General features: G+C 41.3%; 1 long non-coding RNA gene across 2 annotated transcripts; it reads left to right on the plus strand.

Annotated features, from left to right (window-relative positions):
• The first annotated feature begins 7,325 nt into the window (after positions 1–7,325).
• Positions 7,326–34,399, plus strand: LOC133261176 (uncharacterized). 2 transcript variants are annotated; one of them, XR_009741035.1, is made up of 5 exons: positions 7,326–7,409; positions 8,377–8,445; positions 9,309–9,395; positions 10,409–10,495; positions 34,166–34,399. It is a non-coding gene; the product is annotated as an uncharacterized LOC133261176 (long non-coding RNA). The 2 variants fall into 2 exon arrangements; XR_009741034.1 differs by lacking the exon at positions 10,409–10,495.
• Positions 34,400–72,089: the final 37,690 nt, after the last annotated feature.

The following is a 72,089-nucleotide window of genomic DNA, read 5'->3' on the forward strand; positions in this document are numbered from 1 at the left end:
GAAGTGGGAGGGGAGGAGAAAGGGAGGAGAGACTGTTGCACGGCAGGCCTGTGAGGTGGTATAAATAGTTGCCGTAGAAAGCTCTGGGTTGTCATTTGCATGAAGGATACCAGGAAGGCCAACGTGGTTCTCTGAGTAGATGCAACTCTTAATCCACCCTCAGAGCACTGCCAGGTACTGGGCCGGTTCTAGGGGAAGAGTGACTTGGTTTGAATCCCAGATGTGCAACACAGTCTTTTGCGCCTTTGGGAACAGAAATTGCTTCCATCATCCAGTTTCAGCTCTCCCACTCTGACCACCATCTTCTACCTTTCCAATACCGCACCTCCATCAACACTTCAACTCCGTCAGCTCTTTGACTCCCATCAGGACCTCGGGTTCATTGATCTACTAGTGTTTCACCATCCCTCACCACCTTCATGACTTCGTCTCACTCATTGCGCATCTTAAAATTCCATGGTCATTCAGTCATTATTCCCTTGCAAATATCCTTCATTCCCTTGTTCCTCTCTTTCTTTGACACACTTGTTGGGATAAAGCAAAAATGTAGTTGTATTCTCTTCTTTGCCTTCTCCACGCCTGCAGCTATGGGTTCCCAGGTAGTTCAGTGGTAAAGCCAATGCAGGAAATCCATGTTCAATCCCTGGGTTGTGAAGATCCTCTGGAGAAGGGAATGGCAGTCCATCCAGTATTCTTGCCTGGGAAATCCGATGGACAGAGAAGACTGGTGGGCTATAGTCTATGGGGATGCAGAGAGTCTGACACGACTTAGTAACTGACCACACACACCTTCAACTGGACCATTTTCCCTGGCCCATTCATGATCTACTTTCCTAACTATCTTGCACTTTTTTTTTTTTTCGCTCTCTTCAAATCTGTTCACCCATCTTTTCTCTCAGTTTCTGGCTTCCTTTCCACTTTTCTGAGAAAATTAAGGAATCAGAAGAAAAGTGCCACAAATTCCCACCTCCACACCCACCCATCTTCCTATATCTGATTTCTGTTACAATGGACAAAATCTCTCCATTCTCAGTTAAGGAAATTCCAGCATGCTGCTATACCATCTTATTGTTCTGACCTCCCACTTTCCTGTATAGGTATAGCTCTATTTATCTCTTAACCTTTACACAAAATTCTTTAAGATACTGACCTGGGCAATAATCACCATTTCCAAAAGTTTTTTTTTTTTTTTAATTCTTTCTTTTACTCATTTTAATCAAGTTTTTGCTCCAATGAAAGCACTCTTATTAAGGCCACTGGCAATTCCCATCCTGCTAAATGCAGTAGAAGGCCCTCAGCTGATATTTACAGAGTGAATGAATGAAACATCCTAAGCCTCATTTTCTTCATGTGTAAAATGAGATAATAACACATAGTTTTATGGTATTGTTATGAATATTAATCAACATTCTATAAGCAAAAGATTTAGCAAAGTAAGTGCTAAGTTAAATATTGAGCAAAGGAAGTTTGCTACATTTAGAGAGAAAATATTTACCTGCAAAGCCTGTGAAGCTTCCCCCAATACTTAACCTATAAGGAAAGGTGTTGATCATATAAGGTAGCTACCTCTGGCCCAGATGGTAAGGTTTCTTCCAGTTCCAGCAAAGAGGACAGATTTCATTTTTATAACTTGGTTATTAAATGTTTCATTGATATACTGAAAGATGAGAATTTATATTGTTTTTTAATGAGATGGTAGGACTTCTTTCCAGAGAGGGCAAAGTTAAGATCTGGGTAAATGAGATATCAGTACATTGAGTTTGTTCAAATAATGCATATCAGAATATAAAGAATATGTGTGAAACCATCAGAGAATAAGTGACTCCTGAGAGAGAGAGGAAGAAAGAGAGAGAGGTGGGAAAAAGGGGAGGGAGGGAGGCAGTAAAAAGAAGTGGTTAAGAACTGAGCTATAGCTCTTTGGTTGGAAACACTGGAAAGATGGTCTGGCCAAGCCACAAATAAATAGGTGAGCCATGGAAAGGATTCTAGGGGATGCAGCATTTCTCTGTAAGACTCCCATCATATCCTTTTGGAGGGAATATACATTTCTGAAAACTTTGAGGGCAATTTGGCAATGTGTGTGTGTGTGTATGTGTTTTTTACTATTAAATGCTTTTTAATTTTTAATTATGATCAGGACAAGATGGCAGAGTATTTTTAACTGGAGGACAATTTTTAATTGGAGGATAATTGCTTTACAATGTTGTGTTGGTTTTATTTCACTATTCATGGGGCTAGACAAAACAATCAATGGAAAGGAATAAAGATCCCTGAAAAAGGCTTATGCATATTGTTGTTGTTCAGTTGCTCAGCTGTGTCTGACTTCTTGTGACCCCATGGACTGTAACACGTCAGGTTTCCCTGTCCTTCACCATCTCCTGGAGTTTGCACAAATTCATGTCCATTAAGTCCATGATGCCATCCAACCATCTCATCCTCAATCGTCTCCTTCTCCTCCTGCCTTCTATCTTTCCCAGCATCAGGGTCTTTTCTAATGAGTCAGCTCTTCACATCAGGTGGCCAAAGTATTGGAGCTTCAGCATTAGTCCTTCCAATGAATATTCAGGACTGATTTCCTTTAGGAATGTGTGTTTTAAAATTTGAAGCAAAACTGTCTTGTGATCTACTCACTCCATTTGTAGAAACTTATGCTAAAGAATGCCAACAAAAGTCTGTATAGTCAAAGCTATGGTTTTTCCAGTAGTCATGTATGGATGTGAGAGTTGGACTAGAAAGAAAGCTGAGCATGAAGAACTGATGCTTTTGAACTGTGGTGCTGGAGAAGACTCTTGAGAGTCCCTTGGATTGCAAGGAGATCTAACCAGTTAATCCTAAAGGAAATCAGTCCTCAATATTCACTGGAAGGACTGATGCTGGACCTGAAGCTCCCATATTTTGGTCACCTGATATGAAGAACTGACTCATTGGAAAAGAACTTGATTCTGGTGAAGCCTGAAGGCAGGAGGAGAAGGGGACGACAGAGAGTGAGATGGTTGGATGAGATCACTGACTCAATGGACATGAGTTGAGCAAGCTCTGGGAGTCAATGATGGACAGGGAAGTCTGGAGTGCTACAGTCCATGGGGTCACAAAGAGTTGGACACGACTGAGTGATTGAACTAACTGATGCTAAAAAATGTTAATGGATGTTCATAGAGATTTAGTTACAAGACAGTTCCCTGTAACACAAGTCCATCGTATATTAAACAAAAAAGTCTAAATGTCCACCAATAAGAAATTGGTTAAACAAATTGTATAATGTATCTATATAATGGCATTCAGGGCAACCATTACAGAATGTACCAGAAATTATATTCTTACATTGAAATATGTTCACAATATACTAATATTGTTAAGTTAAAAATCAGGTTATAAAATAATATGTAAAGAACAAGTTATACTTTTGTAAATGTATAGGGAGCAAAGTTTGAAAGAATGTACAGCTAAATATTCATAGTTGTGGAATGGCAATGATTTTCATTTTCTTCTTTTTATTATGTTTTACAATTTTTCTACAAGTATGTATTATTTACATAATAAAAGTTAAATGCAGGGATGTCCCTGGTGATCCAATGGCTAAGACTTCTCACTCCCAATGCAGGGGGCCCAGGTTAGACCTCTGGACAGGGAACTAGATCTCATTTGCTGCAATTAAGACCCGCCACAACCAAACAAATAAATAATTTTTTTTTTAAAAATTAGGGGACTTCCCTACTGGTCAAATGGTAAAGAATCTTCCTTGCAGTGCAGGGGCCGCAGGTTCCAACCCTAGTCAGGGAACTGAGATCCCACATGCCATGGAGCAACTAAGCCTGCATGCCACAACTACGAAGACTGCACACTCTGGAGTTGACACGTCAAAGCCCAAGGCACATAAACAAATAAATATTTTTAAAAGTTAAATACAGAAAGCAAAGTTAGTCCACCATTTAGTTTAGAATTCACCATTTTTCCCCCTTTCTCTTGGTCCATAGTGACCATATACAAATAAAGTTGGAAAATAGTGACATACACATTAATAAATGTACACCAGGAGGTAAGATATTTGAGAAGAATATCTCTCCATTCATTCATTAAATAGTTATAAGTATGACCCGTGGCCTGGACACTGTACCATTATCCAGCCAAGAATGAGAGTGATGTGTACTCCCCTGCTCCATGTAATTTTTCATCCACTGGAGAAAACAGATGTTAGGTAACTAATTATGTAAGTACAAGGATTGTTACAGAAGTTCAAAATGGGAAGGAAATCCAAAAAAGAGGGGATATATGTAAATGTATAGTTGATTCACTTTGCTGTACAGCAGAAAATACATTTGTAAAGCAACTATAATCCAATAAAATCTAAAAAACAAAAATAACTTCAGGTGTGATGGGAGCACGCAAAGTCTTGAATCCAGTCTCAGTTCAGTTCAGTTGCTCAGCCGTGTCCAACTCTTTGCGACCCCATGAATTGTAGCATGCCAGGCCTCCCTGTCCATCACCAACTCCCGGAGTTCACTCAAACTCACGTCCATCGAGTCGGTGATGCCATCCAGCCATCTCATCCTCTGTCGTCCCCTTCTCCTCCTGCCCCCAATCCCTCTCAGCATCAGGGTCTTTTCCAATGAGTCAACACGTCGCATGAGGTGGCCAAAGTATTGGAGTTTCGGCTTTTTTTTTTTTTAATTTAATTTTATTTTATTTTATTTAACTTTACAAAGGAGTTTCAGCTTTAACATCATTCCTTTCAAAGAACACCCAGGACCGATCTCCTTTAGAATGGACTGGTTGGATCTCCTTGCAGTCCAAGGGACTCTCAGGAGTCTTTTCCAACACCACAGTTCAAAAACATCAATTCTTTGGTGCTCAGCTTTCTTCATAGTCCAACTCTCACATCCATAAATGACCACTGGAAAAATCATAGCCTTGACTAGATGAACCTTTGTTGGCAAAGTAATGTCTCTGCTTTTGAATATGCTATCTAGGTTGGTCATAACTTTCCTTCCAAGGAGTAAGTGTCTTTCAATTTCATGGCTGCAATCACCATCTGCAGTGATTTTGGAGCCCCCAAAATAAAGTCTGACACTGTTTCCCCTGTTTCCCCATCTATGTCCCATGAAGTGATGGGACCAGATGCCATGATCTTCGTTTTCTGAATGTTGAGCTTTAAGCCAACTTTTTCACTCTCCTCTTTCACTTTCATCAAGAGGCTTTTTAGTTCCTCTTCACTTTCTGCCATAAGGGTAGTGTCATCTGCATATCTGAGGTTATTCATATTTCTCCTGGCAATCTTGATCCCAGCTTGTGCTTCTTCCAGCCCAGCGTTTCTCATGATATACTCTGCATAGAAGTTAAATAAGCAGGGTAACAATATACAGCCTTGACATACTCCTTTTCCTATTTGGAACCAGTCTGTTGTTCCATGTCCAGTTCTAACTGTTGCTTCCTGACCTGCATACAGATTTCTCAAGAGGCAGATCAGGTGGTCTGGTATTTCCATCTCTTTCAGAATTTTCCACAGTTTGTTGTGATCCACACAGTCAAAGGCTTTGGCATAGTCAATAAAGCAGAAATAGATGTTTTTCTGGCATTCTCTTGCTTTTTCCATGATCCAGCAGATGTTGGCAATTTGGCCTCTGGTTCCGCTGCCTTTTCTAAAACCAGCTTGAACATCTGGAAGTTCATGGTTCACGTATTGCTGAAGCCGGGCTTGGAGAATTTTGAGCATTGCTTTACTAGCGTGTGAGTCTAGGTGCATGCAAAAAGGTTCCTCTGGGTGAGTAATATTGAAGCTAAGACCTGAGGCTTAGTAAACTTGGCCACACATAGAGAAGGGAAGAGAATTCAGTGCAGAGGGAGGGAAGAAAGTTCACAGCAGATAAATGAGCATGTGCAAAAGGCCCCTGAGTCAACAATAAAATAATGCATTTGAGACAATGAAAGAACATGAGGGCCCTGAGAACCCTTGGGGAATGGGGAGAGACAGGTGTGCCTCTGGGCAGAGTTCCTGGAGCTTTAGCACTAGAAACAGCGTTCTTGATGGGAAAGCTGCCCATGCCCATGTGAATGGAATGAATGAGCCACATCTAAACCAGATGGACACTGCAGAGTTTCAGAGGGTGTTGGCCCTAATGTTCTTTAATACCACACATGCATGACCTCACTTCACTTTGCCCACCATTCTACGAGGTGAGTCCTCTTACCACCCCAGTTTTACATATGAAGAAACTAATGCTTGGAGAGGTTAAGTGTCCCAAATTAAAAGACAAGTGAATAACAGAAAGGGAGTTCAAACCCAAGAAAGTCCATGTTGGCCCCTAAATGGGTGGAGTGAGGGAAAGGAAATTTAGGACTGGACGTGTACCATCAGTCTCTAGATGCAGATGTGCAGGGGAAATTCCATTTCTTTCATTCTTTGCACAAAGTTTGAAGCCTTTGGTTTAATGAGCTGATAAGAAACTTGAACTCAGCCTTCTCAAAGTCTCCTGCTCTTGCTGGGGCTGTGGTCTGGCTGTGGGGTTTCAGGCAGAACCATGGTTCTGGGGCATCCCCTCTCTGTGGTGCCTGCTGAGTCCTCTCTCCTGGGCCTCCTCAGTCCCAAGACATGGGGTACAGGAGCCCTTCTTGAGGCTGGGGGTCTCAGGCCTGGAACTTGGTATTCCTGGTGCCACGTGCTGAGGTCCTGACCCAACCTATAGGGGCTGCAAGGACCCACAGCCCACCCTTCCCTCCCGACCCCTTGCTCTTCTAGGCTGAGGGGGTCTCTCCTCCATGCCATCCTCAGAGACCCCGGACTCTGGCTCCCAGACTCTGGCCTGCTTCCTGGATTATGCCTTTGGAAAGAAATCTATAAAGAAAAATGCCTCGATAGACAGGTCAGAGGCAGCTTGACTCCCAAGTTATTCCCAGAAAGTCACTTCATATCCTTGGGATGATTTCCTTCTCAGAAGCCCTTCTGTGGGTTTCCTCTGAGCCCTCTGAGCACATCCTCTATGAGGACCTGCACCCTGACCTCCAGGTCCCATTGTCTTTCCCGGTTTCAGATCCATTGGAAGGAACATACCAGCACTGAGCTTGGCCTGATTTCTGCCTACCTGATCTCCATTGTGAGTGTCTCTGGGAAATTGCCAGTGTGCTTTGGCTCCACATTGGTCTACTTCTGGTCTCTAGAGTTATAATGACCTTGCAGACTCAGTTATGAACCAGGAGTCAGGAGTCCTGGTTCTAGCTGTGTGACCTTATACAAGTTACTTCATGTCTGGTTTTACTCTCAGGGTTGGAAAATGATCTGGCTGGATGACTGTTGATGATTCAACAAAGGCCCTCTGGTACTGCATCAACCTGAGGGGCCAGGAAGATTGAGAGTGGCTACAAGAGAAGCTGACATGGAAATTGGTCGAAGAAGTGAGTAGCTGGCCTTGGTTAAGGTAAGGTAGGGGCAAGTTAGAGAAGATTCCCAGAGGGGGAAGACGCAGGTCTTTAAAGATGTACAGGAGGTTTTGAGAGATAAGCGAGGCAGGCATTTGGGAAGCAGGAATGAACAAAGGCTTAGAGGTGTCACCAGGTGGGTGTGGGTGGGGGCCTGTGAGTGTCCGTGTGGCAGGAGACAAGGCTAGTGTAATCAAGGAGAAGACACAGAATGTGAGCCTGGAGCGTGAGCGAGATCAGATGGTGAGGGGCTATGTGTGACTAAGGAGCTGGGACTGTGTTCTAAGGACAAGCAGAACTGTGGAAGGCTTTAAGTCAGAGAACTAGTAGATTCAAATGTTTAGAAAGTTCACCCTGATAGCAGTGTGGAGGATATTAGGGAGGGCCAGACAGGAAACAGCGAGACCAGTGAGAAGGTGCCGTTATAATCCCAAGAAAGAGTGAGGTGTGAGAGGGGGAGGTTAGAGGATAATCCAGCGTGGAACGTGCAGACAGAGTGGGCCAGATTCGGTGACTGACTGACTGAATCCAGGAAGCAGGGATGCCTGGCCTGGCCAACTGGGTAGACTCACTGAGATCAGGAGGAAAGGCAGGCTTAGATGGGGAAATCATGGATTCCACATTGGCCATGTACAGTTTGAGTTGCTATTCACATGCTAAAGGGAATTTTCCAACAGGCAGTTAGGTATAGCATTTCTAATGCTCAGGAAGTAGGTCTGGGTGAAAGATGTGTTTGAGAGCTATTGCTTATTAGCACTTACTGAAATCATGGGTGTGGATGGGACCACCAGTGAGGAAATGTAGGATGAAAGGGAAAAAGAGGACCAAGGCAGGATGTTAGGGCACCAGCACTTACGACACACATGGGAAAGAAGGAGGCAGCAGGAGAGAAACCAGAAACAACAGCCAGAGAAGGGAAGACAAAAATCGAGTTGCTTTTCTATTTCATATCTTCCTTTCTTACAGGTGAAGGACCGGGTGGAACATCACATTTGGTCATTTGGGAAGGAGAAGAATCTCTTTGACTATATCCAGGTAGAAATGGAGTGGGTGGGAGGTGACATGTGAAAGTGGGGGGTGGGGATTAGATTCCCAGTGTGAATTGGGAAGTAAAGGGAAAATACTATGTAATCCCTCACCCTACTGCAAAGAGACATGTGCAACACTTCACGCCTAGACCTGTACTGAAATGTCTGCCATTTAGCATGTGACATAGGTGAAATCATCATTAATCCCGGGGACACGGAATCATCTCTTTTTAGCAGACTTACCTTGAGGCCATTTCAAATATATGTCTGGAAGGGAAAAAGTTGGAATTAGCCAGATATTTTTTGGCTCAGTAGAGTCAGAAGCAAAATATTTTTAGTGATGAGCCAGAGAGCACCACAAACACGCCAGCAGTAGTCACCCTCCAGGCGGGGTGCATGCTCAGCTCTGCCCTGCATACATGCCAGGGACACTGGCAGCGTGCCAGCTGCAGAGAAGGGTGGCATTTACTTGAGCTTTTGTTTCTGTGCTTTAGAGTCTAGAGGTTCAAGGAGTGCTAGGCTAAGTCCCCGTGCCCATCTGGCAGAGGCTATGGGCAGCTGGCAACACTCAGCACACAGTAGGTGCTTGGTAAATCTGACAGGGTGAAGGGAAAGATGAGGACCTGATTAGCCCCCCTCATTGGGTAAGTTCGACCTCACTGGGATGTTTGACGATATACAGTCTCCAGTCAGAGAGCATGACAGGAGTGTGGAGTATCTCTATTTTCCACAGCCCAGGTAGGGGTGGGACCAAGCAGGACGGTGTCAGGATGGCAGGACATTAGATGCTTTTTGCTTTAGCACTTCCTCAGAAAGCAATGTGTCTGGACAGGCCCAGGCGGAGTAAACGTGTTCTCAATTCTCCTTCAGTGGCTCCAGACCAATTGCATGATGGTGTTTGGCTGGGAATGATTTTCAGAAAAGCATAATGGACATCATTTATACACCTGAATCAGGGTAAGCTTACTAAAGTGTTGTTTTTGTTTTTTTTTTTTCTTTCTGCTGTTGGAATTTGAGCATCTTCATTCGGTAACACTGCTTACTCTATCCTTCTCACATCTTGGCTGAAGCCTGACTTCAGAATAAGATAGTGCATGCATTCACCACTGATTGGCTGGGTGATCTCAAACAGGGTACTTAATCCCTCTGAGCCTCTATGTCTTGAGCTGAAAAGTAGAGAGAAGGCCATGACTGGTTGACAGAATTACCGTGGCGATAAATGAGAGTGTGAGAAGTACCTAAGCAGAGCTTTGGTCACAGAGGGAGCTCCCGATGAGGGATGGTTCCTCCGGCTGAACAAATAACAGAGAAATGAATGATTGCTTCTCATGCTTTCAAATTGCTGCAGTATGCACACGCACCTGTGCACAGGGCTTCGGACACAAGAGGGCACACCTCACTCTGTCGGAGGGGGTGGAAGGGCCTCAGGCTAGAGGTGACAAGTGAGCAGAGAACTAATGAGTCAGCAGATGTGGGGCAAGTGGAAAGAAGCAGAAAGCACTTTTAGGCAAAGGGAGCATCACCCAGAACAGGCAGGCAACATGAAAGTACTTTACAGACTCTGTATGTAGAGGGATGTTTCACATGACTGAGATGAAAATGGGCAGTGGGTGGTGAGGCTGGAAAGGGGGGTGAGACCCGGATCATGAGCTGGCCGCTGGCCTGGCCAGGTCTGTGTTCAGAGAGGGAACTGGCAGGTGCAGAGGATGGAGTGGGGAGAGGCTGGAGACTGGGAGATTTATTACAATTATTTAACTTTGTCACTAGCAGCAACAGTTACTTTTTATGGAGCACCTGTAATCTTTCAGGCAGAGCATTTACACAGCTTTCCTGTTTCATCCCTGACCCCCTGCTCTGTGTGATAGACACATTTATTCCCAACTACAACTGAGAGAGCTGAGATGCAAAGAGGTTAAGGAACTTGCCAGGTCACATGATGAGTAATTTCTGAAGCTGGAATTCTACCTCAGGTGTGTGTCCGACTCCCAGGCCTGTGCCATCCTGCTGCCCCTGGTTAATGAACAGGTGGAGAAGAAAGTCCTACCCTTGAGACCCAGGTCAGTGGTGGGGTCTCTGCTGCCCTTTGAGAGCTCTGATGACAAGGGCCTTCCTGCCTGATCCTTAACCACATTCTTGGCTACAGGGACCTGCCCACCTGGGGTGGCCTTGCCATCTCACTCTCTACCCATTCCATAAACACACACACACACACACACACAGTCACAGTATTTTGACCCGAGATACTGTTTTTGCTTAAACTACGTCCTAATTTGGTCCCACTTCTTGGATACTATGCTTTTTTTGAATCTTCCCTCAGCGTCTGCTGTTTGGACTGTCCCCTCTCTACCTGCTCCAGCTTAGTAAAGACCCAGATTTTTGGTCCTCAGCCCTCTTAGTCTGACTATCCTGAAATAATGGTCACGCTATACCCATTCCAGTTCCAAGATGTGAAACAATTGTTGTGTATTTAGTTCACCTCAAGTTTAAAGGAGAGGTCACAAAACTGAGAGTCAGAACGTCTTGGTTCAAATGCCAGCTCTGCCACTTCCTAGCAGTGTACCTTGAGCAGTTTCCAGAATTTCCATGAATGTGCTAAATAGAGCAAGCAACAAAAACCTACTCTTGTGTATGTAAACAAAAGAATAGAATTCATGGGGAGGACACAAATCGCTCACAGAAGCAAGTAGTCAAATCACCTGGCCTTGGGAAGGACAGGAAGCAAGAGCCCTCTGGAGGTCGCAGAAGCAGTGACCTACGGGCTCTCCCAGGCTGGCCAATAGGGCCTGCTTCCTGTGTTGTGATGGTCATCTAGATTCTGGGCTCCAGGGGATTGCTTGCCTTGGGTCAGTTGCCCATGTTCCTTGATGTCATTATGACTGACAAAACACTAGAATCATAAGGCAGGAAGCCGGAATATTTTCCCTGAGGAACAGCAGAATACTACTGCCAGCACAAGAAGGAAAGAAATCTGAGCATGCGTGAACAATCACTGTCCTCTACTCTGAGACTCAGCTGCCATGTAAAAAGGGCCAAGGTGTGATGTGGGAATGTTGTGCCTATTCAAAAGATTGCTGTTTTCAGGATCACATCAACTGAGAATAATCCTTCCAACTACAAGACAATATACAGTGTAGAGGCTGATTTTTTTTCTTCCACATTAAAAAAACAGAGATAGATTTTAAGGCACTCTCATCTTAAAATATTAAAGGACACTGTACTCTCTTCCCTTCCTTGAAGTTAATTAAAAGCTACAAAAAAAAAAAGAAAAGAAAAACAGAGAAATCACCATCTTTGAAAAAATTAGAGAAAAAACACCTGTAAGTCCCCAAACAAAAACACTCAAGAAAAATATAATTTTTCAAGCAAAAACATATCTTTAAATATAGTGGGCAGAATACCGAGTTCTCAAATGGTAGTTGGCACAAAGTTTCATCCAATGATGGCTGGCACACATTTTCAATGCCTGTGAGTGTGAGAGGGCCCCAGGAGCATCCCTGTCTCCATTCCCTATTCCAGGACAGCAGAAGAGACAGGGAAAGATGCACTACAGATGTGTAACCTCTCAAAGACATCTACTGGAAGGGTGGCAGGAAGAGGAGAGAAAGCAGCAATAGCAGGTTTGTTCTTGTTGTTATCAAGACAAATCACCCGTTACATAGAAGGCTTCATTGTAAATACATCATCCTTATCTTAATGTTACCCTAAAGGAACAACACCTAAAGCTGAATACATGTATCCTAGGCAGAGGAGGCAGCATATTAAGAAAGAAGGCATTGTGAAACAATGCACCCAAATTGCAGTCGCCAACCAGCCCATTCCTCCGCTTTCTGCCCCTTTCAGCACCATTCTGTAGTAAACGGCTCTCCCAGATGGATTGGTGCCCTTCAGTAATGAATAATTACCAGAAACAATCCAGCATGAGATCTATACTTCAGTTCAGTCACTCAGTCGTGTCCGACTCTTTGCGACCCCATGAATCACAGCACGCCAGGCCTCCCTGTCCATCACCAACACCCGGAGTTCACTCGAACTCATGTCCATCTAGTCGGTGATGCCATCCAGCCATCCCTTTGTTGAAAGGACTGATGCTGAAGCTGAAGTTCCAATACTTTGGCCATCTGATGCGAAGAGCCAACTCATTGGAAAAGAACCTGATGCTGGGAAAGATTGAGGGCAGCGGGAGAAGAGGGCAGCAGAGGATGAGATGGTTAGATAGCATCACTGACTCAAGGGACATAAATCTAATCAAACTTCAGTAGACAGTGAGGGACAGGGCAGCCTGGCGTGCTGTAGTCCATGGGGTCACAGAGGATCAGACACGACTTAAGAATTAAAGAACATCAACAATTATGGAAAAAGAGAATTAGTCAATAATAAGCAGGTAAAGTTCAGAAGAGAGGTTCAAGAAGGAAATAAAGCCATCACCAAAATGAAATGAAATTTTAATTACAATATACCACTTTCACCTATCAGACCGAGAGAGATTCAATCATCAGATAGTCCACACTGTTACCAAAGTTATAAGTGGATAGATAACAGTTCTAAACGAATAGATAGCAGATTCCCACAGTACGCGAAGTGGGAATGTCAGAGGCCAAATTTGGCATTATTAACATTAGAACGCTACAGGCACAAAAATAGTCTTGCAGCATTCTTTTTAACAGTAAAAATTTGCAAGGAACCTAAATGTGGACCAAAAGGAGACTGGCTGAAGTTTGATAAACTCGAACAAAATAATTTGACATAGTTATTAAAAGAATAAGGTGCTTATGAGCAAATATCTCTTAAATTGTTAATTAGGTTTAGAAGAGGAGCTGCAGAATAGCATATATAAAATAAATTCATTTGTGTAAAATGAAAAAGGATATATATTATATCCATTTTTATGTTTAAATGCATGCACATGCATACAAGTTTCTGGAGGATTACACAAGAAACCGTTACTTATAAAACAGATAATAAATGGGAAACTACTTTATAGCTCAGGGAACTCTACTCAGTACTCTGTGGTGATCTAAATAGGAAGGAAATCCAAAAAGGATAAGTATATGGATACATATAACTGATTCACTTTGTTGTACAGGAGAAACTAACACAACATTGTAGAGCAACTGTACTCCAATAAAAATTAATTTAAAAAATACATACTGCTATATATGCAAAATAAATAACAAGGACCTACTATGTAGCACAGGGAATTATATTCAGTATTTGGAAGGAATGATGCTAAAGCTGAAACTCCAGTCCTTTGGCCACCTCATGCGAAGAGTTGACTCATTGGAAAAGACTCTGATGCTGGGAGGGATTGGGGGCAGGAGGAGAAGGGGACGACAGAGGATGAGATGGCTGGATGGCATCACCGACTCGATGGACGTGAGTCTGAGTGAACTCCGGGAGTTGGTGATGGACAGGGAGGCCTGGCGTGCTGCGATTCATGGGGTCGCAAAGAGTCGGACACGACTGAGTGACTGATCTGATCTGATCTTATAAGAGAAAAGAATCTGAAAAAGATCAGATATATGTATATATAATTGAATCAGTGTTCTGTACACCTGAAACTTACACAACATAGTAAATCAACTACAGGTCAATTTAACAAAAGAAACTGTTACTAGTGTTCATCTGTGGTGAGTGGGCTTGGGGACTGCGTTAGAAGGAAACCTCTTTTCAATGAATAGACCTTTGTACTTTAAAAAAAAGTACTATGTAATTATCAATTTTTAATTTAAGTAACTACTTAAAAAAGAAACAGAGAGGAAATAGGGGAGGGAAGAGGTGGTGGCTTGTTCTTAGGTCTTGTTCTTCCTCTGGCTTCTGTCCAGTTTCAGTGATCTGAGGAATTGTAAACTTCTCTAGGGATGGAGGAGGGGAAAGAAAATTCCATTGGTATATGAAAGTAGAGTAAGCAATTGTAGAAGGGGGTGGGTGGTGAAGGGGAGTGGCTTGAGATAATCAAAAGTTTAAAGATGTAATCAATATTTGTGAAATGCTTGCAGGTAGCAAAGCCCTTCATATGCATTATCTCCATCATGTCTCTGAGCATTGCTATAAGTTATGTGCTTGTCAGACCCACCTTATAAACAAAGGCCTAAGTGAATATAAGACCTCTCAGAGAAGGCACTGGCGACCCACTCCAGCACTCTTGCCTGAAAACTCCCACGGACGGAGGAGCCTGGTGGGCTGCAGTCCATGGGATCACCAAGAGTTGTACACGACTGAACAACTTCACTTTCACTTTTCACTTTCATGCATTGGGGAAGGAAATGGCGACCCACTCCAGTGTTCTTACCTGGAGAATCCCAGGGATGGAGGGGCCTGGTGGGCTGCCGTCTCTGGGGTCTCACAGAGTTGGACACAACTGACGTGACCTAGCAGTAGCAAAAACACTCAACTAGTAAATGGCTGAGCTGGGATCGAAACCAGGCCGTGCCCTCCAGAGCTACTGTTCTTTGCCCACACTGCACTTCCCAGCACGCGAGCTGAGGGTCCTGAGAGGCAACGAGAGGGATTGTGTGGATGAGGAAGTCAGAAATTGGGTGGTGAGGCAGTTTCTTTGTATGTTTTCTCAGGACAGGCTCTGAGGAGGGCTGCCAACTCTATGTGTCTGAGAAGACAAAACCAGCCAAGAGTGAAAATTCATCCCACTGAGGAGTTTAAAAAATAATTTCCAGCTGGAAATTGCATTTCATCATTTCATCCTCTAAAGTTCAGCATTCAACTCCCCATGGTTGACTTGACTTTAAAAAAAAAAAAAAATGATTCCAGCATCTCAATTCAATACACAGTGAGTCGGAAGTCCTGTGCATCCATGCTGAGAAAGGCTGACTGACTTGGCACGTCCTGGCAAATAAGACAGGAGACTGCACACCCGTCAGGCATCTGAACCCATTTTCATCATTCATTATTACTAAAGAAGATAGATTTGTGCTCGTGTGGAGACAGTGGATAATACTAATCTGCAGTGAGATATTCAGAGACTAGGAGGTTCTTTATCACTAGTTTCCTGGGAAATGGTTTTTCTAAATCTAAGAGCCAACCAGACAAAGAAGAAAGTCCAAAAAAAGAGGAGATATGTGTATCCATATAGCTGATTCACTTTGCTATACAGTAGAACCCAATACAACATTGTAAAGCAACTATATGCCAATAAAAATTTTTAAAAACCAAAAGGAAAAAAAGACAATGACTAAGAGATTTTCTGAGCTCTGTTTCTGCCCAGAGAGCCGCAAACCTGAACAGAGAGGAAATCAGTTAAAAGGGAGCATTGGGTTGGAGTCAGCCAGATTGGGTTTAAGCCCTACCTCTTCCCATTCACAAGTAATATGACCTTTGGCAAGTTCTTTCCTTTCCCTAAGCTTCAATATAGCCCTGAAGTTTGATTTACTCACTTCCTAGGTTTTATTGTAAGGATCAAACAAAATAGCCTATGTAATCAATAGCAACTTAAACTTATGTGTTCAATCAACTACGTTTACTTTAATCAAAGTAGTAGTTCAGAGGAAATGAAAGACCTTGATTGGGGCAAATCAGTCAGTTCAGTTCAGTCGCTTAGTCATGTCTGACTTTTTGCCACCCCATGAACTGCAGCACACCAGGCCTCCCTGTCCATCACCAACTGCTGGAGTCTACCCAAACCCATGTCCATTGAGTCGGTGATGCCATCCAGCCATCTCATCCTCTGTCGTCTCCTTCTCCTGCCTTCAATCTTTCCCAGCATCAGGGTCTTTTCAAATGAGTCGGTTCTTCACATCAGGTGGCCAAAGTATTGGAGTTTCAGCTTCAACATCATTCCTTCCAATGAACACCCAGGACTGATATCCTTTTGGATGGACTGGTTGGATCTCCTTGCAGTCCAAGGGACTCTCAAGAGTCTTCTCCAACACCACAGTTCAAAAACATCAATTCTTCGGCGCTCAGCTTTCTTTATAGTCCAACTCTCACATCCATACATGACCACTGGAAAAACCTTAGCCTTGACTAGATGGACCTTTGTTAACAAAGTAATGTCTCTTCTTTTTAATATGCTCTCTAGGTTAGTCATAACTTTCCTCCAAAGGAGTAAGTGTCTTTTAATTTTATGGCTGCAATCTCCATCTGCAGTGATTTTGGAACCCAGAAAAATAAAGTCAGCCATTGTTTCCACATCTATTTTCCATGAAGTGATGGGACTGGATGCCATGATCTTAATTTTCTGAATGTTGAGCTTTAAACCAATTTTTTCACTCTCCTCTTTCACCTTCATCAAGAGGCTCTTTAGTTCTTCTTCACTTTCTGCCATAAGGGTGGTGTCATCTGCATATCTGAGGACACTGATAATTCTCCCAGCAATCTTGATTCCAGCTTGTGTTTCTTCCAGTCCAGCGTTTCTCATGATGTACTCTGCATATAAGTTAAATAAGCAGGGTGACAATATGCAGCCTTGACGTACTCCTTTTCCTATTTGGAACCAGTCTGTTCCATGTCCAGTTCTAACTGTTGTTTCCTGACCTGCATACAGATTTCTCAAGAGACAGGTCAGGTGGTCTGGTATTCCCATCTTTTCAGAATTTTCCACAGTTTATTGTGATCCACACAGTCAAAGTCTTTGGCATAGTCAATAAAGCAGAAATAGATGTTTATGTTTTTCTGGAACTCCCTGGCTTTTTCGATGATCCAGCAGATGTTGGCAATTTGATCTCTGGTTCCTCTGCCTTTTCTAAAACCAGCTTGAACATCTGGAAGTTCACAGTTCACATACTGCTGAAGCCTGGCTTGGAGAATTTTGAGCATTACTTTACTAGCGTGTGAGATGAGTGCAATTGTGTGGTAGTTTGAGCATTCTTTGGCATTGCAAATAGACCCACTTCTATCCAGGAGACATTCTGATCAGAAAGAGCCTAAAGCAGAAGGTGAGATGCAGCAGAAGGAAGTAGAACCTGGGATCTCTAAGATAAGCCTTTGCCCCAGAAGCGAAGGTGCAAGGAGGAGCCAGCAGGGCTGGAGCCAGGTCAGGACAAGAGGCTGACTCACCCCTGGTCTCGTGCCAGCTCCAGCAGGGACTGTTGACAGAGTAAACTGGTCAAGGAGACAGGCTGAAGTGGATACCATTCTCCCCTGGGGCTGGCCAGAAACACATCCTAAAGCCTATGATACAGAGTGAAGTAAGTCAGAAAGAGAAAGACAGATATCATATATTAATGCATACATATGGAATCTCAAAAGATGGTACCAACAATCCTACGTGCGGGGCAGTAAAGGAGACACAGACATAAAGAACAGACTTTTGGACTCAGTGGGAGAAAGGGAGCGTGGGAGGAGTTGATAGACTAGCATTGAAACATATACCCTACCATATGTAAAACAGATAGCCAGTGGGAGTTTTATGTATGATACAAGACACCCAAAGCTGGTGCTCTGTGACAACCTGGAGCAGTGGGGTGGAGAGGGAATTGGGAGGGGTGTTCAGGAGGGAGGGGACACATGTGTGCCTATAGCCAATTCATATTGATACATGACAAAACCCATCACAACATTGCATAGTAACTATCCTTCAATTAAAATAAATAAATTTTTAAAGAGAAAAGAAATAAATCCTAGGCTCTTGGCAGGGCTCACAATGGCTAGCAGGAGACTGTTGCCAAAGATGTGAAAACTGCAAGCAAAACAAAGAGGCAGCCTGGGGATGGGCTGCTGTGGGGTGGAGAAGAGACTTTTTTTAACCTCACTTTTCACTTTCACGCATTGGAGAAGGAAATGCAACCCACTCCAGTGTTCTTGCCTGGAGAATCCCAGGGACAGGGGAGCCTATTGGGCTGCCATCTATGGGGTTGCACAGAGTCGGACACGATTGAAACGACTTAGCAGAAGCAGCAGCAGCAGCAGCAACATGAACCATCCAAGGTTACTGAGGATGAGCTGTTTCTATTAGGAAATCACCTTTCTTGCTGCTGTGATCAGGCCAACTAAGCTATTACTGATATTACAAAACATCCCTGTGATTAGCCAGGATTAGAATGGGTAGAAGCAGGTGGAGGGGCCAATTCTCCATGTACATTAACTTAGATCCTTAGAGAGCCTGGCCCTTACAGAAATGGTTTCCCTGAGTCATGGTCTAATGTTCATCTCTAGGCTCTTATTGTGAGTCTACGAAATAGCCCCAGGAAGGCTATTTCCTACACTATTCATTATGTCATTCAAATTCTTTAATATAAAAAAACAAAATTTCCATTTGGCAAATTCCTTTTAGAATTGACAGAAACAGTAGACAGGGCATAGAGTTTTTGATTAAAGAGACTTTTAATTGGAATGGTAGCTCTTCTATACACTACTGACACTCTTGACAAATGGTGTAGCTTGCTTCTTAAATGGAGATAGTAACTCTACCTGGAGATGCTGTAGGAATCGCAGGTGCTATTTGTTGGATGTTTACAATGTGCAAAGCATTCTGCAAGCGCCTAATAAGCAGCTCAGTGAATTCTCACAGCAAATGTGTGAGTGTGGAATCATCTTCTCCCCAGCTCACAGATAAAGAGATCGCAGCCCTGAGGCAGAAGGTACTTGCCTGGTGTCTCCCAGTCAGCAAGGACAAAGGTGATGCATGTGAAAGTTCTTGCAGTCATTCAGTGGGTGCTGAGCCAATGTCAGCTGCCTTGTCCTGTTTCCTTAAAAACCTGAAATATTACCTTTTCAATGACTGAAAGACCGAGTTCTAATCTTCCCTGTTTTTCCCTCAAGAGCAATTCAAACCAGTAACTCTGATTCAGGAGTATTTAATCCCCACCCAAGTCACTAACGGAGAAGGCAATGGCACCCCGCTCCAGTACTCTTGCCTGGAGAATCCCATGGACGGAGGAGTCTGGTAGGCTACAGTCCATGGGGTCGTGAAGAGTCGGACACGACTGAGCGACTTCACTTTGACTTTTCACTTTCATGCACTGGAGAAGGAAATGGCAACCCACTCCAGTATTCTTGCCTGGAGAATCCCAGGGACAGAGAAGCCTGTTGGGCTGCCGTCTATGGGGTCGCACAGAGTCGGACACGACTGACGAGACTTAGCAGCAGCAAGTCACTAATGGCTTTGAAGTTTCTATTATAATAGCTCTATTATACGTGTATTTATTGAAAGCCATTTTACATTCTTTTTGAAATAGATTATAAATCCAGTGTCCTTAGATGAGTAACTAACTGCAAGATGACTGCATCCCTGAGTATAAAATAAGTCATTTTTTAAGAAATTAAAACATATTAGAATTCCTGAATCCAAATAAGGACTGTCCTTCAAAAGGGAAACATCCAGAGGCTAAAGACATAATTCAGTGATAAATAATTAAAAATGTTAAAATGACTCCTCTTTGGGAATTGCCTTTAGTATCTATGGCATAATTTTCACATCCCCCAAATAATGGCAAATTCATGTTGCAAGTGGGGGGTTTAATTTTTAGAAACATAGCAGTCGTTCAGAACTAAAACTCTAGACAGAGAAGAGTGATTAAACTTGGAAAAGTAGACTGTGGTCCAAAGCCAAATGACTACGTAAAATATGTCACACCTAAGCTTTCTCATGAAGGTTATGAATCAGCTGTAAAGACTTTGTCAAATCCTAATCTGCAGCAGATGCTTCAGAGGAATTTGCCTACAAAGCCACTAAGAAGATGGTCACTTGTGAAGGTGGGGACCACCCTTCCAGCTGCAATGATGACTGGAGGTGGGAAGGTCCCAGTGAGGGAGACCAGGGGTCTCACGTGACTGCTATGAGAAGATGGGCTCAACGTAGCCAGAAAGCATTTGAATTAGGCATCTCAGACAAGGGAACGTGGAGAGGATGATGCTAAAAGTCATCAGACCCCTGCTTTCTCATTTAGTACAGATCAGATTGCTGTGAAGAGAAATACCAGGAACTTTCATTTAAAGGGCCGAGCTTGAGTGAAAGATGTGAAAGAGGAAGGAAATTCAACCTTGAGGCCACAAGTGCAAAGACAGGAAGAAGAATCTCAGGCTAATCTCAGGAGTCACTGCACCTGAGCTAAATGTCACAGAACCTTCACATAACATGACTCTGAGACACTGCGTTTATCATGCCCAGACCTAGTTGAGCAGTAACCTTCATCGTTCAAAGGACTTTTATATTCCTGTTTCAGTGAACCCTTAAATACCCTTGTGAAATGGATGGGGTGAGTAATGTTATGAAGCCCACTTGATAGTAAAAAGGATGAGACTTAGATAAATTAGTTAACGGATTCTTCAAAGTCACTCAACTTATAACTAAACTGTTACCAGGACCTTGATCTGCTGTCCTCGACTTCTGAATTTAACTAAATTTCTCTTCTCTTTATTGGTAAAGACAAATTTTGAGTTATTTTCTACAAAGAAATGATCATAGTGACTTTAGCAGTCTTGATTAGCATCTCAGAAATTATATCTAAAAATTGCTTCAAAAATTAGGGAAGCCTCTGCCTGACACCTTGTGTCTGAAAATCTAAGAAAACATGCACACCAAAACATTAAATTGTATGTCACCATCTTCCTCTTGAACGAAGCAAAAAAGTCACAAATAACATTCCTAGTGGTTATAAGCTGTACCCCCTTTTCTAAAATACCATCTTCAATAAGCAGTCAGCTAGTCTTCCTAAAATGTACCCTATGGGAGAGATCCCATGAGTCAGACTTGTCAGACCAATCTAGCTAATTACCCACAAGATGCAGAGCCCAGGGTCAAGCTCAGGCTCTCCCAGCTGCCTTCCGGCTCACCTCGCAGCCATCCAAACAAGAGCCCAGTATTTGAGCTCTGGCAGCCTTGATGCTCAAAGCAAGTCATTTTACTCCTAAATCTGAATTTGAGCCAAATTCCTAAAAAATGCAAGGAAAGTTTCAAGTGTGTACTCCTCAAGAAAGAGATTTCTCACTAATTTCTTTATCCTCAACATCAGTGTGATATCTGCAACAAAGCTGGTATTTAGGAAGAACCTGAAGTAGATGAAGGGAATAAAAGGGGGGAAAGATGAAAGCAAGGAGACAGGTGGGGAAGGAAAGGCTAAAGGAAGGAGCAGGAGAAGGAGAGTGAGTCAGAAGGGAAACCTGCGTCCCTCACCAAGTGCAGCTGGGTCAGTTCAGCAGTCCCTGTTCCTGGACTTCGTGGCAAGGCAAAGAAGTAGCCGCGTCAGCTCCAGCCTACTCGCCAGTTTTCAGCCCTCAAGGATTTTTAATGAAAAACAGTTATACAAACACATGGTCTCTGTTCACAAACACAGCCGAGGAACAAAGAAAAATGAAGACGGGGAGTTGATTCTACCCAAGAGGCATTTCACCAGGAATTCTTGGCTTACTTTCTCTCTGTGAGCTATGCCCACCTCAGGAGACATCATCATGGCAAAACAGAGATCCAAAAAAGGGAAAAAAAGGAAACCCACCAGGCCTTGTGGAGTCCGGTTTCCAGTTGCACTCTGTCTTTTTGGGTCATGTTTACTGAGGAGATGGTGGAGGTCCTGATTCTTCCAGGGACAAGCATATCCTCTCTGTAAGTTCTTCTGCCAATCTGCCCCCATGACTATGCTGATGCTGTCATCCATAGCCAAATAGATCCCAGGAGATACTTTCTCTACTATGGCTTACGCAGATTTTTTTGCCTCACACATTCATTTTTTGCAATTATTTCTTGATTGTTTGCCATCCGGCAGGCACTGTGCATTATTACTCATCCTTTGCTGTGCAACAGCATCATGGGGGAAAGCAGAAGTCTATGGCTGTGAGTGACGCCTCCCAATGACCTTTTGCTCATTTACAATCTCCTTGGACTTCTCCCCAGGTACCTGTGGAGGGCAGCAGAACCCTTGAACCCACTGGAAACAAGTTCTACAATGGCTCCTAATAACTAATATACAAAGTCAAAAGTCTTCCCTGGCTTTCAAGATTTATGTCATTCAGCAGCACAAGCCTAGCCCTCCCTTGCTGCACAGGAGTTCCAAGTCCCTCTCAGTCTTCTGGACCTTCTTTTCATGTCAAGGTCACTGATATCCCATATGGTGGCTTTGTAAGAATTTAGAAACAAATATTCCTTCCTGTCTTCCCTAGTGGCTCAGAGGTTAAAGCATCTGCCCGCAATGCGGGAGACCTGGGTTCGATCCCTGGGTCAGGAAGTTCCCCTGGAGAAGGAAATGGCAACCCACTCCAGTACTCTTGCCTGGAGAATCCCATGGACAGAGGAGCCTGGTGGGCTACAGTCCACAGGGTCGAAAAGAGTTGTGCATGACTGAGCAACCTTACTTACTTACTTACTATTCCTTCATGAAGACTTTTTTTCCATCTGATGCAAGATTGGTCAGAATAGATAATTTTGCTAGAACAAAACATTTAACTCTTATCTTAAAGAAAAGTCTCATAATAGTATACACATGCCCTCCACCATGTGAATGTTCCTCTTTAGATTTTGTGTCTTTGTGTATGTGTGACAGTGCACAGTGGCACTATGCATTGCCTTTCGGTTGAGTGGCTCCATCTCTCATTCTTTCCATACAATTTCTCTGATTCACATCGCAAGTCTTCCACGACTATTTCCCTAATTGCTTATTCATACATTCCACAATTATTACTAGGCCCTGGGAATACAGCTGTAAACATGATGGGTGAGGTCTCTGCTCTCACAGGGAGGGACTATACACAAATATTTGTGAACAAATAATTACAGAAAGGGAAAGGGCAAAAAAAAAAAGATAAGTGTGATGGGCTTGCATGCAATAGGGGGACTTCATAGGAGGGTTCAGAAAGTTCATTCTGAACAGCTGTTGCTTGAGTGATGAGAAGTCAGTCATGCAAGGATTTGGGGATGAATATTCCCTGGTGGCTCAGGGGACACAGGAGACACAGATTCAATCCCTGAGTCAGGAAGATCCCCTGGAGGAGGGCATGGCAACCCACTCCAGTAGTCTTGCCTGGAAAATCCCATGGACAGAGGAGCCTGGCAGGTTTTAGTCCTGGGGGCTGCAAATTGTCAGACGTGACTGAGCATCTGAGCGTGAGCATCCCAGTTAAAAGAAAGAGCAAGGATAAAGGCTGTGGGGCAGGACTATGTTTGGCAAGTTCAGGGCCCAGAAAGGATGACCACTATAGGGAGAGTGGTAAAAGTGATAGGAAATAAAGTCAAGAGGTAGGCAGGGCCTAGGGCATATGAGGTTTCATAGCTGTATGAAGGAGTTTGGATTTTATTCTAGGATTTAAACAGAATTTAAACAAAGTGGTATCATCTGATTTAACTGTTTTAGAAATCCTTCTGTCTGTTCTGTGGAAAATGAATTGTAGGAGCTAGAATGGATCAGGAAAACTAGTTAGGTGTGGAGAAGTCTGTCTAATGTATAAGGATTCTTTCTGACTCTGCCTCACCAGTGGTCCTCACCACGCATATGGTTCTGTGTTCCTAGTTGCAAATGGCAGGCTCCATTTTAAGCAGAAAGGGGATTAATTTTAGATTTTAAGTAACTCCCAGAATTTAGAAAGAGGCTGATGAAGCGGTCTTGAGGTCAAGCTTCTTGGAGGTCTGTCCCAAACCATACAGGAGGACCAGCTGGGGAAGGACACTGCAGTAACTGCTTTGCTGAACTCTGAAAGCTGGAGCTCAACTAACCTGTAGCCTCTGGCAGTGAGGCCACTCCTGTGTCAAGGCAGCCATGGGACACTGCTGTCCTTGCTGTCTCCATTGCACAGGTAGGGGCCCAGTGGTTAGAGGTGGGAAATGGGCTCCAACAGTAACTAAGGTGGAGCAGGCAGTTTCTTCCCAAGACTTTAGAAGGCCTGGGAGTCAGAGGTGGGAGGTCAGCCAGAGCTTGTATAAGCAAGCATAAGTCCATATACCATGAAGATCAAGGCTGGATGCCAAGACTAAGGAAACCACGGGTATGGGACAAGTCTTTGGTCATAACCCTAAGTGGTTGGGCTGAGAATGTGACATCCAATTGACAGGACAAGGCCAAGCTAAGACACTGCCACAGACACATTCTGAACTGGAATGGCCTCTTCTTTACAGATTTTCTGCCCGTGGGTACACAGTTCATTTTTTACTATTTATTTATTTGGCTGCATTGGATCTTAGCTGCAACATGTAGCATCTTCGGTCTTCGGTGCAGCGTATGAGTTCTTCTTCTTTTCTTTTATTTTTTTTTTAAGTTGCTACATGCAGGATCTTTTTTTAAAAAAGTTGCAGTATGAAAACTCCTAGTTGTGGCATGTAGGATCTAGTTCCTTGACCAGGGATCAAACCCAGGTCACCTGCATGGAGAGTGCAGAGTTTTAGCCACTGGACCACCAGGGACGTCCTGCCTCACATAGTTCTTACTCCCTTCATTCCAATGCAAATATTCTTCAGCCTCACCAGGATCTTCTATGTTGATATGACTCTACTTTCTCCCATTTTGTTTCCTATTCAACACAGACCCTTAGACCATCAGTCTTTACTCATTTACCCACGTTTTTCTTTGAAACACTCATCTCTGGATATTTCCTTCAAGCATACTTAAATTGAAAAGAATCTCAGAGATTCTTTTATCTAGTATCTAGATATCTAGTATCTAGAATCTAGTATCTCAAATGATGGCTCCCCAACTTTCCTCTGGGGAGTTTCCCCTGCCACCCGTTTGTCTATGAAGCCACAGGGCTCAAGCCTTCAATGTACTACATTCACTCTGACCCCGGAGATAGATTCAGGAATAGATACATGACTCAAGCCAATCAGGCCCAATCAGAGTGGGTGCCAGGGCTTTTGTTGAAAGGATCAGGAATAGTGAGGACTTTCAGGCTGGAGTCAGAATGGTCTGTTTCAAAATGGATCCAACCCACAGGGAACAGAGCTGAGAAACAACAGATCCTAATGACATCATTTGGTTCCTGTACCAGATTTATTGATGACAGCCTTGCATTTGTATTTTCAGTTCTTCAGCTAACAACACAGCCACTATTTAAGCCAATTTGGGTTGGGTTGTTTGTCACTTGCAATCAGATAAATTCATTCTTAAGTCTCCTGGATCATTCTTGCCATTTTGCTTCTCTGCTTTCAGGATGGTTAATGAGTGTACATGTATTCTCGGTCGCTTCAGTCGTGTCCGACTCTGTGTGGCCCTATGGACTGTAGCCCTCCAGGCTCTTCTGTCCATGGGATTCTCCAGGCAAGAATACTGGAGTGGGTTGCTACTTCCTCCTCCGAGGGATATTCCCAACCGAGGGACTGAGCTCACATCTCCTGCATTTGCTGTACTGCAGACCAATTCGTTACTGCTGAGCCACTGGGGAAGCCCAGTTAATGAATACCTTGCTCTAAATATGTGATCTCTAATTACTATTCTAAACCCACCTCACAATTCCACCTCACATTCTCAGTAACATAGTCACTTTTGTATAAATGATTGCTCCCAACTTTAACTACTCTCCTCAAGCATCCACATTATTCTTCTCTTTATAACTACCAAAGGGCTTGCCTGCTGACCCAGTAACCAAATTGAAGCTTTCTTTATTTTCCCAGTCTTGCACTTACAAAGGCCACCAGCAACTAATAACAATTGTTGTGGTACTCTATAAATGTTACTTAAAGAAGACTCTCTTTCTCCCTTGTATCTAAGAAGCTGTATTAACTTTATTTTATAACCCAAGACCTAGTATAGCATCTGGAATATCATGACATCTGGTCCCATCACTTCATGGTAAATAGATGGGGGAAAAATGGAAACAGTGATAGATTTTATTTTATTGGGCTCCTAAATCACTGAGGAGTGTGACTGCAGCCATGAAATTAAAAGATGCTTTCTCGGAAGAAAAACTATGACAAATCTAGACAGCATATTAAGAAGCAGAGACATCCCTTTGCCAACAAAAGTCCATATAGTCAAAGCAATGGTTTTTTTCAGTAGTCCTGTGGGAGTTGGACCAAAAAGAAGGCTGAGCACCAAAGAATTGATACTTTTGAACTGTGGTGCTGGAGAAGACTCTTGATAGTCCCTTGGACAGCAAAGAAATCAAATCAGTCAATTCTAGTCAATTCTAAAGGAAATCAACCCTGAATATTCATTGGAAGGACTGATCCTGAAGCTGAAGCTCCAATACTCTGGTCACATGATGTGAAGACTGACTCATTGGAAAAGACCCTGATGCTGGGAAAGATTGAAGGCAAAAGGAGAAGAGGGCAGCAGAGGATGAGATGGTTAGGTAGCATCACCAGCTCAATGGGCATGAATGTGAGCAAACCCGGGAAGATAGTGAAGAACAGGGAAGCCTGGTGTGTTGCATGACTGCAACACACCAGGGAAAGAAAGGAAATGGGGCCTCAAAGAGTTGGACACAACTGAGCAACTGAACTGGACTTTGAAACTATGACATCGTTATGGCTGAAAATGATGGAAAGAAAGGAAACATAGGGCAGTTTCAATTGCTGTGTGCTGCAATATATATACCTGGAAATGTGGGAAGAAGGTCTCTGATGGGGAATGGGGCTCAGTTGAATCACTTTGGTTTAAAGGGTAGCAAGGCACAGAAGTGGAGTCAGTATTACTCCCGCTTTAGGAAGGAGGGAATGGAAACTGCCCTGGCTGAGAGAACCCGTGGCCATGGTGAACTCTGGTTACAGCTACCAATTACTAACTGCTCTGCAGAACTGGACAGCCCCTACCAAACCTTTGCAGGAACTGCTGACACATCGCTTCATTTCTAAGGTTTTTACATCTACATATGCCTTCGATCTTACAACAATTAAACAAAAAGGGTACTTTCATTTACTTTACTTCAATTGGAGGTTATTTCCCAAAATGTTAATGAAAAAAGCAAACAGAAACAACCCAAACTTTGCAGGACTGGGAAATGTAGTTTTTACCGGAGGTGTCGACTTTGGGAATGTGAGGATAGATGTATTTTAGAGGGTTTGGGGGAATTTTCAACCATAATGATGTCATAGTTTCAAAGTCCAGTTCAGTTGCTCAGTCGTGTCCAACTCTTTGAGGCCCCATGGACTGCAGCACTCCAGGCTTCCCTGTCCATCACCAAATCCTGGAGTTTACTCAAATTCATGTCCATCGAGACAGTGATATCATCCAACCATCTCATCCTCTGTCACCCCCTACTCTTCCTGCCTTTAATCTTCCCCAGAATCACGGTCTTTTCCAATGAGTCAGTTCTTTGCATCAAGTGGCCAAAGCATTGGAGCTTCAGCTTCAGCATAAGTCCTTCCAAAGAGTATTCAGGACTGATTTCCTTTAGGATTGACTGGCTTGATCTCCCTGCAGTCCAAGGGACTCTCTAGAGTCTTCTCTAACACCACAGCTAAAAAGCATCAATTCTGTTAAGCTTTCTTTATGGTCCAACTCTCACATCCATATATGATCACTGGAAAAACCATAGCTTTGACTACATGGACCTTTGTCAGCAAAGTAATGTCTCTGCTTTTAATATGCTGTCTAGGTTGGTCACAGTTTTATTCCAAGGAGCAAGTGTCTTTTAATTTCATGGCTGCAGTCACAATCTGCAGAGATTTTGAAGCCCAAGAATATAAAGTCTGTCCCTGTTTTCATTTTTTCCCCATATATTTGCCATGAAGTGATGGGACTAGATGCCATGATCTTAGTTTTTTGAATGTTGAGTTTTAAGCCATCTTTTTGACTCTCCTCTTTCACCTTCATCAAGAGGCTGTTTGGTTCCTCTTCACTTTCTGCCATAAGGGTGGTGTCATCTGCATATCTGAGGTTATTGATATTTCTCCTGGCAGTCTTGATTCCAGCTTGTGCTTCATCCAGTCTGGTACTTTGCATGATGTGTTCTGCATTGAAGTTAAATAAGCAGGGTGACATATACATCCTTGATGTACTCCTTTCCCAGTTTGGAACCATTCGGATGTCAGCACATGGCAGAGCAGACAACAGCCTTTGTTGTAAGGTTCTACAGAGTGGAATCTCACCTCTCCTGGAAAAACAGAAAGCAGGGGAATATTCATGTTCCTGCAGGCACACTCTGTGGCCATTCACCCTGCCCACCTTCTCTTCACTGCTTATAAAATTAGACCAGCCCTCCCTTGCAGTGTGGACAGTACAGATTGCCACATGATGGAGGACACCCATGTAGGCTGTGAGAAATTCATGCCAGCCTCCTCCGGAACAACTGTAACAACTAATATTCAAGCCCACTGAACACATGAAAAACAGAACAGACCACTCACTTTTGAAGAGGGAAATACCAATAACCAAACTCAATGCTAATTTCACATGAATAAATAATAGTGACTATGTACTATTTTCATAATGGTCCTCCCAGGAGAAAGTTATTCCTCCAAGGTGGCTTGTGCTGAATCTTAAAAAGTTTCCTGGTATTTTATCCTTTAGACACAGTTGTTCCTTCTTTTTGCTGACAAAAACCTATGACATACTTAAAAATAGAGCAAGGCATAGTTTTTTTTCTGATCAAAGATTAAAATTCATTGCATTTGCATTTATTGCATTCACAAACAACAGACGTAAATTTGTTTTGAATATGTCAATAGTGCCTGAAGTACTCATATAGATTTAAAGTAAATAACAATACTCTATGAAAAATGTAAAAAACCAAAATTATTTTCCACACTATGAAACTAAATATGCTTGAAAAGAAAAGAGAATGTTATAAATGGTGCTGCTGTGAACATTGGGGTGCATTTGTCTTTTCAAGTTGGAGTTTTCATTTTTTCTGGATGTATGCCCAGAAATAGGATTTCTGGATCATATGCTAGCTCTATTTTTAGTTTTTTGAGAAACCCCCATGCTGTTTCCAATGGAGGCCTTCACCAATTTACACTTCCACCAACAGTGTATGGGGTTCCCTTTTCTCAACACCCTCTCCAGAACTTATTATTAGTGTTCATAGTGAGTGTGTACTCCGTCATGTCCAACTCTTTGTGATCCCATGGACTGTAGCCTGCCAGACTTCTCTATCCATGGGATTCTCCAGGCAAGAGTACTGGAGTGGGTTGCCACTTCATACTTCAGGGGATATTCCTGACCCAGGAATCAAATTCACATTTCCTGTGTCTCCTGCATTGATTGGCAGGTGGATTCTTTACTGCTGAGCCACCCAGGAAGCCCATTAGTGTTCATAGCAGCACTATTTACAATAATCAAGATATAAAAGTAAACTAAGTGTTCATCAACAAATGAATGGATAAATAAATGATAAATGGTAGATGAATTGATGTGGTATATATTTACAATGGAATATTCTTGGCCATAAGAAAGAATGAATCTATGTTGCTGTTTGCAGCACCATAGATGAACCTAGAGATTATCATACTAAGTGAAGTAAGAGAGAAATAAAAATCTATATGGTATCACTTTTATGTGGCATCTAAAAAAATAATACAAATGAATTTACTTACAAAACAGAAATAGATTCACAGATGCAGAAGATACACTTATGGTTACCAAAGGGGAAAGGTTTAGAAGGAGATTTTTTTTTAAAAAAAGAAAAAAAATATGTTTATCTGTTCATGTTACGAAGAAAAAAATATCCTTTGGAACTGAAAACAAATTTTTAAAAAACTGACTCAGGAAAAGGAGGAAGAACAAGAACTATGCAAACACCATTTGGTGATACTACTAAAAGCATATAACCTTAGAAACAACTTTCAGCTTAGTAATTTTATTACATGCCAACTAAATGCCTGGGATTATGCCAGGCCCCAAGACTAGAGAGATGACTAAGACAGGACCTTTGCTCTCAATAAGCTTCTACAAGACTCCCCCTTTCTTCCTACTCCTGGGTCTCATTAAAGCCAGTAACCACTCCTTCCTCTATTCCCTCCTATATCCTGTCATATTTCCATTTTAGCTTCAATAATTTTTTTTTTTTTTTTTGGCAACTGTGGTTAGCTTTTCTTCTCAGGCTAAAGAGCTCTTCTCTAGTTTGAAATTTACCAGGATATTCCTTGCCTGGTAACGTATGTCATTCTATTTATATCCCAAATCTTTCTCTGTTTCTCCATCTGACTTCCTCTAGTCATGACCACTTTTTTCCTAAATCTGAATGCCCTCCCCAATCAGAATTCACCTTCTTCGTCTCCTTTCCACCATATCTATGAACATAAAGCTAATGTACTCAGTGGCCTGGTTTTCTTTTTTCCATTCCCAAAGCCCACCCTTTCCTTCTGTGCTACCAAAGTTTGGAATTACTGCATGTTCCACATCTCCCAGACTTCTATTCTCTTGTTTCAGAGTCTCCTCCCTGCAGTCAGCAGAAGGGAGAAATTACCCACCACCCGGATCCAAGAGAAATACCCTTTCCTTGCCAAATGAGTTGAAAAGCAAATACCTCCAAACAAAATCAAATCATTTTAGGGGCAGGATCTAACCAAGGGGGAGCACCCATTCTTCATCTGCTCCTAAAATCAGGCATATAACTCAGGAGGCATAGACTTTCCCTGTCTCTGTTGTATCACGTGAGTGCCCTAAGCCCTCACTTCCCCATGACTACAGTGAGATTACAGCAATGAAACAAAGATACTCTCACTCTCAATCTTCAAGAAAGTTGAGGTACTTGAGATTCTTCCCATATAGCTGTGAGAAGACACAAGCTTTGGCTAACACATGCCTGTCCTGCCCTTCCCTTTTCTGTTCTGCTCTGAACCACAGTAATGCTGATTTTCATTGCTGTCATTAATAAAGAAGCAGTTATGCTGATGGCTTATGGCATCCCTGTCAGGGCCTCTGCCTTGGCCATCGACTGTCCAGGGCAGGTCTCCGTACCCAAGGCCCTGGTGCTCCATTTCTGACACGCATGACACTTGCTGAAGTCGGGGGAGAGAGCTGATTCTGATCAACATCCACCCTGCGTCTGTTTACTCTTCCCTACCCATACTCCTACCACTTGAGGGACACGTATGTCAGCAACAAGAGAGCTGTCTCCTGTTTCTGCTCGCACTGTTCTGCTGATATCTTGGGCTCTCAATAGCCCATGGAGATTCTAGCAAACCAATCTTTCTGGTTGTTTTTTACTTTAATTGCAGCTCCCTAAACCTAGGACTCGTATGTGAATCAATAGTTGATGGATCATTGACAACTGAGTGATAAACACTTGAATTTAAAACTTCTCTTCCATTTCTGCACTTCTCCAGCCCACCCTTTAGCTAAACCCTTTCTGCTAGATTCTCTTTTTCCTTAGAGTGAATTCTGCATCTCACATAAACAGAACTTTGGCAGACCTGTCCTGCCATTCCTCCCAACCATGTCTAAAGGAAATACTAAAAGTCCATTAAAAAGTGCAGGGGAGAACCTAGCTATGGATGAGTGACCGAGAATCAGCACATGAGTCCAGAAAAAAGACATCCTCTGATAACATCTTTCAGATGCATTTGGCCTAACAGTGATTCTCAACTGATGAGCTGCTTCAGAAGAAAATAAGTTAGAAAAGTCACTAATGAGAACCCTGTTTGTTCTTCCAGCTGTTTGTTTCTTCTGAATAAGAGCTTTATGCCTTAATTACAGCTCGTAGTGACTGCCAGTGACTATTATTGCACAATTTCTTAGAATTCACCCTCCTGTGATTGTAAACAGTCAATATTTCCACAGAACCAAAGTTCTCAGTGTTGGTTAGAGGCTTATTTAAAGTTAATAACTGAGCTTCACGACGGCACCACAAGCTCAATATGCAATCTGACTTCCTAGTGCCTATTCTTCCAGGTAGATATTTGCAGGAGAGACAAACCCTTATGTAATTTGCAGATCCTTAGGAGTTCTGGGATTCTTCCAAGGTGCTTACCTACTATGTTCATTCACATACCGCTTTCTCTCTTTCCTAGGAGAATTTATTTCCCCTGAAGATTTTCTCAAAAGATGTATTTCTTTCTTATGGGGAGTCCTGTTGCTTATGTAAACCATCTTCACTTTTCTTTGGTCAAGCTGTGTAAAGCAGGCTGTATCTGTTTCTAATTGTTTTCTTACTCTTGGCTTTGAACTTCATACACTTTCAGCTGGTGCACTCTTTAAATCCCTTCTGCCCTAGGAGTGCAGCATTGCTAATGCAAACCATGACCAGCCCTTTGGGCCAGTTTTTATCTGCTCGGGAATATCTTGATCAAAGATTGCAATTCTTATATCCCACTTGTGTAACCTTGGATATAATTTGATTTGATTCTATTAGACCAAGTTCATGGTAGACTGTCTTCTTGTCTTTGCTAACCTGATTTTATTACATTTTTCATGTGCCAGTGGTTCCCAACAGCACCACACCTAACCTTTCCTCTGAGGACATCTCTTTGGTAATTTATCATAAAATTGCACATGGACTTTGCTTGGGTATCTTTGTTCAGCTTTCTCCTTATCATGATTACTACCCCAATCTGCAGACATCCAAATCAAGAGAACGAATAGAAGGGGAAAACCCACAGAACTAGGAATTAAGAGTCTTTTATAAATATTGTTTATGAGAAAAAGTTAAAGGTAAATTTAATTCTCCCCCCAAAATTTTACTTGAATGTAGGTAGGTGTGAGGACTCTTCAAGTTTTATATTTCAACCATATAAAGGCTTTTAATTTCTCTGGGCTTTAGCTTCCCTCTGTGGAAAATCAGAATGGTACTATCTTCCCTAAGATCTCTTAGGATTAGAATTATAAGAGATGATTGCATAAAGATAATTTCAAAATGTATAGAACACCACTCACATGTAATTTGATAATATTGTCACTAAAAGGACAGAAATAACATTGCTAGGAGAAAAAGTTTATTTTCTCATTACATGATTTCCACTTAATTCTCAGGATCAGCCTTCTGATAAACAGAATAGACAATTCCTGTGTGGTGAAATTCTGAGAGACTTGGACAGCATCTCAGACTGAAAAGATGCGTTTGCCACCTGCTCATCGATATTTGAAATTCAATCAATCACCAAGGACACATTTGTTAGAGATGAGGCTGGCAAAGAGAAACTTTTGAAAGAGAGAAACTGACATGGATTCAAAACTATGATGTTAATTAAAAACCGGTTCTAGAACACATCCTAGGAGCAGGTTTTGATGTTAAGGAGTGGGCTGATCCTTGCTTGGTATACCAGTCTTCTAAAGGATATGTATCCTGGCTTTCTCTGGGCAGTTTCTCACCTCCTGGTCATTAGTTCATTATTAAAACGGCAGAGAAAGGTGGTAAAACACAATTATCTCCCATGATCAGAGTTGACTATTGGCCCAAATAAGTACCCCCATCCAATATCTCCAGTACATCCAATACAGGGGATGTAGGTCCACAAGCTGGGTGGGGATATTCAAAGTGCTCTTGCCAAGATCACTGTGAATCACAGAATGCCAGAAATAGAAAGTCATTTGAGAGACTATAATGAAGGACTCAGCAACACAGATATCTACAGGGGTTACATAGGTAATATAGAGATGTAAATCAGGTGGTATAAAGTAACAGGGAGTGATAGGGTCTGTGGCAAAACAAAGAGAGAATGTCATGTGTCTTATAGCATTTAAATTCCCATTTAATTAAAAGTTGTGTTGATCAAACCAACCATATCCACAGAGTGATGTGTTTGTCCCCAGCTGCCAGTCCTGACCCAACTCGCTTGTGATAAAGGTGACCCAACGGCAGTCACATGAGCACATGAGCCATGAGTTACCATGGTTGAGCCTGATGGGTAAACTTCAAACTTATACCCCTCCCAGGGAACCCCGGTTGTTCCTGGGGTGCTTCACAACTTTCTGTCTTTAGAAAGCCTGTGCTGTCTGCTCTGCTCTTAACCTCTTTCTCACTTCTCTATCTCCTCATAGACTGCTGACCTCAAACCTGGTGAAGAAATATTACTATGGCTAATGCGGAACCTACTCTTGTGGAAACACCATTGTCTGTTCCAAGGAAGTTACCCTAGTGCCCTCAACGCCACCATTTCCCAGGCTGCAGAGAGAGGAGGATACTTCTCTATCCAACTCAATGCTGCACTTTAGCAAATGGACCCCAAAGCCACACTGGGTGAGCCCAGAATAGCAGAAGGCCTCCTATGAAAACAGCCCCATTGCCTTCTTTTCTCTGCGTGCATCTCTCATGCTCAACTCTAAAACAAATACACAAACACCATCTATCTCTGTCAGAAAGAGCCACAGTACAGGCACAGTGCAAACAGTGCCAAGAAACATTTTCCCCACCCAGCCCACTACCAAATAAGAGCAAATCTGCAAAGACATTGTTTTGACTAAAACATACACAAGAGTTTACGTTAACTAAAAGAACCCAGCTTCTTTGTTTAAAGCCTCATCATTAAGAAAACTGTCAAGTCAGTGTAGTGAATCAAGATTTGATTTACAACTGTGCAGCTCAAGGGCCTATTTAATTGATCCTGCCAGAGCAGAGGAATAGGCTTCTCTAGGAAGTATTGAGTAATCTTCAGTAAGACAGACAAATTCTGGCAGTTTTCAAGTGAATTGTTTCAGCTTCTACCCATAACACCTTAAAAAAATCTTGAGGTTGAGTTTTAATCAGCATATTTGATATATTTCTATGAAGATATTGAGACTCCAGGAGATGCGTCTGCAAATGATACCACCAACAGAGTGAAAAGACAACCCAAAAAATGAGAGAAGATACTTGCAAATGATATATCTGAGAAAGGATTTCTATCCAGAATATGTAAAGAAATCTTGCAACTCAATGATAAAAATATAACTAACTCAGGAGAACAAGATGGCAGAGGAGTAGGTGGACATGGAGTACATCTCTCTCCATGAATAGGTCAGGAACACACCTTCAGACACAAGTGCGTGCAGAACACCAGCGGAGAACGGACAGGAGTACCTGACCAGCAGAAAAGAATACATAGAACCACGTAAAAACCGGTAAGACAAGGAACCAGGGCGGGAAACAGGAGTGTTAGTTGGGCTTCCCTGGTGGCTCAGAGGGTAAAGCATCTGCCTGCAATGCGGGAGACTCAAGTTCGATCCCTGGGTCGGGAAGATCCCCTGGAGAAGGAAATGGTAACCCACTCCAGTACTCTTGCCTGGAAAATCCCATGGACAGAGAAGCCTGGTAGGCTACAGTCCATGGGGTCACAAAGAGTCAGACATGACTGAGTGACTTCACTTCACTTTAGTAGGACTGGACCTGCCCTCGGCCAGTGGGGGAACTGAAGCAGAGGTCCAATCCCCACATCAGGGCAATTGTCTGAGTCAGAGGAGAAACATTTAAGGCTGAGAGTGAAACAGGTGATCTGTGGCAGCTTAAGTGGAATGAGATTCAGGCAGCCCTTGCTACAGCCATACATCCCTAGACAGGGATGCAGGTCCCCTGGAAGGCACAGTGGTTGGGAGCTGGAGTTAGGGATTGTGGAGCAATCCCAGGGCAAGGGGTGCTGTTGACTGCAGAAAGATGGATCAAGGGGATGGGAGGAAGGAGACTGTGGTAGGAAATGCCTGTGGAGAAAAGCCAGACAGCCATGGAAGCAAGGCAATACTGCTGAGGCATGCGTAGAGCATGGAGCCATCACCATAGCTCTCTTCCCCCACACACCAACATCGGCAGCTCAACAATAGAGAGGCTGGCCCATCAAATGCCTGAGGCACTGATCTACAGAGTGGGACCCCAGCCAAGGGGACTCCTCAATGTGTCTGATGTGCCAAATAACAGAGAAGGACCACAGGTGAGGGAGCCCTCTAAGTGTCTGAATGGGTGGAGCTATGGACAAAGACTGGCCAAAGAAGCCTTCTGATCACCAGCTACAAGAGGCTTGAAAAAAGACTCTGAGAGGGCTGTAATTCCTGCGATGGAGACAGTCTGTGTCCCTGACACTTGGTTCTGCCAGGGTCCCTGCAAGCCAAGCAGCTATGCCATCTTCATGCTCAACTCTCCCTGGGGCAGAGCTGCCACAAGTAAAGGAAAGTCTTGTGTCTGTGTGTGCAGGGTTGCTTTGGTAGTGTCCAACTCTTTGCAACTCTGTAGACTGTTGCCTGCCAGGCTTCTCTGTCAGGGAAGGGGTTCTCCAAGCAAGAATACTGGAGTGTATTGGCCAATACTGGTTTCCATACCCTTCTAGAGCACTCTATTTCCTGCTGCCTTAGCTGCCAACTCCCCTGAGCACCTGGTGCTACCAGAACCCCTGCAATTCACGCAAATGCACCACCTCCACACCTGGCCCTCACAGGGGCAAACCCAAGTCCTCCAGGGCAGCCTCAGGAGCAAACCCCAGTGGACGACCCACATGCAGAGGTGGAATAAAACCACAATTGAAACCCAGGGGCAGTATTGCCAAAACCTTCCCAGTAGCTGTATAAGCTGCAGATTAAATTCACACATTTAACTAGGGAGATGCTGTGTCTATGGAATATATAAAAGGTCATTGAGACCTCCCACAAAAGAAAACGCACTGCTTCCAATAGCTGTGGACATTGGAGGCAAGAACATACATGAGTAGGAGCAGATTAAAATCTGAGCTTCCCCTGCAGCAGGTCCAGAGATAAGCACAGTGTTGGAGGGCATCCTAGGGAGGTGAGGTGGACTGTGACTCCCAGGGAGGGAAAGGACTCTGACAGCAGTGACTCAAGAAAAACATTTATTATTCTTATGTTTTGACTTGTTCTGTAGATTCTTTTGGATTATTTTCTTTCTTTTTTTTTTTTTTCCTTTTCTCCCCCCTCTGTTGTAGTTGTTGATTTTATTGGCACTATGAAATCTTAAGCTTTTGAGTTTTTTTTTTGTTGTTGTTAATCAGTCACATTTTTATTGTTGTTAAAAACTCTGCCTCTATGTTGGGCTTTTGCAGTTCTGTGGAGTTCTCCTTTTTTTTTCTTTTTTCTTTCTTCCATTTTTTTTCTTAACTCTTTTTAAAATATTTAATTTTTAATTTTCTCAAGCTTATTATATTTTTGTACATTTATTCCTTTGTTTGCCTTTCCTACTGTTCTTTTTCTCTTGCAGTTAACCTTTAATGTATATAAATCTTCATCTACCTTTATTTAAATTTTCATACCTATTCTTTCTTTCTTTTCGTTCTTTCCTTTCCACTCAACATATTTGTTAGTTTTGTTTTCATTCTTTATTCCTCACTTGGCACCTTGCTCTAGTTTTGTTTTCCAGTTTGTGCTTTAGTTAGTTTTATTCTTAACTGGTAAAGATAATTTTTTATTTCCTTTCTTTGGTCAATCTATTTACTTTTTGTTGTTGTTGTTGTTGGACTGTTTTGACTTTGCTCGTGGATGTATATGTGTATATTCCATTATTTTAATTCTTGTTTGCCTGATTCTGTAGCTGTCATTTCTCTGAAGTTCATCTTTGGTTTCTCATTTTTGGATATTTGTTTTAGTCTCACTTAATGCCATAACAAACCACTTGCAGAATCTTTGTTCCTGACCAGAGATCAAGCCGTGAGCCTTTGGAGTGGGAGCACTGACTCCAAGACCCTAGACTACCAGACAACTAGCCCTCTAAGTTATCAACTAGTGAGAATTCACAGAAAGGAAACCACTTGAATACAAGACTCAGCATCACCCAACCACCAGTAGCACTCTGTGCAGGATGCCTCATCTAAGCCACAAACAAAATAAAAATCCAATCATCAGCAGACAGGATTACCCCCTCATTAAGCCTTGCCCATCAGAGGAAAAACAAACAAATAAACAAAAACTCAACACAAATCTTACCCTGTAAAATATTTACCCAAACCACTGTACCAAGATTAAGAGGGCAGAAACCAAAAGGAAAAAAGAATTCAAATTTGAAGCCTGGGCAAAGGAGACCGCAAACAAAATAATTAAAAAAAAAAAAAAGAAAGAAAGAAAAGGCAGAGAAATACTACACAAATGAAGGAAAAAAACTAGAAACACAGAAGTCCAAACAGATGAAGAAGAAATAGGCAAAGTACCTGAAAAAGGATTCAGAATAATGATAGTAGATGATCAGAAACCTTGAAAACAAAATGGAAAAATGTGAGAATCAATTACTAAAGACCTACAAGAATTAAAGAATAAACACACAGAGACAAAAAACACGATTACTAAAATTAGAAATACTCTAGAAGGAATCAATAGCAGAATATCTGAAGCAGAAGAATGAATCAGTAAGCTGGAAGATAAAATGGTGGAAATAACTCCTGAAGATCAGAGTAAACTAAAAAGAATGAAAAAAATTGAGGATAGTCTCAGAGACCTCTTGGACAATATTGAACTCACCAACATTCAAATTATAGGGGTCCCGAAGAAGAAGAAGAGAAAAAGAAAGGGTATGAGAAATTTTTTGAGGAGATTATAGTTGAACATTTCCCCAATATGGAAAAGGAAATAGTCAATCAAGTCCAAGAGGCACAAAGAGTCCCATACAGGATAAACCCAAGGAGAAACACACCAAGACACATATTAATCAAACTGACAAAGACTAAACACAAAGGAAGAATATTAAAAAAGCAAGGGAGAAGCAACAAGTAACATACAAGGAAAACCCTATATGCTTAACAGCTGATCTTTCAGCAGAAACTCTACAGACCAGAAGGGAATGGCAGGATATATTTAAAGTACTGAAAGGGAAAAATCTACAACCAAGATTATTGTACTCAGCAAGGATTTCATTCAAAATTGATGGAGAAATAAACAGCTTTTCAGACAAGTAAAAGTTAAGAGAATTCAGTACCACCAAACCAGCTTTACAACAAATGTTAAAGGGACTTATATAGTCAAGAAATACAAGAGATGAACAAATATCTCCAAAATCAATCCCCAACAATTAAGAAAATGGAAATAGGAACATATATATCAATAATTATTTTAAATGTAAATGGATTAAATGCTCCAACCGAAAGACACAGACTGGCCGAATGGATACAAAAACAAGACCCATATATATGCTGTCTACAGGAAACCCACTTCAGACCTCAAGACACATATAGACTGAAAGTGAGAGGATTGAAAAATATATTCCATGCAAATAGGAAGCAAAAGAAAGCTGGAGTAGCAATCCTCATATCAGACAAAATAGATATGCAATAAAGAATATTACAAGAGATAAGGAAGGACACTACATAATGGTCAATGTGTCAATCCAAGAGGAAGACATAACAACTGTAAGTATCTATGCACCCAACATAGGAGCACCTCAATACATAAGACAAACACTAACAGACATAAAAGAGGAAATTGACAGTAACACAATTATAGTAGGAGACTTTAACACCCCACTCACACCAATGGACAGAGCATTAAAACAGATAATTAATAAGGAAACATAAGTCTTAAATGATGCATTAGATGAGATGGATCTCATTGATTTCTTCAGGACATTCCATCCAAATTCAGAAGAATACCCCTTCTTCTCAAGTGCATATGGAACATTCTCCAGGATAGACCACATCTTGGGTCATAAATCAAACCTCAATAAATTTAAGGAAATTGAAATCATATCAAGCATCTTCCCTGACCATAACACTATGAGACTAGATATCAATTACAAAAAAAAAAAAAAAAATCTGTAAGAAACACAAACACGTGGAGATTAAACAACATGTTTCTAAATAACCAATAGGATACTGAAGAAACCAAAAGGGAAATCAAAAAATTTCTAGAAATAGTGACAATGCAAACAGAACAACTCAAAACCTGTGGGTTTCAGCAAAAGCAGTTCTAAGAGAGAAGTTTATAGCAATACAATCCTACCTCAAGGAACAATAAAAGCATCAAATAGACAACCTAACTTTACACCTAAAGCAACTGGAAAAAGAATAACAACAACAACAAAAAAAATTAGTAGAAGGAAAGAAATCATAAAGTTCCAAGCAGAAATAAATGAAAAAGAAATGAAAGAAACAATAGTAAATATTAATAAAATCAAAAGCTGGCTCTTTGAGAAGATAAACAAAATTGACAAACTTTTTGCCAGACTCATCAAGAAAAAAAAAGAAAAGAATCATATCAACAAAATTAGAAATGAAAAAGGTGAGGTTACAACAGACAATGCAGAAATACAAAGGATTATAAGAGACTGTTATGAACAATTACATGGCAATAAAATGGATAACCTGGAAGAAACTGACAGATTCTTAGAAAAGTTCAGTCATCCAAGACTGAACCAGGAAGAAACAGAAATTATGAACAACCCAATTATAAGCACTGAAATTGAAGCTGTGATCAAAAATCTCCCAAAAACCAAAAGCCCAAGACTAGATGGCTTCACAGGAGAATTCTATCAAACATTTACAGAAGAGCTAATGCCTATCTTTCTAAAACTCTTTCAAAAAATTGCAGAGGAAGCAATATTGCCAAACTCATTCTATGAGGCCACCATCACCCTGATAACAAAGCCAGACAAAGACAACACAAAAAAATAAAACTATAGGCCAATATCACTGATGAGCATAGATGCAAAAACCCTCAACAAAATTTTAGCAAACAGAATCCAGCAACACATCAAAAAGCTCATACACCATGATTAAGTTGGGTTTATACCAGGAATGCAAGGATTCTTCAATATATGCAAATCAATCAATGTGATATTAACCAATTGAAAGATTCGGGATGGGGAACACATGTATACCTGTGGCAGATTCATGTTAATGTATGGAAAACCAATACAATATTGTAAAGTAATTAACCTCCAATTAAAATAAATAAATTTATATTAAAAAATAAAATAATAAAAAAAGAACACTTAAAAAAATTGTATAATAATCTCAATCAGATCAGATCAATCGCTCAGTCATGCCTGACTCTTTGTGACCCCATGAATCGCAGCACGCCAGGCCTCCCTGTCCATCACCATCTCCCGGAGTTCACTGAGACTCACGTCCATCGAGTCAGTGATGCCATCCAGCCATCTCATCCTCTGTCGTCCCCTTCTCCTCCTGCCTCCAATCCCTCCCAGCATCAGAGTCTTTTCCAATGAGTCAACACTTCTCATGAGGTGGCCAAAGTACTGGAGTTTCAGCTTTAGCATCAGTCCTTCCAAAGAAATCCCAGGGCTGATCTCCTTCAGAATGGACTGGTTGGATCTCCTTGCAGTCCAAGGGACTCTCAAGAGTCTTCTCCAACACCACAGTTTAAAAGCATCAATTCTTCAGCTCTCAGCCTTCTTCACAGTCCAACTCTCACATCCATACATGACTACAGGAAAAACCATAGCCTTGACTAGACGGACCTTTGTTGGCAAAGTAATGTCTCTGCTTTTGAATATGCTATCTAGGTTGGTCATAACTTTCCTTCCAAGGAGTAAGTGTCTTTTAATTTCATGGCTTCAGTCACCATCTGTAGTGATTTTGGAGCCCAGAAAAATAAAGTCTGACACTGTTTCCCCTGTTTCCCCATCTATTTCCCATGAAGTGGCGGGACCGGGTGCCATGATCTTCGTTTTCTGAATGTTGAGCTTTAAGCCAACTTTTTCACTCTCCACTTTCACTTTCATCAAGAGACTCTTGAGTTCCTCTTCACTTTCTGCCACAAGGGTGGTGTCATCTGCATATCTGAGGTTATTGCTATTTCTCCCGGCAATCTTGATTCCAGTTTGTGTTTCTTCCAGTCCAGCGTTTCTCATGATGTACTCTGCATATAAGTTAAATAAACAGGGTGACAATATAGATACAGTAAAAACCTTTGACAAAATTCAGCACCCATTTATAATTAAAACTCTTAAAAAAATTGGGCCTAAAAAGGAACCTACCTCAACATAGTAAAGGCCATATATGATAAACCTACAGCAAACCTTATTCTCAATGGTGAAAAACTGAAAACATTCCCCCTAAGATGAGGAACAAGACAATGGTGTCCACCTTAACCACTATTTGTCAACATAGTTTTGGAACTCCTAGCTACGGCAATCAGAGAAGAAAAAGAAATAAAAGGAATGCAGATTGGGAAAGAAGATGCAGAGCTCTCACTGTTTGCAGATGACATGATACTGCACATAAAAAACCCTAAAGATAGTATCAGAAAACTACTAGAGTTAATCAATGAATTTAGCAAAGTTTCAGCATACAAAATCAATGCACAGAAATCACTTGCGTTTCTATATACCAACAACAAAAAATCAGAAAGAGAATTTAAGGAATTAATCCCATTCACCATTGCAACAATAAGAATTAAATATCTAGGGATAAACTTACCTAAGGAGACAAAAGAACTGTACACAGAAAATTATAAGACATTATAAGATTTTATATAAGATATTATAAAATTATAAAGAAAGAAATCAAAGATGACATAAATAGGTGGAGAGATATTCCATGATCCTGGGTAGGAAGAATCAATATTGTGAAAATGGCTATACTACCAAACACAATATACAGATTCATTGTGATCCCTATCAAATTACCAATGGCATTTTTCACAGAACTAGAACAAAAAATTTCACAATTCATATGGAAACACAAAAGACCCCGAATAGCCAAAGCAGTATTGAGGAAGAAGAATGGAACTAGAGGAATTAAGCTTCCTGACTTCAGATTATACTACAAAGCTACAGTCATCAAGACAGTATGGTCCTGGCACAAAAACAGAAATATAGACCAATGGAACAAGATAGAAAGGCCAGAAATAAAGCCATGCCCCTTTGGGTACCTCATTTTTGGCAAAGGAGGCAAGAATATACAGTGGGGCAAAGACAACCTCTTCAATAATTGGTGCTGGGAAAACTGGACAACTACATGTAAAAGAATGAAATTAGAACACTTCCTAACACCATACACAAAGGTAAACTTACTAAATGTAAGATCAGAAACTATAAAACCCTTAGAGGAAAATGTAGGAAGAACACTCAATGACATAAGTCAAAGCAAGATCCTCTATGACCCACCTCCTAGAGTAATGGAAATAAAAACAAAAGTAAACAAGTGGGACCCGATTAAACTTAAAGGCTTTTGCACAGCAAAGAAAACTATAAGCAAGGTGAAAAGACAACCCTCAGAATTGGAGAAAATAATAGCAAATGAAACAACTGACAAAGGATTAATTTCCAAAATATACAAGCAGCTCATACAACTCAATGCCAGAAAAACAAATAACGCAATCAAAAAGTGGGGGAAAAAACCCAAACAGTCATTTTTCAAAAGAAGACATACAGATGGCTAATAAACACATGAAAAGATGCTCAACACCGCTCTTTATTAAGAAATACAAATCAAAACTACAATGATATATCAACTCATACTGGTCAGGAAGGACCTCATCAAAAAGTCTACAAACAATAAATGATGGGAAGCGTGTGGAGAAAAGAGAACACTCTTGCACTGTTGGTGGGAGTGTAAATTGATACAGCCACTATGGAAGACAGTATGGAGATTCCTTTAAAAAACTAGGAATAAAACCACCATATGACCCAGCAATCCCACTCCTAGGCATATACCCTGAGGAAACCAAAATTGAAAGAGACACATGTATCCCATTGTTCACTGCAGCACTATTTACAATAGTTAGAACATGGAAGCAACCTAGATGCCCATCGACAGATGAATGGATAAAGAACATATGTGGTACATATACACAATGGAATATTACTCAGCCATAAAAAGGAATGCATTTGAGTCAGTTCTAATGATGTAGATGAACCTAGAACCTATTATACAGAGTAAAGTGAGTCAGAAAGAGAAAGATAAATATCATAATCTAACACATATATATGGACTCTAGAAGAATGGTACTGAAGATCTTATTTACAGGGCAGCAATAGAGAAACAGACATAGAGAATAGACTTATGGACATGGGGAGAGGGGAGGAGAGGGTGAGATGTATGGAAAGGGTAACATGGAAACTTACATTACCATATGTAAAATACATAGCCAAAGGGAATTTGCTGTATGGCTCAGGATACTCAAAACAGGGGCTCTGTATCAACCTAGAGGGGTGGGATGGGCAGGGAGATGAGAGAGATATTCAAAAGGGAGGGGGGATATATGTATACCTATGGAGAAAGCTGAGTGTCGAAAAATTGATGCTTTTGAACTGTGGTGTTGGAGAAGACTCTTGAGAGGCCCTTGGACTGCAAGGAGATCCAACCAGTCCATCCTAAAGGAGATCAGTCCTGGATGTTCATTGGAAGGACTGATGCTAAAGCTGAAACTCCAATACTTTGGCCACCTGATGCAGAGCTGAATCATCTGAAAGACCCTAATGCTGGGAGGGATTGGGGGCAGGAGGAAAAGGGGACGACAGAAGATGAGACGGCTAGATGGCATCACCAACTCGATGGACATGAGTTTGGGTAGACTCCGGGAGTTGGTGATGGACAGGGAGGCCTGGCATGCTGCAATTCATGGGGCCGCAAAGAGTCAGACATGACTGAGCGACTGAACTGAACTGAACTGAACTAAATGGCTAATTCATATTGGTGAGGTTTGACAGAAAACAGTAAAATTCTACAAAGCAATTATCTTTCAATAAAAAAATAATTAAAGAGAAAAAATATAACTAACTCAATTTAAAAATAGACAAAAGATCTGACTAGACTTTATTCCAGTGAAGACAGCCAAATGATCAATAAGCACAGTGGTGAAAAGTTTGGCAGTTCCTCAAAATGTTAAACATAGAGTTACCATATGATCCAAAAATTCCACTCAGCTATTTACCCAAAAGAAACAGGAACATAGGTCACACAAAACATGTGCAAGAATATTCACTGAAGCGCTTTTCATAATAGCCAAAAAGTGAAAACAGCCAAAATGCCTATCACCTAATAAACGGATAAATAAAATGAGATACATCCATACCATGGAATATTACTCAGTAATAAAAAGGAATGAAATACTGACACATTCTACAACATAGATGAACCTTGAAAACAGTCAAAGAAGCCACTCACAGCAGATCATTTATTATATAATTCCATTTATATGAGATATCTAAGATAGGCAAAAGTGAAGTCGCTCAGTCGTGTCCGACTCTTTACAACCCCATGGACTGTAACCTACCAGGCTCCTCCGTCCATGGGATTTTCCAGCCATGGGGTACTGGGGTGGGTTGCCATTTCCTTTTCCAAGATAGAAAAATCCATAGGAAAAGAAAGATTGGTGGCTATCTAGGACTTGGGGAGAGTGAATAGGGAAGAAAAGTACTACTAATGAGTCAGTACTTCTTTGGGGGGCGGTAGTCATACAGGTCTTGTACATATGCTCTATACCACTGAAATGTACACTTAAAATCAGTGAATTGCATGAAATGTGAATTATGTCTCAAAAAGTTGTTTTAAAAATACATATTTTTAAACATGGAGAATGTGACATGTGGGCAATTCAAAGCCACAGAGTACTCAGTGGCATAACCATGTTGGCTCCTCCCAATTTGCAATTATAAATAAGTAGCAAGATCTGTAGTAAAATTGGTATAGACAGGGATATGGCTATAGCTCCAAATGTAAACACATCTTTTAACATGTTTTAAATTATTATTACCTTCTATACTGAAATAGTGTGACTCACAGAAAATTTCAGGGATAGTACAGAGAATTCCCATATACCTTTCTCCCAGCTTCTTCTAATGATTATGGTATATGATTAATACCATATCTAATGATTAAGATATGGTATCTTACATTACCATTTACGTTATAAACACAAGTTTTTAAATCATCTCCTAGTGCTTTTCTCCTGTTCTTTGTGACACATTTCTTTGTGTTTGAGAGTCTTCCATCTGTTTTATCCCTGCCTCCAAGTTTGCTTAACAAGACAAAACCTTCTTTACCACCAATACTGCAAACTAAACAAACATTGCTTGAAATTCCTGAGTTTTTCTCCAAAGCTCATAAAAAATTAATATTGCCATCTTATGCCCAGTCTCCTTGGAAATGTCCCTCAGGAAGGCACAGCCCTGTGGCCGGATGCACCACAGGCTGCAGAGCACAGCCTCAGGCTGGGGGCCCAAGTGGAAGAGGGTCTCCTGAGTCCATAACTGATATCTGAGCTGTGCTCACAATCTTCAGAAGTAGGGGGAGAGAGAATAAGTGTGAATGAGACTGTGAAAAGCTGCACTTGACATTCATCCCAAGAGTGGGAAGTGAGAAATGAGGCTGATGAAATGTTAAGTGAGGAAAGAGTAAGTCAGTAACAATGGATGGGCCATGGCAGCTGAACTAGATCCTGGGAGCAAACAGTGAGAGAACGCAATCCTCAAATGGCGGAATGCCAACGTGAGAAAAATGAAGTATTGGCTCAGTGCCAAAGGTAACATCGAACCAATTTCAAACTAAAGTAAAATGCATTAAGTACAGGAAGCACTGTCAGTCAAGTTGATTTGAATAGGAGAATACAGAATATGAGTGGCCTCCTCAAGACTTTTCAGAGTTCTCTTGTCAAGCTCTCCTGGGACCACTGCTCAACCATCATCTCTTAGATACTTTTTAAGTTCAGCTAGAAAGCTGGCAACATAGTGAAAGTGTTAGTCACTCAGTCACGTCCAGCTCTTTATAATGGCGTGGAATGTAGCCCGCCATATTCCTCTGTCCATGGGGATTCTCCAGCCTAGAATATTGGAGTGAGTTGCCATGCCCTCCTCCAGGGAATCTGCCCAACCCAAGGATCAAACTCAGGTCTCTTGCATTGTAGGCAGATTCTTTACCATCTGAGCCACCAGGCAAAATAAGGTAGTGGCTACACCGGGCCTTAGAGCCGCATCTATTTCAGCTTTATTGACTTGAACTAGTTACTTCCCTGCTGTGAATGGCCTCTCACCTGTAAATTGAGAACACTAGCAATAATAGCACCTACCTCACAAAGTGGTTGTGAGGATATACAAGAATAAGCATGAAGTGCACTCAGCATAACACTAGCTGAAAATGTGCCCAAATAGTGGCTGCCATTAACATAAGCATTGCTTTGCAGTGGAGAACCAAATCTATGCATGGCCCTGGAAGAGCTCAGTCTCTCCAGCTGAGGATATCCCCCATGAACCCATCTTGATTGCTCTCTCACTGTGTCATTGAGACAGGAGAGGTGAGTTCAAGCTTAGAAGCTTTCACTTTTCTACTGGTCTGTCCCCATCCATTTCTGAACTATAAAGGGCAGATGAAAGGTCTTTGAAGGCATTGCAAGTATAATCTACAACAGCCAGGACCTCTGGGAACCAGAAAGAACAGAGACCCTTTCCCTTCACCCCTCCCATGCCATCCCTCTTGGAAATAGCCACTAGGAAAGGGTTGGAACTGTTTAGATATAATGTTGCAGAGATGGCATTTAAAGTGGCCTCAGGAGAGAGATTCCTGCAAATCACTGTAAGTGCAAATATTTCAACTACAGAGAATGGAATGAGCATGAGGCTGGACTTTTAGTTATGTGGTTCCACATCCCTCTCTGCTATTGCCTTATTTCTGCGTTTCCCTTACAAACAAACAGTACAATTCCATTTATATGAAATACCCTGAATAGATATATCCATAGAGACAGAAGTAGATTGGTGTTTGCCCCAAGGACCAGAGAGAGTGGGGAATAGAGAAAACCGGCTTAATGGGTATTAGGCTTTATTCTGAGGTGATGAAAATAGTTTTGGAACTAGCTAGTGGTGTGGTGTTTTCACAATACTGTGAATGTAGGAAGTGCCATAGAATTTTCACTCTATAAAGGTTAATTTTATATAAATTTTATCTCAATAAATTACTTAAAAAAAAAAACCTGTAAAGAGTTATTTCCACATTCTGCTCTAATTGTTCATCTCTCAATTTCTCTGGACCTCATGCAAATCAGGCTTTCACTGTCACCATTTCACCCAAGCTACTATTGTTATGGTCATCATCACCTCCAGGATACTAAACCCCATGGTCACTTGAAGTGACATGTAGCTGCAAGGAAAGCTGAAAAGTGTAGTCTTCATTCAAGGCAGCCACATCCCAACTAAAATCAGTCCATTGCTAGAAAAGAAGGGGGAGATGAATAAGGAAAAACTAGCGGGCTTAAAGCTCAGCATTCAGAAAACTAAGATCGTGGCATCTGGTCCCACCACTTCATGGGAAATAGATGGGGAAACAGTGGAAACAGTGTCAGACTTTATTTTTGGGGGCTCCACAATCACTGCAGATGGTGATTGCAGCCATGAAATTAAAGGACGCTTACTCCTTGGAAGGAAAGTTATGACCAACCTAGATAGCATATTCAAAAGCAGAGAAATTACTTTGCCAACAAAGGTCTGTCTAGTCAAGGCTATGGTTTTTCCAGTAGTCATGTATGGATATGAGAGTTGAACTGTGAAAAAGCTGAGCACCGAAGAATTGATGCTTACCGCCCCCCCCCCCCCCGCCATGAGGAATGTTTTTATTTTTTTTTAAATTATTATTATTATTATTTAACTTTACAATATTGTATTGGTTTTGCCATACATCAACATGAGTCCACCACGGGTGTACATGTGTTCCCCATCCTGAACCCCCCTCCCACCTCCCTCCCCATAACATCCCTCTGGGTCATCCCAGTGCACCAGCCCCAAGCATCCTGTTTCCTGCATCGAACTTGGACTGGCGATTCGTTTCTTATATGACATTATACATGTTTTAATGCCATGCTCCTAAATCATCCCCACCCCCTCTCCCACAGAGTCCAAAAGACTGTTCTATACATCTGTGTCTCTTTTGCTGTCTCACATACAGGGTTGTCATTACCATCTTTCTAAATTCCATACATATGCGTTAGTATACTGTACTGGTGTTTTTCTTTCTGGCTTACTTCACTCTGTATAATAGGCTCCAGTTTCATCCACCTCATTAGAACTGATTCAGATGTATTCTTTTTAATGGCTGAGTAATACTCCATTGTGTATATGTACCTCATCTTTCTTATCCATTCATCTGCTGATGGATGTCTAGGTTGCTTCCATGTCCTGGCTAGTATAAACAGTGCTGCGATGAACATTGGGGTACACGTGTCTCTTTCAATTCTGGTTTCCTCAGTGTGTATGCCCAGCAGTGGGATTGCTGGGTCATAAGGCAGTTCTATTTCCAGTTTTTAAAGGAATCTCCACACTGTTCTCCATAGTGGCTGTACTAGTTTGCATTCCCACCAACAGTGTAAGAGAGTTCCCTTTTCTCCACATCCTCTCCAGCATTTATTGCTTGTAGACTTTTGGAGAAGGCAATTGCAACCCACTCCAGTACTCTTGACTGGAAAATCCCATGGGCTGAGGAGCCTGGTAGGCTTCAGTCCATGGGGTCACTAAGAGTCGGACACGACTGAGCGACTTCACTTTTAATTTTGACTTTCATGCATTGGAGAAGGAAATGGCAACCCACTCCAGTGTTCTTGCCTGGAGAATCTCAGGGACGGGGGAGCCTGGTGGGCTGCCGTCTGACTGGCGTGAAAAGGTACCTCATTGTGGTTTTGATTTGCATTTCTCTGATAATGTGATGTTGAGCATCTTTTCATGTGTTTGTTAGCCATCTGTATGTCTTCTTTGGAGAAATGTCTATGTAGTTCTTTGGCCCATTTTTTGATTGGGTCTTTTATTTCTCTGGAATTGAGCTGCAGGTGTTGCTTGTATATTTTTGAGATTAGTTGTTTGTCAGTTGCTTCATTTGCTATTATTTTCTCCCATTCTTAAGGCTGTCTTTTCACCTTGCTTAGAGTTTCCTTTGTTGTGCAGAAGCTTTTAATTAGGTCCCATTTGTTTATTTTTGCTTTTATTTCCAATATTCTTGGAGGTGGGTCATAGAGGATCCTGCTGTGATGTATGTTGGAGAGTGTTTTGCCCATGTTCTCCTCTAGGAATTTCATAATTTCTGGTCTTATGTTTAGATCTTTAATCCATTTTGAGTTTATTTTTGTGGGTGGTGTTAGACAGTGTTCTAGTTTCATTCTTTTACAAGTGGTTGACCAGTTTTCCCAGCACCACTTGTTAAAGAGATTGTCTTTTCTCCATTGTATGTCCTTGCCTCCTTTGTCAAAGATAGGGTGTCCATAGGTGCATGGATTTATCTCTGGGCTTTCTACAAAGATGCCACAGTAAAAGAAAACTACAGGCCAATATCACTGATGAACATAGATGCAAAAATCTTTAATAAAATTCTAGCAATCAGAATCCAACAACACATTAAAAAGATCATACACCATGACCAAGTGGGCTTTATCCCAGGGATGCAAGGATTCTTCAATATCTGCAATCAATCAATGTAATACACCACATTAACAAATTGAAAAATAAAAGCCATATGATTATCTCAATAGATGCAGAGAAAGCCTTTGGTAAAATTCAACATCCATTTATGATAAAAAAAAAAAAAAAAACTCTCCAGAAAGCAGAAATAGAAGGAACATACCTCAACATAATAAAAGCTATATATGACAAACCCACAGCAAACATTATCCTCAATGGTGAAAAATTGAAAATATTCCCCCTAAAGTCAGGAACAAGACATGGGTGCCCACTCTCACCACTACTATTCAACATAGTTTTGGAAGTTTTGGCCACAGCAATCAGAGCAGAAAAAGAAATGAATCCAAATTGGAAAAGAAGAAGTAAAACTCTCACTGTTTGCAGATGACATGATCCTCTACATAGAAAACCCTAAAGACTCCACCAGAAAATTACTAGAGCTAATCAATTAATATAGTAAAGTTGCAGGATATAAAATCAACACACAGAAATCCCTTGCATTCCTATACACTAATAATGAGAAAATAGAAAGAAAAATTAAGGAAACAATTCCATTCACCATTGCAACGAAAAGAATAAAATACTTAGGAATGTATCTACCTAAAGAAACTAAAGACCTGTATACAGAAAACTATAAAACACCGGTGAAAGAAATCAAAGAGGACACTAATAGATGGAGAAATATACCGTGTTCATGGATCGGATGAATCAATATAGTGAAAATGAGTATACTACCCAAAGCAATCTATAGATTCAATGCAATCCCTATAAAGCTACCAAAGGTATTTTTCAGAGAGCTAGAATGAATCATTTCACAATTTGTATGGAAATACAAAAAACCTCGAATAGCCAAAGCAATCTTGAGAAAGAAGAATGGAACTGGAGGAATCAACCTGCCTGACTTCAGGCTCCTACAAAGCCACAGTCATCAAGACAGTATGGTACTGGCACAAAGACAGAATTGATGCTTTTGAACTGTGGTGTTGGAGAAGACTCTTGAGAGTCCCTTGGACTGCAAGGAGATCCAATCAGTCCATTCTAAAGATCAGTCCTGGGTGTTCTTTGGAAGGAATGATGCTAAAGCTGAAACTCCAGTACTTTGGCCACCTCATGCAAAGAGTTGACTCATTGGAGAAGACTCTGATGCTGGGAAGGATTGGGGGCAGGAGGAAAAGGGGACGACAGAGGATGAGATGGCTGGATGGCATCACCGACTCGATGGACGTGAGTTTGAGTGAACTCTGGGAGTTGGTGATGGACAGGGAGGCCTGGCGTGCTGCAATTCCCGGGGTCACAAAGAGTTGGACATGACTAAGCAACTGAATTGAACTGAACTGAACTGAGCAGTCTCTGCCAGTCTCTTTAACAGTAAACCATTTGAACACTTGGAATTAAATGTGTAGCCTCCAAATTTCAGGGGGAGGATGGTTTGAAAAGAAATGCATTAGATTAATTCAATAGAAGATAAAAAAAATAAAAATTTTGATAAACAGAGAACACAAAGTAAGAGAGAGGAAATAAAAAAACAACCATGAAAACAGAGATTTTTTTCATGTAATTGGTATATTTCATCTAAGCTATCAAGCTTGTGGGCCAAGAATTGTTCATAATATCTTTTTACTATCATTTTAATGCACATGGGATCAATAATGATAACCCCTATTTCATTTCTGATATTAATTTGTGTTTTCTCTATCCTTTTCTTACTTAGCCTGGTTAGAAATTTATCAATTTTATGGATCTTTTCAAATAAATAACTTTGTATTTATTGACTTAATTCTGTTCTTGTTTCCCATTTTTTTGGCTTCAGTTCTTATTTTTACTATTTCTTTTCTTCTGCATATTTGGAATGTTATTTTTTTCTAGTTTCTTAAAATGAATGCTTAAATTATTGCATTTAGATCTTTCTTCTTTTCTAACATATATATTCAATGCTATAAGTTTCATTCTAAGTACTGTTTTTGCTGCATCCTGCAAATTTTAAAGTTTTATTTTCATTGACTTCAAAATATTTTCTAATTTCTCTGAGACTTCTTTCTTTGACCCAAGTTATAATTAGATGTGTGTTGTTTAATCTCCAGTATTTTGGAGTTACCCAACTACCTTTCTGTTATTGATTTCTAATTTAATTTCACTGTGGTCCAAGAGCATATTTTGTGATTTTGATGTCTATTTTTTTAAAGTCTGTTCGTATATTTTTAATGACTCAAATTTTGGTTTATCTTGATGAATGTTCCATGTGAATTTAAGAAGAATGCATATTCTGCTGTTGTGAATTTAATAATCTATAAATGTCATTTATATTCAGTTGATTGATGGTGCTATTTATTTCAACTATATTTCTATTGATTTTATGACTTCTGTATCTGTCATTTACTGACAGAGGGGTCATTGGCATCTCCAACTATACATTTGTCTATTTCTCTTTGCAGTTTTATCAGTTTTTACTTCAAGCTGTTGATCTTCTCTTAGGTGCACATACATTAAGGATTTTTAGGTCTACTTGGAACATTTACCCTTTTGCCATTATGTAATGCCCCTCTTAGAGAAGGCAATGGCACCCCACCCCAGTACTCTTGCCTGGGAAATCCCATGGACAGAGGAGCCTGATAGGCTGCAGTCCATGGGATCACGAAGACTCGGACATGACTTCACTTTCACTTTTCACTTTCATGTATTGGAGAAGGAAATGGCAGCCCACTCCAGTGTTCTTGCCTGGAGAATCCCAGGGATGGCAGAGCCTGGTGGGCTGCTGTCTATGGGGTCACACAGAGTCGGACATGACTGAAAAGACTTAGCAGCAGCAGCAGCAATGCCCCTCTTGGGCTTCCCTGGTGGCTCAGATGATAAAGAATCTGCCTGCAATTAGGGAAACCTTGGTTCAATCCCAGGGTCGGGAAGATCCCCTGGAGGAGAGTATGGCAACCCACTCCAGTATTCTTGCCTGGAGAATCCCATGGTCAGAGGAGCCTGGTGGGCTACAGGCCATGAGGTCTCAAAGAGTCGGACCCTGAGTGACTAAGCACAATGCCCTTCTTAATCTCTGATGATTTTCCTTGTTATGTAGTTTGTTTTAAGACAGAGGTTTTTGTATTAGAAACAAAATCAAAATAAAGTTATTAATTGTTTTTAAAAGAATATACTAAAGAAAAATTTACACAGAAAGGTTAAAAACAAATGGATGGTATTAAAAAAAACTTTGGTGTGGTAACAAGGTAAAACAGAATTTTAAAATGAAAGTATGAAAATAGAATTAAATAGAATTAATAACATTTTCAAATTTAATTAATAGAATATAATTTTATTATTTTAATATAAGTATCTTTACTTATACTATATTATATTATGCTATACAATAATAATCATGATACAACAAATATATATATGTATGTACCTACCAACTTAATCTTAAAATACACAGTGTAAAACTTAACCTAATTACAAAAAACTGAATAAATCTACACGTATAGTGGAAGATTTTAATATGCTTTTCTAGAAAGAGCAAGAAAACAAGAAAAATATAAGTATGAATAAATTTTTATAATATAATTAATAGATTTAACTTGATGGATATAGACAGAGGATCCTTACTTTAAATAAAGAATATGTTTTTATTTTTCAAAAAGACACGAATAAATTACAAAAAATGGTTACATATTGGTAATTGCTTTTTTCTGCTCAAAGCATATTCGTCTCTATAATACTGATTCTCTGATTCCACAATATCTTCTTCTAAATAGAACCAAGAAGCCTAAGTAGAGAGGTAAATCAAGTTCAAACATCTAAAGCTGGTCATATAAGTCAGTTGAAGGGAACACGGACCCATCAATGAAGCCTTGCAAAGAAAGTATCAACCTTTACTGGAGGATCAATATCATTTAGAATGTTTTTCCTTACAGTGAATTAATCAAGAAACATTAAATATGTTTTTAAGCATAAACATTCCATAAAGAGAAAAAAAACATAAATCACATATTTCCTCATCATTTTCAGGAAGTAAGTCTTCAAGTAACTTTCATCTACAAGAAGAGTCATGTTAACAGTTTAAACATCCATTCCTGAACCATAACCATGGAACTCTATATTCTTATCCAGTTGACAACTTTTCCCCTTCTCTAGCTCCAGCCTGCTTCAGCCAAGAAATTACTAGAGAAGCAGGGGATAGCTGGCTTTTTTCTTCTTCTGCATTTTGTTCTCTGCCTCCCTCCCAGGTTGCCTCTGAGCCTGCAGAGTTGGAAGTTGAATGGAAGAGATGCAGGAAGAGAAGAGATAAAAAGCAGGAAACCTCTCACCTGCACAGACCTAACCTGGAAATGGTGTCCTGGGGTGTGGAGGAATGGCCTGATAACTGCTCCTCCCTTGAGGCAATTTGTGGCTTCCTCAGAGACAATCCAAGTGGGATCCTTGGGTTACAACTGCCAGGAAAAGGAAACTGAGGCTCACAGCAGATAGGAAACTGACTCTTCTCAGCCAGAGACATCATAATTCATTCTTCCTGGGCATCAGGTGCACCACACCCACAGGGGTTGTCCTCTTGGAGGAGACTCAAAGGAGCTCAAAGTTTACCCTGCCCCACACAAGTCAAGAACTGTGGTGTTGGAAAAGACTCTTGAGAGTCCCTTGGACTGCAAGAAGATCCAACCAGTCCATCCTAAAGGAAATCAGTCCTGAATATTCATTGGAAGGACTGATGCTGAAGCTGAAACTCTAGTACTTTGGCCATCTGATGTAAAGAACCGACTCCTTTGAAAAGACCCTGATGCTGGGAGGAGAAAGGGATGACAGAGGATGAGGTGGTTGGATGGCATCACTGACTCAATGGACATGAGTTTGTGCAAACACCGGGAGTTGGTAATGGACAGGGAGGCTCCATGTGCTGCAGTCCATGAGCTTGCAAAGAGTCAGACACAACTGAGCGACTGAACTGAACTGAACTGAACACAAGTCAAACCCGGTCCTTGAGAAGCACTCACCCTCACTCCACTGAGAGTGGAGCACATCCCACTCCCAGTACAGCCCTTTCTCTCATTTTACCTGCGTCAGTCTGATCCAGCTAGAGATTCATCAGAGTCCTTATGCTCCCCAATTCTAACAGGGCTATATCAAGATATCTGAGTTTTTCCCATGGGGCACCCTCTTTCTAGCTTAACAAGAAACAGGTCAGAATCACTCCCCTTCTCCACTACCAAAGGTGGGGTTGACACAAGGAGGTGAAATACACAGCTTTCTGACATCTATCTACTCGTGCTTCTATTGCATTGGCTTCAAACTTGATTCCTCTAAATGATGGGCCAAGGATACTCCAATGAGTTTTGTGCCACTGTCTTTGAAAGACTTGCATAACTGCTCTAAACCCTGTTTTAGAATCTGGGATAGTTGGTCTATTGTTCCAGGTCTTTGAAGCCAGAAAAAGGGCATTTTAAGCATCTGTTACATGACCAACCATGTTATTAAGCAACGGGTCAAATACATCTAGAAGGGTATCTTTGCCTCATTGAGTCTCCACTTCTAGAAATATACATTAAACATCTGCAAGTTATTCTCACCTTAACCTGAAGGCATCAATGTTGCAGATGGCAGGAAGTTGTGGCAGCAGGGAAGGGACATCATGTGAAGGCAAGAGAAGATCAGTCTTCTCAACTTTCCTCAAATTTTGAACACTTGTTTAGCACTGTGAATTTACAAACTGCTGTCTTCTTTTTTCATGTCATGTTCACGGGGACAACTCTGAGTCTGTGTTATTGTCCCAATACTTTTTTTACAAAGTAGCATACTGAAACTCAGAAAACTGACTTCTTGTTTAAGGTCATGCATCTGGTTCACAGCACAGAGGAACTTGAACTCCTGTTCCCACTCTAAGACTGTGTACCCTAGACTGTCTGCATGTGAATTTCACAGTTTTACTTTCTTATTACTAACAGATTGAAGTGAAGTAAATTTTCAAAAGGCAACATTTCAAACAAAGGAGGCTGAATAATCCTGCTAGAAAGCCCATTGTTCAAATTAAGAAATTCTGCTAGGTAATTACATACGCATTTGGAACTGTGTATTGCAGGGCTTTTCTTAGACATATGGTTTTCTTGGAGCGTGTTTGTCATGTTTAGTGCTCTAGCTCTAAAATTGGAGGTAAGTCTTGGAAAAGACTGGTTTAATAAGGAATAAACACTAAGTAAAAGCCTCCAGATAGACAGTGGTCCAAGTTGGAGTGGACAAAGGTTTTGAGTAAGTTTGTGATTTACTGCATGTTAATTTTCAGAGAAAATTAAAATATTTCCCTGACTTTTGTGGCCCCCAAATCTTATGTCTGCTTATGACAGTGTCCCTGTCAGCTATAGAAATTTGGAAGAAATAAGTGACCTCTCAGAAGAGTGAAAGAGGGAGTGCAGGATAGTATCGACAGCGTGGGATGAGATTAGTTGGCTCCCAGATGTGTCTCTAGTAAGTGAATTTTCTCAGAGGGCCCATCAACACAATGTATAAGGCAGCCTTTAGGACTGTCACTATTAACCTATTCAGTGTGAATCTTTAACCAAGTAGGACCCTATGGGGCCTTCCAGGAGTAGACTCTTCCCCCATATCCTCTGCTGTAGCTCCTCTCTGAAGTACACAGATATAGGAGTCCATGCATATTTACTCAGTTTTTCAGATGTTAAAACCCACCACACCAAATGGAAGAAATTAACTATTTGATGATCATGAGCACATAGCCTCCAGACCATCTGGCACCTAAGGATTGATTATCATAAACCAGAGACTTGTGCATGAGCTGATCACATACCCTGAGATGCCCCTTTTCCACCTGACTGTTGAAAATGCTTTGCTGAATAGAGATTAGACCCTCAAAAGTATAATACAAAACAAAACAAAATCGAACACAAAAATTAAAAAGTATATATTGTGGAGTTAGTTCAGTGTCTGATAATCCCTCATTCACAATTGTACTTGTTCTCAAAGTCTACAGTTGCCCCTAAAATGTAGTCTCAGCTTAACTGCAGGATTTTAATCTGTTGCACCTGCCACTTCTCAAGGCAGTTACCCCACTGGGCATACACCCCAAAGAAACCAGAATGGAAAGAGACACACATACCCCAAATGTTCATTGCAGCACTATTTACAATGGCTAGGACATAGAAGCAATCTAGATGGCCATCAGCAGATGCATGGATAAGGAAGTTGTGGTACTTATACACAATGGAATATTACTCAGCTATGAAAAGTAATAAATTTGAATCAGTACTAATGAGGTGGATGAAACTGGAGCCTGTTATACAGAGTGAAGTAAGTCAGAAAGAGAAAGACAAATACTGTATATTAACACATATATATGGAATTAAGCAAGAGAGTTCCAGAAAAACATCTATTTCTGCTTTATTGACTATGCCAAAGCTTTTGACTGTGTGGATCACAATAAACTGTGGGAAATTCTGAAAGAGATAGGAAGTAACAGTTAGAACTGGACATGGAACAACAGACTGGTTCCAAATAGGAAAAGGAGGAACTCAAGACTATATATTGTCACCCTGCTTATTTAACTTCTATGCAGAGTACATCATGAGAAATGCTGGGCTGGAGGAAGCACAAGTTGGAATCAAGATTGCCAGGAGAAATATCAGTAACCTCAGATATGCATATGACACCACCCTTAAGGCAGAAAGTGAAGAAGAACTAAAGATCCTCTTGATGAAAGTGAAAGAGGAGAGTGAAAAAGTTGGCTTAAAGCTCAACATTCAGAAAACTATGATCATGGCATCCAGTCCCATCACTTCACAGCAGATAGATGGGGAAACAGTGGAAATAGTGGCTGACTTTGTTTTTCTGTTCTCCAAAATCACTGCAGATGGTGATTGCAGCAATGAAATTAAAAGATGCCTACTCCTTGGAAGGAAAGTTATGACCAACCTAGATAGCATATTAAAAAGCAGAGACATTACTTTGCCAACAAAGGTCCGTCTAGTCAAGGCTATGGTTTTTCCAGTGGTCATGTATGGATGTGAGAGTTGGACTATAAAGAAAGCTGGGCACCAAAGAATTGATGCTTTTGAACTGTGGTGTTGGAGAAGACTCTTGAGAGTCCCTTGGACTGCAAGGAGATCCAACCAGTCCATCCTAAAGGAGATCAGTCCTGGGTGTTCATTGGAAGGACTGATGTTGAAGCTAAAACCCCAATACTTTGGCCACCTGATGCAGAGAGCTGACTCATTGGAAAAGACCCTGATGCTGTGAAAGATTGAGGGCAGGAGGAGAAGGGGACGACAGAGGATGAGATGGCTGGATGGCATCACCGACTCAATGGACATGGGTTTGGGTGGATTCCGGGAGTTGGTGATGGACAGGGAGGCCTGGTGTGCTTCGGTTCATGGGGTCACAAAGAGTTGGACACAACTGAGCAACTGAACTGAACTGATGGAATTAAGAAAGACAGCACCAATGATACTACATGCAGGGCAACAAAGAAGACACAGATGTAAAGAACAGGCTTTTGGACTCAGTGGGAAAAGGTGAGGGTGGGATTTGAGAGAATAGCATTGAAACGTGTATTACCATGTGTAAAATAGACGACCAGTGCAAGTTCAATGTATGAAGCAGGGCACCCAAACCCAGTGCTCTGAAACAACCCAGAGGGTTGGATTGGGAAGGAAGGTGGGAGGGGGGGTTCAGGATGAGGGGGACACATGTATACCTCCCTGTGGTTGGTTCATGTTGATGTATGGCAAAAACCATCACAGTATTGTAAAATAATTATCCCCCAATTAAAATTAATTAATTAAAAATACAAATTAAAAAAAAATGCTTTGCTGAAACCCTTCAAGGAGTTCAGGGGGTTTTCTGATCATGAGCCTCCCATTTTCCTTGCATGACCCTGCAATAAGCCTTTCTCTACATCAAACTCCCATGCTTTGGTAGCCTCACTGTGGGTCGGGCACATGAATTTGTGTTTGGCAACAGATTCTTTGGGGCCTTCCTGGTGGTTCAGATGGTAAAGAATCCACCTGCAGTGCAGGAGACTCAGGTTCATGCCTGGGTTGGGAAGATTCCCTGGAGAAGGAAATGGCAACCCACTCCAGTATTCTTGCCTGGAGAATCCCATGGATCCCCTTTCATAATCTGGAGAGAGGAGCCTGGTGGGCTACAAGTCCATGAGTCGCAGAGTCGGACACAACTGAGCAACCGAGCACACTCACACAGGTACTCAATGGGCTTCCTGATGGCTCAGTGGTAAAGAGTCTGCCTGCAGTGAAGGAGGCCCTGGAGATGCAGATTCAATCCTGGTGGAGAAGATCCCCTGGAGGAGGGAATGGCAACCCACTACAATATCCTCTCCTGGAGAATCCCGGGGACAGAGGAGCTTGGCAGGCTACAGTCTTTGGGATCACAAAGAGTCAGACATGACTGAAGCGACAGAACATGCACACACAGGTACTCAGCAGGTATTATCTACATTTATGTCTTCTTTTTCGTACATGCATAGGTACATAGACCTAACCTGATGAAACAGTCAAGATGAGGCAGAAGGAAAGATCAGGGAACATGTTATCTAGATTATGAAAGGGGATCTGGTTATATCTGAGTAGTATTTAGATGAGTAATCATCAGTATTTTATGTCCTATGATATACAGACACTGTGCTGGGCACCTCATGGTCTCTGATAGTCTCAGCTGTCCTTCAAAGTGGATAGTAAGCTATTATTACTCTGCTCATTTTGTGGATGAGGAAAATGAAGTTAAAGCAAGTTGTCCAAATACAGTGACCCCAATTCAAACCCAGCGCATCTAAGCCTCAAAGACCTGTGGTTATTGTTCCAGAGTAAGCTGTGGTTCTTCTCTGCACTCCTGGGCTAGGTGGGTGCTCTGCTGGGTAGATGCTTTCCTTTACACAATGTCTCCATACCTCCCACCCCACAGAACGGGTACCACCACTTCCACTTCTTTTCTCAAAGAGCCAAGCCAAGCCAAGCCTTCTACTTTACGCTACACAGAGCTCACCAGCAACAAGGAGGTGGGGTGCATCTGAAATTTTTCAGAGTAGGAGTTGAGATGACATTGCTGACAACACTAGGATATATTTATTTCCAGCCTTGCCAACTAGCACTCTGGCACCTCGTGGTGAATAATGAGCCTCATTCAAGTTGGAAGGATGACTCATCGCCTGTCAGGGTTAACTAGTGAGCCTTGCTGACTGCAGCCTGAAGCACTTGGAGATGGTCCAAGGACCCTCTCTCATTAGTGCCAGGGGGACGCCCTCCCCCCACTCCTGGCATGAACATGTCTCAGGGCTTGGAGTCCCCAGAACCACTTCCAACCTCAACCCTGCCTGCCGTGAGAAGGCAAGGCAAGGAGAGATGCATGCATGGCCTCATTACCCTAACTAATGGCCTGTCACAGCACAAGAGACCATGAAATCTTTTCCTAAGGGTGGATGCCCAGGATTACATATTTATTTTTAATTATGACATCTCATAAAGTTACAAGTGGTTGGAATTTGCTTTGCTGTGACATTTAGGATTCCCAAATCCTATTGTGTTTTGTTTATTTTGGGTGAGTCTTCTTATTAGGTATGCTCCTCAGCGGGGCTGACCATTTGTGGTCATCACACATCTCATGTTTGCTTGGCTGCAGCAAGAAGCAGTCTGTTGCAATCACTGGTCATTTGTATCTGTTTGAAAGATTCATAGGGAGAGGGTGTTACGGCAGAAAGCAAGTTTTTAAGAGGAGGCTGCAGGGCTCATCTCTGCAATCAACCTGCTGGCAAATTTACTACTCTGGTCCTCAGTTTTCAAATGTGATTTTTTTTTAATTATTGCTAAATTAGGTGATTTCTAAGGATTTTGAAATAATTGAATCCAACTTCCAACTCTAGAAACATCCACACCTGACTCTTGCCAAGGAGAAACTATTCTGTTTAAAATCTTGCAGAGAAAAATGTTTCTCAGCCTCTCCTTTCCTGGCCTCCTGTGCTAAGGCATTCCTGGAGTTGACAAGCTGTCTCATAAGCAAAATGCTTTCTTGAACATTCTCTTCTTGGCACCCTTTCTACAGCATTGTCTGCGGTTTTCATAAAACCTGAGCCTATTCATTATCATAAACCTGTCCCTCTCTTCCTTGCCTGTTAGAGCTGCTGGAACTGTGGAATCAGGTAACCAGGATCAGAGGAATTGCTCCCTCCATGTATGGTTACCTAACCCTTATAGGTAGGAGGAAAAGTGAGAAAGACACTGTTCTTCATCTCTCCTCCCAGGTTAAATCACACCTGTGCTGCTAGGGACATCGTAAAAAAGGGAACAAAATCAAAGACTTTGGAGGCATAAAGACAAGATTCAGTTCCCAGTCCTGCATTTTTTACCTGTGTGATATTAAGTGACTGTTCTCTCTGAGCTCTGTATCCTTATCAATGGAATAAAGGTAAAAATACGTGACTTGCAGAGTTGTTTGAAGAATTACTAAGGAACACACAAATAAAGGACCTACATCCACTCAGATAATTCCAAGAACTTTCAGAACTGAAATCTGAGTCCCCCAATTATCAACCATATCCTCTTTCCCCATCTGAAGGTGGGGTCAACCGCTTCTTTCTAATCAGGGTCCCCCTGTCTTCACTTCCTATTCTAACGTGGTGCTGCCCACACTCAGACAGAGATTGCCCATTCAAGGATTCCAGCCTGATTTTGAATAGCATTAACAGTCAGTCCTTAACACAGGCAGGAATTTCTGTGGCAGGAAGCTTGTCAGTAGTTTGAAAACCCAGAAAGATACTGGAAATGGAAGATCATGGTATGCCCTGGGGAGTGGAAAGGGAAGCACTCCTCTTCCTACTGGTGGCACAAAGACCTGTAGGGGTCATCCTGCTCTGGGAGAAATGGAGCATCGTCTAGAAACCAGTCATCATTCATTTGCTTCCTCTAGTCTCTAAACCGTGGAAACTGGCAGTGCTCAAACATGTTGCTTTTGGCTCATACAGTGGTTTTGAAAATATGTATTAGTTGCCAAGATTTTAAAATTCAGAGAGAACATATCAAAATTCAGGTTTATAATTTCTTTTTTTAACTTTACAATACTGTATATTGGTTTTGCCATATATCCACATGAATCTGCCACAGGTATACACATGTTCCGCATCCTGAACCCTCCTCCCTCCTCCCTCCCCATACCATCCCTCTGGGTCATCCCAGTGCACCAGCCCCAAGTATCCAGTATCACGCATCTTTTTCTTAATCTAAATATTTCTGCATAACAGCAATTGCCCAGGATGGAATAGATACAACTCTTCTGGGCTAGGAGCTCTCTCCCTAGCCTCCACTTTTCCCTGTTGCTATATCTCATCTTCTTAATATGTTAATCAATGGCTCTTCCATGGACCTGAGTTGGAACCTGATTCATTTAACAAATCTTGCATCAGGTGCTATGCTGGACACTAGATGTACAAAATAGACTATATGCAAACAACAGCACTGGAACCCAGGAACTCTAACAGATATAGACAAAGGGCTATGGGAATCCAGCAGTGGGAAAGACTAATTACCTAATAATAATAAAAGCTGTCATTTATTGTTTACTATATGTCAAGCACTTTGTGTGATTGAGGAATCAGGGATGGCTTCTCAGGAAGGTTTCCCTCCAACAATAAGAAAATTGTCAGCTAAAGAAAGACATTTCAGACAAAACTCCATATTTAAAGGCTTATGAACAGACCAAGTGAGTTCAGTGAACAGATGAAAACTGTGATGTGGTTGCAGCCTGAGTTGCATGAGTGGCTGGGACAAAGGAAGGAGCCATAAACTTAGTTTGAGACTAGAAGAGACCTGAATTCTATCTTATAACCAAAGGGAAGGCATCCAAATTTTAACTGGCTCCTCCATGGCCCTTCCTGAGGGAAGGCTTTGTTATTATTGTTCAGTCACTCAGTCATGCCCAACTTTTTGCAACCCCATGGACTGTAGCTCATCATGCCTTCCTGTCCTTCACTATCCCCCAGAGTTTGCGGAAATTCATGTCCATTGAGTCAGTGATGCCATCTGATCATCTCATCCTCTGTCATCCCATTCTCTTCCTGCCCTCAATCTTTCCCAGACATCAGGGTCTTTTCCAATGAGTCGGCTTCTTACATGAGGTGGCCAAAGTATTGGATCTTCAGCTTCAACATCAATCCTTCCAATGAATATTCAGGCTTGATTTCCTTTAAGATTGACTCATTTGATCTTCTTGCAGTCCAAGAAACTCTCAAGAGTCTCTTCTAGCACCACATTTCAAAAGCATCAATTCTATAGCACTCGGCCTTCTTTATGGTCCAACTCTTACATCCATACACGACGACTGGAAAAATGATAACTTTGACATATGAACCTTTTTGGCAAAATGATGTCTCTGCTTTTTTAGGCTTAGATGGAGGTAACAGATCAAGGAACCTGTAAAGGAGGAGGGGCAAAGGGATGGAGCCACTGCTCTGCCTGGACCCTTGGGAAAGTACACTGGTGTGGATTAGCCTAGACTGGCCCCCACCACTCCTCACCCAACTCTCCTATTTTTGTTCAGGAAATGCAAAGTTGCATATATATTAATTAGTCCAGTTCAACATGGTAAGGAAGGTAAAACTGCTGCCAAACATACTGACAATGCATTTGAAAACCAGTGATATTTATTTCTCTCTCTCTCTCGGCTTGATCATACTCCTCCTGCATCGGAACAGATGTTTGAGTCTTTGCCGTCTATGGGGTCACACAGAGTCGGACACAACTGAAGCGACTTAGCAGCAGCAGCAGCATAGCATACATATCTCCACTCAAAACTCATGCTTAAAATACCTTTCATAAACATGTGTTTTCATCATTGCTCCTTCTAACATTTTCTCTATGTTTTGGTAAATCCTTCTTTGTGAATCACTTCTTTTTGGAAACACTCATTCACACTAATATGCAAAGGGGTCACAGGGCAGGTCTGGGGCCACTTTGCCATGCAGATTATTTAGGAGAAGCAACACGAGAGCCCTTTGGGAAATTCTCGCATGTAACTAAATCAGAAAGTAATATCCTGTTTTGTCTGCACTCTGCACTAGTCCTCATGTGTCCTGTAGAGGAATCCTGGAGTTTCTCCCCTCTGGCTGAAAGATAAACAAACTGCTGGCTCCCAGCCTTACCCTAGAGCCATCCTAGGGAATTACACTGAAAACAAAGTGTCATCAAAACTGAACCAAAACGATGAAAACAATACTTTAAAGATCTCACTAACTGCTAACTTCACTTCTTATAGCAGAAAGTTTGATTTTTGCATGAAAAGCAAGCCTTTATATCCAGAGTTGTTGACTCTCAAACTCTTCATTTAAGAGGATCCCTTTTTTAACTTACAACACTTTCAAGAACTCTCTGGAATACTGTCTATATCAAGCAGTTGAGAAAAAAATATATAATTATAGAAATCCACTAATAATTCAGTAAGACTTTTTAGAGGATTTTTAATTAAATTAATTGTAACCATATATTTATTTGCCCATTGAAAATGGCAACACACATACATGGGAAGCAACTCTCTTTTGTTCTGTCTGAAGTGTCATCAACATTCCTCAGAAAACTTTTTGATCATTGAGGCCTTTTCAAGAATTTTCTTTCCCATACTCCATCCCCAACAGGAGTCCTCCACCCACAGACTGAAAATCACTATGACTCAGAAGAAACAGCAAGGGTACAATGTTCTGCATTTCCTTTAGGCTTGTTTTTGTTTTGTCAAAGAATGGAATTCACTGTGATATCTGTAGAAAACTATTCATATTTGGTGAAAATTCTGCCATACTGTCTGCTTTCCTCCTGTTTGAACTATCTGCAGTCTCCTCAAAGGATAGGAAACTTTAAAGGTCTCTCATAATTTATTTCATCATTGGGCAACCTTGCTTTAGAGTCTGTGGCTCCATACTTAGTACCTAGTATGAGTACTGTAGTGTCTCCTCTGGGAGCAAATATTTCAGGAAGGATCAATGCTATCCAGACTTAATACAAGAGAAAGATAGTAATGAGGCTAGAAAGAGAATCTAAGTCAACAAGATTCCACGTTCCATAAAGAATTTAGCAATAAGCCACATTCATTATTTTACCACATATTGATGTGCACCGTAAGTCAGGTAATGGAAAGCAAAAACTCTGGCTTCAAGGGAATAACAAGCAAGGTGGAGGTGTTCTTGAGCTTATTTTAGAGCTACAAGACACAGAAATCCAAATGAGATAAACTCAGTGAGAAGCATAAATGAAGAGTCATAGGAGTTCAGAGACAAGAAAATGGCCCTCCACCCAGGTAAGATGTGGGTAGGCTTATAGAGGACGCAGTGTTTGCGTTGAGTCTCAAAAGACAGAGAGATGTAGATAAGTCTTTAAATCCCATGTTGGCTATAACATTTGTGCTTTGGATCCAGAACTAGACTTTGAGGCAAATAGTCACTTTGCTTTCCCTTAATCAGGGAAAATTTTTCAATAGAGGATATGTAAAGGAATCTTTCAGTTCAGTTCAGTCACTCAGTCGTGTCCGACTCTTTGCGACCCCATGAATCACAGCACACCAGGCCTCCCCGTCCATCACCAACTCCCCAAGTTCACTCAAAATCATGTCCATCGAGTCGGTGATGCCATCCAGACATCTCATCCTCTGTCGTCCCCTTCTCCTTCTGCCCCCAATCCCTCCCAGCATCAGAGTCTTTTCCAATGAGTCAACACTTCACATGAGGTGGCCAAAGTACTGGAGTTTCAGCTTCAGCATCAGTCCTTCCAATGAACACCCAGGACTGATCTCCTTTAGAATGGACTGGTTGGATCTCCTTGCAGTCCAAGGGACTCTCAAGAGTCTTCTCCAGCACCACCGTTGAAAAGCATCAATTCTTCAGCGCTCAGCTTTCTTCACAGTCCAACTCTCACATCTATACATGACCACTGGAAAAACCATAGCCTTGACTAGATGGACCTTTGTTGGCAAAGTAATGTCTCTGCCTTTTAATATGCTATCTAGGTTGGTCATACCTTTCCTTCCAAGGAGTAAGCATCTTTTAATTTTATGGCTGCAATCACCATCTGCAGTGATTTTGGAGCCCAAAAAATAAGGTCTGACATTGTTTCCTCATCTATTTCCCATGAAGTGATGGGACCAGATGCCATGATCTTAGTTTCCTGAATGTTGAGCTTTAAGCCAAATTTCTGCCATAAGGGTGGTGTCACCTGCATATCTGAGGTTATTGATATTTCTCCTGGCAATCTTGATTCCAGTTTCTGCTTCTTCCAGTCCAGCGTTTCTCATGATGTACTCTGCATATAAGTTAAATAAGCAGGGTGACAATATACATCCTTGATGTACTCCTTTTCCTATTTGGAACCAGTCTGTTGTTTCATATCCAGTTCTAACTGTTGCCTCCTGACCTGCATATAGGTTTCTCAGGAGGCAGGTCAAGTCATCTGGTATTCCAATCTTTTCAGAATTTTCCATAGTTTATTGTGATCCACACAGTCAAAGGCTTTGGCATAGTCAATAAAGCAGAAATAGATGTTTTTCTGGAACTCTCTTGCTTTTTCAATGATCCATCTTATGTTGGCAATTTGATCTCTGGTTCCTCTGCCTTTGAAAGAAGGTAAAAATCACATCTTTCTTACCAGACAGGACAGTTTACAAGCCTCCAAACTGTGTGAGCTAGCCACAGAGATTCAGGTTCCAGTCAATCTGAATGAATGGCTTTTCCTGTTACATGTAGAACCATGTCCCTCTCAAGTTCATATGTTAAAGTCCTAACCTGCAGTACCTCAGAATGTGACTGTCTTTGGAGATAGGGACTTTCAAGATGAAATTAAGGTAATTGAAATCATATCAGAGGGCCTCAGTCTGACTAGTATCCTTAAAAGAAGAGATTAGGACACAGACCACATAAAGAGAGATAAGAACAAAACTGACTCCATATTGGATCGGTTCCTTTAACTCTAACCATTGGGCTCTGTCACTTTTGCTTAGTCATACTAATTCTGTACTTTTTTAAAAGAACATTGCCTAGAGCCAGAAATATATAGGCTAGCCCATTCTCAAGTCTCTGCCCTTAAAGGTATAACACTTTTCCATTCACATAGAGACAAAAGGTTGCAGAACAGAGAATAATATTTTTCTTGTTGGAAATTTATGAGAACATTGTGACCTGACCTATTTGGACAGTTTTAAGAACAAAGGATTCTGGAACCAAGAAGTTTACAACAACCAGCCACACTCCCTCCCCTTTTAGTATAAAAGAAGGCTGAATATTAACTCAGGTAAGATGGTTCTTTGAGACACTGGTCCACCATCTTCTGGGTCTTCTGGTTTTCCAAATAAAGTAGCTATTTCTTGCCCCAAGAACTGCATCTCGAGTTATTGGCCTTTCACACAGTGAGCAGTATGAGCTTGGCTTCTGTAACAAAGAAGATCATCTATAAACCAAGGAGAGAGGCATCAGAAGAATTTAATTCAGCTGAAACCTTGATCTTGGACCTCTAGTCCCCAGAACTGTAAGGAAATGTATTTTTTCTTCTTTAAGTCACCAGTCTGTGATACTTCACTATGGCACCTTAGGAAGCTTATACATTTTCTGTAACAGGGTTTCCTAATGTTGGAATCATAATGTCTTCTGAAAGTGAAAGTGAAGTCGTTCAGTCGTGTCTGACTCTTTGTGAGCCTATGGACTGCAGCCCACCAGGCTCCTCTGTCCATAGGATTTTCCAGGCAAGAATAGTGGAATGGGTTACTGTTTCCTTCTCTAGGGGATCTTCCCGAACCAGGGATCGAACCTGGGTCTCCCACACTGCAGGCAAACTCTTTACCATCTGAGCCACCAGGAAAGCTATTTCTAAATCCAGCTTGAACATCTGGAAGTTCACGGTTCATGTACTATTGAAACCTGGCTTAGAGAATTTTGAGCATTATCTTGCTAGTGTGTGAGATGAGTGCAATTGTGGGGTAGTATGAACATATCCCATGGATGGAGGAGCCTGTTGGGCTGCAGTCCATGGGGTCGCTAAGAGTCGGACATGACTGAGCGACTTCACTTTCCACTTTTCATTTCCATGCATTGGAGAAGGAAATGGCAACCCACTCCAGTGTTCTTGCCTGGAGAATCCCAGGGACAGGGGAGCCTGGTGGGCTGCTGTCTATGGGGTTGCACAGAGTCAGACACGACTGAAGCAACTTAGCAGCAGCATGAACATTCTTTGGCATTGCCTTTCTTTGGGGTTGGAATGAAAACTGACCTTTTCCATTCCTGTGGCCGCTGCTGAGTTTTCCAAATTCACTGGCATATTGAGTGTAACACTTTCACAGCATCATCTTTTAGGATTTGAAATAGCTCACCTGGAATTGCATCACCTCCACCAACTTTGTGTAGTGATGCTTCCTAAGGCCCACTTGACTTCACATTCCAGGATGTCTGGCTCTAGGTGAGTGATCACACCATTGTGGTTATCTGGGTCATGAAGATCTTTTTTGTATAGTTCTTCTGTGTATTCTTGCCGCCTCTTCTTAATATCTTCTGCTTCTGTTAGGTCCATACCATTTCTGTCCTTTATCGAGCCCATCTTTGCATGAAATGTTCCCTTGGTATCTCTGATTTTCTTGAAGACATCTCTAGTCTTTCCCATTCTATTCTTTTCCTCTATTTCTTTGCATTGATCACTGAGGAAGGCTTTCTTATCTCTCCTTGCTATTCTTTGGAACTCTGCATTCAAATGGGTATATCTTTCCTTTTCTCCTTTCCTTTTACTTCTCATCTTTTCACAGTTATTTGTAAAGCTTCCTCAGACACCATTTTGCCTTTTTGCATTTCTTTTCTTTGGGATGGTCTTGATTCCTGCCCCCTGTATAAAGTCACAAATCTCTGTCCATAGTTCATCAGGCAGTCTATCAGATCTAATCCCTTCAATCTATTTATCACCTCCACTGTATAATCATAAGGGATTTAATTTAGGTCATACCTGTATAGTCTGTTGGTTTTCCCTACTTTCTTCAACTTAAGTCTGAAATTGTCAATAAGGAGTTCATGATCTGAGCCACAGTCAGCTCCCAGTCTTGTTTTTGCTGACTGTATAGAGCTTCTCCATCTTTGGCTGAAAAGAATATAATCAATCTGATTTCAGTATTGACCATCTGGTGATGTCCATGTGTAGAGTCTTCTCTTGTTTTGTTGGAAGAGGGTGTTTTCTATGACCAGTGCATTCTCTTGTCAAAACTTGGTTAGCCTTTTCCCTGCTTCATTCTGTACTCCAAAGCCAAATTTGCCTGTTACTCCAGGTATCTCTTGACTTCCTACTTTTGTATTCCAGTCCCCTATAATGAAAAGGACATCTTTTTTGGGTGTTAGTTCTAAAAGGTCTTGTAGGTCTTCATAGAACCATTCAACTTCAGCTTCTTCAGCATTACTGATTGGGGCATAGACTTGGATTACTGTGATATTGAATGGTTTCCTTGGAAATGAACAGAGACCATTCTCTCATTTTTGAGATTGCATCCAAGTACTACATTTTGGACTCTTTGGTTAGCTATGATGGCTACTCCATTTCTTCTAATATTCTTCTAAAATTCTTGCCCATAGTAGTAGATATAATGGTTATCTGAGTTAAATTCACCCATTCCAGTCCATTTTAGTTCACTTATTCCTGAAATGTAGATGTTCACTCTTGCCATCACCTGTTTGAACACGTCCAATTTACCTTGATTCATGGACCTAACATTGCAGGTTCTTATGCAATATTGCTCTTTACAGCACCGTATTTTACTTCCATCACCAGTCACGTCCACAACTGAGTGTTGTTTTTGCTTTGGCTCCGTCTCTTCATTCTTTCTGAAGTTATTTCTCCACTGATCTCCAGTAGCATATGGGGCACCTACCGACCTGGGGGGTTCATCTTTCAGTGTCCTGTATTTTTGCCTTTTCATAATGTTCATGGGGTTCTCAGGTCAAGAATACTGATGTGGTTTGCCATTCCCTTCTCCAGTGGACCACGTTTTGTCAGAACTCTCCACCATGACCTGTCTGTCTTGGGTGGCCGGGCTCCCAAGCCTTTACAGGGCACGGCTTATAGTTTCATTGTTAGACAAGAATGTGGTCCATGCAATCAGTTTGGTTAGTTTTCTGTGATTGAATAGGTTATCATCAGATAAATTCACATTTTAACAAGGATTTTCTGCATAGCAAATTCTGAGTGAGACATAATACAAAAATGGGTCTTTTTGCTTGCAATTATGTTGAAGTGGCTTTTAATTGCTTCTCAAACACTGTCAAAGGCTGCACAACATCCTTCCTGTGGCAAGCAGGATCAAGTTCCTTGACCAGGGATCACACCCAGGCTGTCTGCATTGAAAACATGAATTTTCAACCACTGGACCACTAATGAAGTTTCTTTCAAACACTTTTATAATTATCATGATAATTCTTAAAGAATTGGGACTACCAGACCACCTTACCTGCCTCCTGAGAAATCTGTATGCAGATCAAGAACCAACAGTTAGAACCAGACATGCAACAGTGGACTTCTTCAAAACTGGGAAAGGAATATTTCAAGGCTGTATATTGTCATTCTGTTTATTTAGCTTATATGCAGAGTACATCATGAGAAATATCGGGCTGGATAAAGCACAATCTGGAGTCAAGATTGCTGGTGGAAATATCCATAACCTCAGATATACAGATGACACCACTCTTATGGCAGAAAGCAAAGAGGAATTAAAGAGTATCTTGATGAATGTGAAAGAGGAGAATGAAAAAACTGGTTTAAACCCAGCATTCAAAAAACTAAGATCATGGCATCTGATCCATCATTTCATGGAAAATAGATTGGAAAACAATGGAAACAGTGACAGACTTTATTTCCCTGAGCTCCAAAATCACTGTGGATGGTGACTGTAACTATGAAATTGAAAGACACTTACTCCTTAGAAGACGTCTAGACAGCATATTAAAAAGAAGAGACATTACTTTGCCAACAAAGGTCCATCTAGTCAAAGCTATGGTTTTTCCAGTAGTCATGTATGGATGCAAGAACTTGACAATAAAAAATGACTGAGGGCCTTAGAATATATGTCTTTGAACTGTGGTATTGGAAAAGACTCTTGAGAGTCTCTTGGACAACAAGGAGATCAAACCAGTCAATCCTAAAGAAAATTAACCCTAAATATTCACTGGAAGGACTGATGCTGAAGTTGAAGCTCCAATACTTTGGCCATCTGATGCAAACTGACTCACTGGAAAAGACTCTGATGCTGGGAAAGATTGAAGGCAGGAGGAGAAGGGGATGGCAGAGAATGAGATGGTTGGATGGCACCACTGATTCAATAGACATGAGTTTGAGCAAACTCCAGGAGATGGTGAAGGACAGGGAAGCCTGGCATGCTACAGTCCATGGGGTTGCAAAGAGTTGGACATGACTGAGCAACTGAACAACAACAAATGTGACCTTAGATCCTGAATCAAGCATCCTCATTGGTAAAGGATGAAAAAGTAATTGAAGAAATATATCCAAAGTCACATAGTCAGTCAAGAAGAAGACAGAGAACTAAAACAGACACTGACATCTGACCCAATGCTCTTCTACTTTTCTGAGTTCTAGTCATTTCTTAATAAATTTTAAATTTATTAATAAATTTTAAAATTTTTATAAATTTTTATAAATAAAAATTAATATAATTAATTAATTAAAAATT

Source organism: Bos javanicus, chromosome 15, assembly GCF_032452875.1.
Source record: "Bos javanicus breed banteng chromosome 15, ARS-OSU_banteng_1.0, whole genome shotgun sequence".
Lineage (NCBI taxonomy): Eukaryota > Metazoa > Chordata > Mammalia > Artiodactyla > Bovidae > Bos > Bos javanicus.